This window comes from Eucyclogobius newberryi, unplaced genomic scaffold (assembly GCF_026437365.1).
Source record: "Eucyclogobius newberryi isolate DKJ021-1_F unplaced genomic scaffold, fEucNew1.0.hap1 SCAF_1, whole genome shotgun sequence".
Taxonomy (NCBI): Eukaryota; Metazoa; Chordata; class Actinopteri; order Gobiiformes; family Gobiidae; genus Eucyclogobius; species Eucyclogobius newberryi.
Window position 1 is genome coordinate 47,051,937 of NW_027315723.1, and position 72,089 is coordinate 47,124,025.

The following is a 72,089-nucleotide window of genomic DNA, read 5'->3' on the forward strand; positions in this document are numbered from 1 at the left end:
ACACATTTGATAGGGACATTTTAGGTTAGCGCTCCGTTTATCTGTATTAGTCTTGTAAATGGCAGGGATTAAACATCTGATTGATTTTAACTTTCTGATTCTTGCCCCTTCTTTCATAAACGAGCACGGCGACAGCAGGCACCTCCCTTCAAGTGTTACCATTACCGACAAGCTGCCACATCTTACCCCAGACCGGGTCACCTTCAACCGCCTAGCGTCCACCACCTTAGCTCCAGTCAAATTCTTCTTAACTTCATCCACAGACGTCGCCGTAGGGACACCCACGATAACTCCTCTGACCGTGTTTCTTTCAGCATCAGACACAAGAATATCCTTTCCACCCAGACGTTTAGTTCCATTCGCCTTCCGTTGCTGAGCCGCGTCCTTGCACACGACCAGCAGCGAGCCATCTCTAAGGACACTCGCACTCTTGATCACTCCCACAGCTACAGTTAGGCTCTTTGACAATGCCACTGAATTCCACTCCTTAAAGGATGCACTATCCTGTGCAAGCTTTATGATCACCTTACAGTCTCTGCTCTCACCCCGGATATCAATAGCTTCAGCCTCATCCTGCTGCTCATTCCCAGAACCCTCGGACGAGCTAAGGGACTTTTTACGTTTCCGGGCACCAGCAGCCAGAAAAGGCTGCTCCTCCACGTCTGTCCACCGACCATCGATCCACTCTCCTCCGCCATCTCCTGTCTCTCCAGACCGCCCGCGGCGCAGACCCGACTCTTCTTTTTCTTCGTCTTCACCAGGCTGGCCAGGGACTCTGGAGCGTATACCCCAAACATCCCAGCGCTCGTTAATGGACCTGCATCTATACAATTCTTCTTCTTCTTTCCCGCCTTTGGCATTAGTTGGTATCTTTTTACGTTTCCGGGCACGAGCAGCCAGAAAAGGCTGCTCCTCCACGCCGTTCAGAACGCCTTCGACCACCGATCCACTCTCCTCCGTCATCTCCTGTCTCTCGGTTCTGGAGTGTGTGAACTTGATTGCAATGGAACATGTTTTATCCTTTCTTTGTGACGCAGAGCACAAATACACAGACTTTAAGATAAGATAAGAATGTGGACAACAACAACAACAACGAAAAGTCTGAGGAATAAAGTCTGGCGGTAATGCAACAATTGGATGCCAACCGCCATAAAACAACAACAACAACAACAGCATAAGAATGTGGAAATTCTAGTATTGCAACACAAAGTAGGTACAAAGGTAAATAATAAAAAACAGATAACTTGTAAAAAACTTAAAACACTCTTATAGAAAAGCTCTTATAATGGACTTGATTAGAGCAGCCTTTGCCAAATAATGTACTCTGGTCAAACAAATGTGAAAATGAAAATCAGAATGAAATGATTATTATACCTTCTACATGTGTTTTAGACTCAAATTCGGAAATAACATAAAAATTATAAATTTTACATGATATAAATTTAACAAAAAGAAAGCACACCTCCTGTGTGGATGAAGATCTGATCGCCCTTGCATTTACAAATTTTATTTGTAAATGTATTATATATATATATATATATATATATATATATATATATATATATATATATTATCATATATTATTTATTAATTTTATTATTATTAATTAAATAATAAATATTATTTATTATTATTATTATATATTATTTATATAGTATTTTATATATAAATTTGTAAATAAATTTAAAAATGTATTTATTTTTATCTTTTTCCCCTCCATCCCTCGTTGGGTAATGGGAGTTTTTGTTTATAGGAGATCTTCTACTGTGTTTTTCAAACTTCCTATAAGTGATCTGTTCTTTTCTTCTGTATCTACCTCTGTATCTTCCTGCGTTGCATCAATGAAATTTCCCCATGTGGGACAATAAAGGATTATCTTATCTTATCTTAAATTATCTTAAATTCATGCTCCATCTGTGAATACTAAGCACAGCCAATCAGAGCGCTGCTTTTGGCTTTGGCTAGCTCCAGGGTGACAAGGCATAAAACATAATACTTTATTTTGGGGCGCAGATGAAGTACAGTGGTCTATTTTGGTCACAAAGCACTGCTTTTACAATATACTCTTTGGTGGAAAACACAAAATCTACTCATTTACTAAATAAAAAGGCTTTAATAACGATTGTACGATCAGGCAGTGGAGCGCAAGCTGGGCATTTTTCATTGATTACTTCAACTCTCGTCGATCATCCAGACAAAGCGGACCAAAACACAAACACGCCTGCTGAGTTAGCTAGCATGCTGCTGTGCGCAGAGCCAATGGCTCACTATATGATTTTGAATATGAGGCCATTTTTTTTTTAAGGGAAATTTTCTTTTTGGTTGTATTCCTTTTCATTCCAATCCAAAACAGGTTTTAGTTTTGTCATTATTTCACATAATTCTTTGTTTTCTTACTTTCATGGCACAAGTTGTGTTCCTGTGAAGACACTTAAGTTGGAACTTGGAACCTCCCAAAAAGACCCTAAATGCAGCGCTAACGCGGCGTCCCTCTCTCGCCGATGTGTGAAAGGTATGCAAACCAATTTCACAGTGTAAATATTCACTCCTACCTCCAGCGCCATGCAGCCTGTACATGTGCGGGGCATATGGAGGAGGGGGAGGGAGGGGGGCGGACTGGTCAAGCACTGGACCATATACTCAAGTACCCCCCAGAAGCCCCCCCTCTTGGCTCAAACAAAGACGAGCAGAGACTCTCCACTGTTCCTTTCTCACACTTGTCAAACCCTAAACTCATCTCCACACATCAAAGTTCTGTCTTGGCCGTCTGACGCACTGTAACTTTCAGCCATTGTATTCTTATTCAAGGTTTAGTAGTTGTATACAATTTCCTCAAGTAATGTACTCAAGTAAACGTAAGTGAGTACAAGCCACCTCTGGTCATAAGACGTTGTTGATCAAACTGTGATGAACCACAAGTAGTTCTAGTTTGTACTTTTTATGCCCATGACTTAAAAGCTACAACTCCTTTTTTTAAATAATATTATAGCTCATACATTACATTCGACAGTTGTTCTGAGTCAAAGGTCGGGCGTGTGCGTAGATATAGTCTCCCCTCTTGATCCTTTTATTGTCTGAGCTTTTATACACACACTTAAGTCAACTCTACCACTTAAGTCGACTGAAGTGCTTCTTTCATGTCCCAGAGCCTGAGAGTGAAAGAGAGCAGAAACTATGTAGGCCTGGTCAAAGACATTTTTATATCATCGCGTAATAACAGGCCGTTTTATAACTCTGTCTCGCTCTGCAAATAAAACAGGTTTCCTCCCGCAAGGCTTTTTCATAAATGCCAAAATGAATCAGCAGGAACGACAGGCACTGTGTAGAAAAGGCTCAGTCATAGAAAGAACAGGGATCAATCAGAGGAGAGCTTAAACATGCCATTTATCACCAGAATAACCAAGGTTTATTGCAATTGTCAATGAACAGAATCCACAAACATAAGAACTTGCTTTGGTGATTTGGTGCCACATAAAACAATGAACAATGATAAAACAACCTGTATAAAGTCAAAAAGAAAATCAATTAAAATCTGCTATAGGATAACAATAGGATATAAGATTTTTCTTTTTTTTTAAAGGCTTAATTTACAGATGTAGAGCAGAAAGTGAACAGTGCAGTGAGTGGGTGATTAAATTATGGTTCAAGTGACAGTGTTAGAAGTGTTCATGAGTCCAACGGCAAAGGGAAAGAAACTGTCTTTGTGGCGGGAGGTTCTGGTCCAGATGGACCACCTGAGGGGAGTGGCCTCCTGCCTGAGGGGAGTGGCTCAAATAGTCCGTGTCCATGGTGAGAAGGGTTGGCTGTGATTCGACCTGGAGACGTACAGGTCCTGCAGAGATAGAAGTCTGCAGCCGATCACCTTCCAAGCAGAGCGCACAATGTGCTGTAGTCTCTGTTTGTCCCTGGCAGCGTACCACACGGTGATGGAGGAGGTGAGGATGGACTCGATGATGGCCGTGTAGAACTGCACCATCATCTGCGCTGGCAGCTTGTCCTTCCTCAACTGCCACAGGAAGGACCTCCCACTTGAGGTCCTGGGTGATACTGATGCAAAGAAAGCGGAGGGAGTCCACGGTGGTGATGGAGGAGTCTGACATGGTGAGGGGGGCATGGGGGGCTGTAACTTTCATTAAGTACACATCTCCACTGTCCTTTGGGCATTGGACTCCAGGTTGTTACCACTGCACCAGGACACCAGCCGGTCCACCTCCCTCCTGTAGGAAGACTCATCCCCGTCCGAAATGAGCCAGATGAGGGTGGTATTGGTTTTACAGAGTCGTGGCTGGAGGTGCAGCAGTTGTGTACAGGGAGAAGAGAACAGGAGAAAGTGCACAGCCCTGTGGAGCTCCTGTGCTGATAGCCTGAGTGTCTGGAACCTGGAGTAGAAGGTGTTGAGTTCCTCAGCCAGTTTCTGGTCTCTACAGCGTTGGGGGCTCTGGGCTTGTAGTTGGTGAGAAGCAGGAGCCTACTGCACACAGAGGCAGGGTTGTTCTCATGACAGGTTTGCAGAGCGTCAGTCCTTGTCTGTACGCCGGGATGAGGTGAAACATGGCATGATCTGAGGAGCACACAGCAGCTCGGGCCACAGCACAAAATTCAAGCTAGATTATATTTTGCACATTGCAATTTATTAATTTATTTATGCTTACTATCAGGGGGGGAAACATTATTTTAGGACATGCAACTGTAAAGGTGCACTATGAGGGTCCGCCACCTGCTTATTTACATGAGATTGTATTGCTTTGCCTGGTCTGTTCCACGGCATAAATTCTTCACCAGGTGTTTTGTTGCTAAAAACCGTCTTGAAAAACAGATCTGACATGTCACCTATTTGTCGCCGGACCCTCCACCAGAAAAGTTACATGTGACAGTGCATCTTAAAGTTAGTAATTGGTGAGGTTTGACAAGATTCTCATCACTTTAATCTTTCCTGGCTGATCGTGTTCTGCTCTCTAACCTGCCACCACCTTTAAACAGACATTTCTCTGCATTACCACACTGCATTTGTCTTTCATTTTCAGGCAGCAGGCACGGACGTCATCGAGACATAAAACGCTAACTCTCTCAGATGTTCGGGCAACCTTCCACCTTTCTATCTCCCGGGGGAAACAAAAGAAAAAAGAAAAAAACTATTGACGAACTCCACTTCTGGCTTTGAATCCGGTAGAATTAATGACCCCCAAAAGTCAACTCTAAAAAGCCCATTAGGAATCATCATTGCATTCCCTGTTTTTCTGGTTTTAATCTGCGGAGAGGAAATAGGCAATCTGAGTGTATTGTATGAGTTGGGAGAGGGCGGGAGACGCAGGCAGGGGAGCGGGAATCAAAGGTGAGGGAGCTAATGCAACGGCGGCAGGGGAGGGCAGAGGAATTTCAATCTAGCAGAACATTTTAGCTTAGCTTACATTGCGTAACTTTGCGGAGCTGGTGGAGTCGACAAAAACATATAGCAAACTATGTTGCTAAGAATTCTGTAAGCGGTTCATGTTCGAGAATGTGATGAATTCAGATAGCAAGGGACTATGTAAAAATCTATGGAAGATTTACAGTTTTTGAAAGAAATATCCACAATAGTTAAATCTTATCATTGTTTCTTCGGGATGTCCCAGATTAAGAGTGACCATTGTCTTCATGTCTAATCACACATATCTTAAGACGGACTTCAGATGCTTAGGTTGCCTCTGTATTTGCTCATCTTTATGATTATTCTAATCCTCCAGCTTTGGAGTTGTTCTTCTTCTCCAGGGCTGGTTTAGGCTGGTTTTTAGTGGCTACATGGCAACCCACTTATTTGTCTCCAAAAGGATGTGTTTCATCATTGTTCAGGAGTTAGAGAAAGACCATTTTGTCAGAGACAGGGGTTCTTATGTGCACAAGTAAAAAATAAAGGTTCACCTTTCAAAATTGACCAGCTCTGTTAAGTTTCTTTACTTGTTAATGTTTTTTTTTTAATTTTTTACAGGAAATTCACAACAATAGTTTGTTCTATCCGAGAAGGCTCCAATGAGCGTTACACTGACAAATCCAAGCAACCACATGTAGCTTTTGAATTTATATTTACAATTGCCCATCCACGGAGGTGCAGATTTAAGAAAGTGGAGGGAGTGCATGAAAGCGATGAAGGAGGCTATTAAAGAAAACAAAAAAAAGAATTTCAACAGAAATGGGATTATGGTGTGATCTACCTTCTGTCTACAACTCTTTACTTAAACCCATCAAAGCCGAATCAGGCACAACACAGCACAATAGTGGTTTAGCAGGTCATCAGCATTGGGGGAGAGGCAACCAGAGTACAATAGGGCAATAACAACCTGAAACTGGGCCAACAGGGACAAAGACAAAGGTTTCAGGCTATAATTGCTCCCTGAGGGCGGGGCTTATCTAGCTCAGAGAAGTATAAAACCTAGCTTCAGGAACCTCCGATTGAAATGACATGATGATAGAAGTTGAAACGTCTGGATTTAAAAAACATTATCCAGATGAATTTCGTCGTAGTCATCTGGACACTGTTTTTGAACAAAATAGCGATTACACCAAATATCTTTAAATAATAAACGTTGCCAATATTTTGTCTAATCTACTATACTACGCTTGGAATAGACACTGACTTCTCAATGACCCCTCTGCCTCCTAACCTTTTGGTCACTTTCATGCCCAAGGTCACACACCCAAGACATATCAGTCATCTGCCTTTTCAACAAACTTGTCCTTCAGCTCAGAGCCACAATGTCTTAAAGTCAACATTCTTCTGCTTACTCAAACCTGTCGTACTTGTGTTCGCATTAATCAGCCTATTGTGCATGTTTTAGGTTGGCATGAGGAAGCAAAGCACAGACAGACACAGACAGAACATGCAGACTCTACACAGACACAGACAGAACATGCAGACTCTACACAGACACAGACAGAACATGCAGACTCTACACAGAGAAGCCCCTTGCTCCCCTGAATCAAACTGAAAAGCAAAAAATGTAATCTTTATAGTTTAAAATTCTTTCTTGTTTGTTTTTGTTGTTTTACGTAGTTATTAGGCCCGAGCGCCACAAGCTGGCGAGAGGCCTATTAGTCCCGTAAGGCCGTGCAAAGCACGGCTGCGAAAGTGCGCGAAGCGCTCGCCCACTTCCAAACACTCACTAACGCACTCCTCCACTCATGCACGCCCCGTGCAGACTAGTAGTAGAAAAAGGGAACATTACCGTTGTAAACGGGCGAAGCCCGTGCAAAAGTGTGCACTAAACGAGCCCTTTACATCATCCCCATATAAAGCACTCATTTGCGCTAAGTAGCTCACGAATACGTTCCCCATCTCTTGCATGTTCCGTGCATATAAGCATGTAATGCAAAAATTGAACATTATTACTGTATAGAGGGCCAAAAACACAAAGTGGGCGGAGCCCACTCAAATTTAACGAAAGTACCCGTCAGTGACCAGGGACCCACACCATGAGGTAGGAAAGCGCGAGCGCTTTCCAAAAATGTATAGTTTATAGGCGTGGCGAGGGCCGATCATTGCCGCTTGCAGCTATATTTATTATTATTTTTTAATCTGTGTTTTTGTTTTTTTGACGTGGTTCATCATTCATATTGCTGTTATTACTGTTTTTTATCTGCATGAAAAGCTATACAAAGTCTACCTAAACAAAGACTGGCACCAAGCTCAACAAGTTAAACGAACAAAAGTGATATCATGTTTTTATAATAGTTTCAGAAAGTGGGTCCATTATTCAACTCCAAATACGTGATTTTTGTTAGTTAAAGAGACATAATATTGATATTGCAACATCGACTACGGTACCTTGTGGATTATACATTTAGATTGGATCCACAAGATCAAGATAAAATGTGTAATAAAGCAAACGTAAACGCGTGGAGAGAAAACAAAAATCGGCATGTGGCACAATCTTGTAGCACAAGATTCCTACAAAACAGTGAATCTCCCAGTGCGATCTAACCCCCTGGGTTTTAGTCATGTGACTTAGTATTTGGTTCCACCGCCATTTGGAAGATGTCACCGCATGCTGCTCGGGCTCATTAAAATTGTCTGCAAGTATGTAACGTTTATTAGCATAGGTACGCAATAATATGGAAACTAGCATTCGCCGGCTGCTAACTACCTGAAACAAAATACACACTCACCAAATACAATCCCAGAACCCCCACGCTGCAGACGACCGGGAACTGGCTGAGTCTCAGACTGTAACAAGCCACTGATTGTCATTTACACATTTTTGTTTTTGAGAAGTGACTACGTGACACTTAAGAGTCTTTATTTACACCTTGTTACACTGTTGTAACAAGGTTAAAAGTTCTTTAAAGTCGATGTCTCCATAGATACAAAAAGTGTGCAGACAAAATGCCCCAAAAAAATGTCCTTAGAATCTTGCAGTTTGCACAAATCTAACACGTTTTTTTTCTCTCTCTTTTACCAGAACCTGTAGCTGCTGACCCTACGCTGAGGTTTCCATGTGTAAATTGTAGCAGGTAAATGAGTTCATGTGTGAGTTTTTGGAGCACTCACGCACATCTGGACTCCCCCCTCTCTCCTTCTCCTCTCTCTCCTCTTTTGCCTTCCATATCCACCTCCAAAACATGGCCAGGTCTTGGTTAAGTCCTGGCAGAGCGTGGAGGGATGGAGAAAGAGGGAGCGAGAGGGAGAGAGAGGAATAAAGAGGGAGAGAGAGGGATAAAGAGGGGGAGAGAGTGTTGTTGTTGTGGTGGGCCGTGGTCCACAGTCACGCAGGGTTCCTGTCTGAGAGCGCGGTCGGCACGATAGAGCTGGAGCCTCGGAGCAAAGCAAGAGACTGATAAAAACACTGCACATGATGTTCCCTGGTCTGCTAAAAAGATTTGGAAACTACAATGTTAAATCCAAACAAGTTAAAGGAGACTAAATTTGATGAGCGTTCAACCATGTTGTAACTGTTTCCCCTTCTAGAGGTGGCCAATGTATCCGAATATCATGAATTTTGTTTTAAAGATATGCAAAATGTTAGTATTGAGTAGATTGTTTATATTAAAAAATCTTTCAAATAATAATATCTGGCCAACTGTTGAGATTGTTGTAGTGCTTCACAGTATGGTATTCTGCACTTTTATGATTCATTTTACAGACATTTCACATTTGTCTTCAAATTAAACCTCAACTAATATGTTTAAAGACATGTTGTACCACATTTCTGTTGACCCGTTGATGAAATTCATTATCTTCTTTTAATTATACATTTGTTTGTTTCGTTCATTGTGGGTTTCTCAAACTTTGTTGCAGAAATGGCTCTTAATTTAAATAATTGTTTTAATTGTTGGATATTTTAACCTTCATGTGTGCTGTGACTCCAGACCTTGTCACCTTGTGGATTGGTATTCTTGTGGATTTATTTATTTTGGGCCCACACTGGACATTTCGTGTGCTTCAAGTGTTGATGAGTTCATTCATCTGTTTAACGCCATCTGCAGCGCCGTTCTTGACTCTGTTGCTCTGTTTAAAGCTTGGGTCTGAGCCGTGGATAAATGACCACACACGTTTTCAAGCGTGAATGCAGATGCGCTGAGAGGAGGATGAAAAAGGACAGGTTTCATGTTTCTCTGGGCATGTTAAGAGACTGTTTGAGTGAGTGAGTGAGTGCTGGGTGTGCCAAAGCTGAGCACAAGCCAAACCTGATCTATCTACAAACAGTCACAACCCCAAGTGCTTTTAAGTTCCTTCAGCTGCCACGCTATCAAAATACTCCAAAAAGGATCGAGATATTCATGTTTGTCTATCATGCCCACCCTCCTTTTTAGAAATGTATTTTATTAATTTGTTTTAGATATTAATATTGTGATTTAAACTCTCCAATATATAAAATAATTATCCATATCTTATAACTATGTACCAGACAAACGCACAATATGTCTTTGTTAAATGACCTGGTATGAGCAATATGCAGTATACTAAATTTGTTCCTTCATTGTAGAGCGAGAATGTTTTATTGTTTAATATAGTCTGGTATTTTTCTTGTATAAAAAATAATCTCCCAATAGAATATTATTTGAAGTGCAAAGGTGACCACTTTGGCACATGAACTGGCCTTGAAATCAAATGATCAATAACAAAAGATATCCAATTAAGTTACAGTACACACTGTTCAACAAAAACTTCCTATTTAGTCCAAAGTTTGACAAATTTGTCATATTTGAAGTTAAGAATATTTTTTTAATTTTTCTTCACCATATCAGTCCACTGCTTGATTGTTTTGTTTTTTTACCCATCATGGCGTACTTCTCTGCTGCCAGAATGTTCCAAAGGTATATACATAAATCTAAACAAATAATAACTACTCAGTCTTACTCTGAATTTCAGTAGTTACATATAATATATAATATATAGATGTAAGTAAGTACTGAGTAAGCTGAAAGCTAGTATTTTACTAGCATTTCCTGTGGCAGTAGTTAGAAGTTTGGTTCAACCCTGACAGCCACTTTTCCAGATTTGTACTGTTAAAGAATTTGTCTTCAACCACAAACTGTGCAAAGTCAACCTCTTAATTTGTATCTTGTGTCTATTTAGTCAAAGTGGAAGTGTAATTGTTGCTTGTTGCTTAGTTATATGTAAATATGGATAAATATTGTTGTTGTTTAAAAGGCGTACTACATAACCTCTCTGTTATGTAGTACGCCTCACAGACTGTGGAAGGAGTGGACTAAGTGTCTGGCTCCAGACAAACAAAAACAATCATGGCAGTTGATCTGCCACCAGTCCAAGTTACAGTTAGAATACGCGTTTCAACGTATTCTTTCCCTCACCAGAAATGTTACATAATGCAATTACTGGGCGTACAATCTGAATCCAATAAAAAACAATTAGGTTCTTCCAAAAGTTTTAGAACTTACATTATGCATTAACCACAGCATTTAGGACTTTTTGGGAAGCATTTTTTTATTGAAACTCCACCTTCCACCTCTTTGTTCCAGAAGTCATTTTTCCAGACATTTTACCCATAGGGATTTCCAAATAAATGTATATTAAATGTTTGAAAGCTCGGGGCTAATCAACAAATGAGCACAAGACCAAAACTTTGTAAACTACAAAGTTATAAAAACCTTTAGCTGAATATTAAGTTTTACATGAGTTGAAAAATATTACAATTTCAATGGCCAAAATGTATGAGCGAACTTCGAAGTGGGTGGTACTGTGCGATTGAGAGTAGATATATATTTTTTCTAAAGAATCCCACGTATTTCAGAACATGTTTCTAGATGTTTAAAGAACATTGTCAGCAGACCTCATGTTACATCTTTCCTATTTTAAGCTTTTGGTTCAGCTAAAGAAAATAATTTACTCACTACACTAGCCCACATAAAGAACTAATTTATCATCTGTTGATATTGGCCTCTGACATTTCAAGTGTAGCTTCTCCTGCACAATGTTGCCTCTGTGGAAGTAGAATAGGCCCATTGAAGACGGCGGCCGTGTGTTTTGAACAGCAGAATGTGTTCTATCCATCTTGAAGGGCTCTGTCTGTTCCATAGAGTCCACCTTGCACACCAGTTTCTATATGCTAAACATCTACAAAATAAGGTGCGTGTGTAAGGTAGTGTATCGGGTGCTTGTCTCCATGGAGATTTTATTGCTTTGTCTGGCCTTTTTTAGTTAGAAGTGTTTCCGTCGAGTTCTGCCTGGTGGTGGAGTGGGTAAGGCTTTATGTGCAGCCGACCGCAGTGTTGTGAGTTTGAATCCCGGCTCTGACAGTTTACTGCATGTCCTCCCTTCTCTCTCGTCCCCATTTCATGCTAAAATGGTCCTGTAAAATAAAACCTACAGACCAAAAAAACCTTAAAATAAAATAAATGTTTCGTTGCTAATGAAATATGTATATAAACTTGCTTTTAAGATTAAGGCACAAGTTTAATGCCATACTTCGGGACATTCCAAGCGAAGCCACCTCCACGGAGTCAATTCGGTGGCAAACCCTCCTTCAGAAAAGTTGTATAGTGCATCTTTAAATTGACTTAGGCATTTGCAGCACCAGGGCCTGGATCAAGACCTCGGTCTGTTTTAAAGACAATTGTTACTCTTTCCATTTGTTTTATTGTTTTAGCGTCTGCACATGTCCTTCATAAAGATGACATGAAATTAATTAAATAATAGATCAAATAGCTTATATTTGACAGAAAAGTGCATATAATGATAATAATTTGCTACACAAATGATCCATTTTGCCACATGCCAGGATTCCAATATGGTCCTTGGGGTAAAATAATTGCCCACCCCTGCATTAGAGGATAAAGCATTTCCTTTTTGCATTCAAGATAGTACTTCTACTGGCCCCGGTAGTTAAAGGCACTTTATCTCATTCTTACCGGTCTTAAAAATGTAAAAAAAAACTGAATTCTAAATTACTAGTTCATTTTTAATTGTTTGCATCGGTCTAAAGTCATTCCATCTTTGTACTGGGGAAAACACATTTTGCTCAAATATATATATATATATACAAAAATCAGGTGTAGCCACACAAATAATTTATTATTAATACTTTTATTTCTCCTTATAATCTTGATTTTATGTTTTTAACTGAAACATTGCTTGACAAAAACAATAGAAATATTAGTTCTAATAGAATCGGCTCCACTCAACTTTAAGTTTGAATCTGAAACATGGGAAAACAAAAAGGGGTGAGGTGTGTGTGCAGGTTTTGGAGATGAAATAGTCTTTGAGGTGTTTTCATCATTTTAGTATGTATCTAAAACCGTCTCCATCCATACTTTTTGTTGTTTTATGCAAGCCTCCCCAGCACTGCCAAAGTTTTATTGATGAGTTTCCTTAGATGCTTTCAGTCGTATGCACAGACTTTGATGGTTTGGTCATTACAGGTGATTTCAATGTTCATGTGGACAATATTTGTGACAGAAAATATCTGTCTGATAATTTCCGTGTCTTCTTTGACCTGTCTGTTTTTATCCCAAACCACCGGCTGGTCCTGCAGCTGTTCAGAGGAGACACAAAAATGATGGCACAGATGCACTGTTTATGGAACTTATCAACTTTGAAAATGTCTCATGTTCTAATGTAAATGATTTGTTGAACTGTTACATCCAGTGATTTGTATGTTCTGGACACCATTGCCCCTATGAAGCTTAAAATGGTTAAAATGAGAGAAATGAGGATTCGGTCAGGGCACAGAAAAGGGAGTGCCGCCGGACCGAACGGAAATGGCGCAAGTCAAAGCTCAAAAAGGTTCAAAAAGATATTTACAAAGAAAAGTTGTAAATGTAAATCTCATTTTATGTAGAGCTAGGAATGGTCATTTTTCTGAAATAATTGGACGCTGCTGTAACAACTTCTTGTTTGCAACAGTAAATAGATTGACAAACCCCCAGTTTACGAAGAAGTTCAGGGCATTAAATTCCACAATGTAAGTAATAACCCAAAAGCCACCTAGAGCTGACTCACTTCACATCTGTAACGGACAAAACTGTCCTGTCTGAGATCATTCACTCAGATCAGATCAGCGTGTAACTTTCTCCAGCTGAACTCAGACAAGACTGAAATCATCGTCTTTCGCCCACAGAAAAAAAGAGAAAGTGTTAGCGGTCACCTCCAGAGTCTCGCTCTAAAACCTACAAATCAAGTTAGAAAATCTGGGGGTAATAATGGACTCAGACTTGAACTTGAACAGCCATCAATAACATCAGCCACTTTTTATCTTTGAAAAAACACTTCCAAAACCAAAAGTTTAGTGTCTAAACCAGACTTATAGACAGACAGATAAGAGACTTTCCCCCCCAGTAGATTAGACTACTGTAACGGCCTTTTCACTGGCCTCTCCAAAACAGCTGCAGTACATCCAGAACGCTGCTGCTCGGGTCCTGACTAGAACCAGGAAGTACCATCACATTAGTCCTGTTCTCAGGTCTCTGCACTGCCCCCTGTGGCTCAGAGAATAGACTTTAAAGCAGCTCTGCTTGTGTTCAAGTCTCTCCATGGCCTAGCACCAAAGTACATCTTGGATATGTTAGTGCTGTGCATATGACTGAAAGGATATTATTTGCACTCTTCTCTTTTATGTCTTAAACTGTTGTGTGATTTCTGTCACGTCTTAGTGATTTTAATTACGTTTTTCCTGTCGTGTGAAGCACTTAGAATTCCCTTGTGTTTGAAATTGTGCTCTACAAACAAACTTGCTTTGCCTTTCATTCTAGTTGACATCTCCAACAACTCCATAGAGCTGGGGAATTTGACGCCAAACTGCTAAAAAAGTCCATAATAAACGAAGATTCTAAAATGCAAACTACAGTTAAGTTACACTTTATTGTCCCCAGTCGGGAAATTTGTCCTCAGCTTTTGACCCATTCTACAATATTGCTTCAGCACGGTGGCAGAGTGGCGAGCACGCTCACATCACAGCAAGAAGAGTTTGCATGTTTCTCCCTGTGTATGCGTGGGTTTCCTCCATCAACCCAAAACATGCACAATAGGTAAAATCCTCCAGTGAAGGTAGATCTGACCAAACCGAGCTAAAGAACTGGAGATGGGTCCCCAGGCACAGCACTGCTCCTGAAGAGAAGCCCCAGTGACATTGAAGGATGGGTCAAATGCAGAGGACAAATTTCCCTACGGGGACGATAAAGGCTAGTCTAATCTAACCTGTCAGGAGCAGTGGGACACATCTACAGATTTTGGTCAAGTCTTGTTCGGGACCTTAGGAAGATGTTACCTATGGAGCACGTTTGAGAGTTGATGGGGGAAACCAGAGCCCAGTGGAAACTCACCCAAAACACAGGACGAAACATACAAACGCTGCACAGAACCCTGGCTATAAGCGGGGGCCTTCCTCAGGAGGATTTGCTGTTTTTGAATGAAATATCCAAAAATAAAAATCCACAATGTGTAACCATATTTGTTAAGAATTGTCTCCACAAATCTGCATTAATAATCTCAAGAATGATGTATTCGGACCACTTTCTGGCTGTTTGAGGAAAAAACATACATTTTTTGTTTATTTATTGTTGGTTGACAGCGAAAATGTTGAACTTTGTGCCTGTTTTTGTTTCACGTGCATCGGCCCAGTAATCACAATGATATGAGCCATAAACCAGGTCAACAAATCTGCAATCCACCAGTTAAATAGCAAATTTCCCTTAGAATTATGACCTGTCTCCAACACTGTTTTAAACTATAAGCATTCTAATATTCACTCAAACCACACATGACGCATATTTGTGACTTGATCAACTTTTATAATGTTTTGACGATGTACGTGATTCATTTCAATGGAAACACAGTGCTTTAGTGGGAGGAAGTAACAGCAAAGGAAGGTGTTGGCCAGTGTTTCTTCAGTGCGTGACGTTCCACCGCCCAGATGACACCACATAACTGTAACTTTGGTAACCGTAACAACCTCTGACTCATCCACAGTCAAGTTTATTAAAGTGAACAAGCCAGAGATATGAAAATTCCACATGCGGTCAAGGAAAATGTGTAAAGTACTACTCTAAGGTGAATAAAACATGGCTGTGAACACGCATAAATCTTTATTACTTCAACTTTAACCATCCTTGCATAATTAGCAAATATTTGAAGAGGAAATCGGACAAGTCAATCCTCACATACTGTATACAACTCTGTCATCTTTGTTGATATTGGCTTTAGCTGCATTACCTCAAGTTATGAACACAGCTTATTCCCTTGAACACATACTTTGAAGACGTTCAACTGCAGTCGGAGGCAGTAATGTAAAACTATGGACACCAACCGACATAAAACACCAAAGAAGAAGAAGAAAAGAATGTATGAAGCACGTGACTTAACAATAATGGGTTAATCCCCTCACATACTTCTTAGAATCCCCCCCGCTCATCATGGGGTTTAATGAGGCCGCGCCGTGGGTGAGGGGGACCGTGAACTCCCAAAGGACCATCGTGTTTGATAGCCGCGCACCAAACTTATCTTGTTCATTAACATTACATGCATCGTTCTCACTTTAACCCATTGGTTTGTTGCGTTTGTTGCTAGCCTTTGACACGTTTTAGGAGGTATCGGTTGTATTGTTAGCATCAGACAAAGGCTTTGAGGAACAAATTGTGATTATTGATATGGCTTCTGGGAGTCACCTCATTCGCTCACCAGATAAAGCCGATTAACAAAGCCCGCTGGAGGTATTGATTCCAGGATGTCCCAAACAATGACTTTTGTACTAAACTGTATTTGGGATATTCATGGGTTTCAGATTCCTGTTTATAGATTCTATTAGGAGGACTTTTTAATCACTCTGGATCTCATGGATAGCCTAGATTCCATTGGATAAACGAAATTTAGGTAGCAGATGAATAAAGATAATTTGTGGGGCAGCAATATTAATCGCAATCAAATCAAAATTACTATTTGAATAGACCCAAATCACAAAGGCAGCAAATTTTGATTTAGGCCTACCATAATTTCCTCCACAAATAACAAAATATCTTCTAAATGTCTTATTCTGCTTAAATTGAGCTATCCCTGTAGTTTAGAGTTTTACAAACATGTTCTAAAATACATGAGATTCTTTTATTTGTTTGGCAGTTCATAAGCCTATCTCAACCTTTTAGTCTATTCTTCTGGATGCGTTTAAAATATTAACTTTGAACAAAATTATTTTTTTTTAAGCACAAATGACAAATCTAATCGTAATCACAATGTTTGTTATTAAAATCACTATAAGATATTTTTTTCCCATATCGTTCCGCCCTAATAATTTGCGTAGCTTCTTATTGTTTACCATGTTGCTTTGTTCGTATAAAGTAGACCGTCAATTACACTATGAATCCCATTAAAAATCGTCTGTTTTATTGCTTCATTTTAAAATAATTTACTTTAACTAAACAGTGGCCTTTCTTTGAATAGGCCTGTAGGAAAAGTGGTATTATGGCCGCAGGGAAAAGTGGTATTATGGCTTTTTTAAATCGGGCTAAATGACGCAATGTCTGCTCCTATGTTCCTCTAGCTTTATTAACATACTAAGATATAGGCGACAACGCTGTTTTTATGGAAAAACAACTTTTTTTTGGCGCAGACTTGTTGAAACTTTGCCTTAAAAACTTTCTTTCTTTTAATTTTTTGCCATGTCACAACTGTTGCATCATCCCACAATAAAACGTACATCACTCCCATAGCGCTTTTGTGGCTCCGCGCGCGACGGTAGTGCGTCCGCGGCGGGGCTCGGGTTTCAGGAGGGGCCTCCACCTCCACCGAGTCCAGCCCGAACGGGGCCGAGACTCCTGACGTGGAGGTGGAGAAGAGAAGGGGGGAGACCCGGGGAAGGAGGCGGAGGCGGAGGCACAGGCACAGGCGACGGGACACGGCGCGTGAGGAGACAGAAGGAGCTCGCCGCCGGAGGAAAGTCACACGCACGCACCGCACGCCTCTCCCCCGAAGACCTCCGCTCGGCTCGTGGGGTCGCGCGCGCTCGGATGGCTCCACTACAGAACTGACCGCCCGCGGAAGGAGACGCCGAATGACAGCCCCGCACTACCCCTAACCGCGCGCGCTAATTAGGAAAACCTGGTCCAATTAGTTAACGCGCGAGGGCGAACGGCGTGGACGGATTGGAGGGATCGAGCGCACGAGGTTGGTTGGTTGGTGTTGGCGAGCGGAGCGCTGCCTTTGCACGCTTAGCACTAGTTTGTTGTAGTTCCGACGTTTCTAAAGTTTTGAAAAGTCTGATAAAGTCCTAGTAAACGTGGCCAGTTTTTTTTTTGGAGTAACTTGCCCCAAACGCTGGTGAGTTTTCCCCCCTCGTCGGTTGGAAGCAGACGACTTCCAGTTCTGACATTTTTCCGGTGTTTTTTGACGCGTTTTATTGGCGTGCCGAACAAGTTGTTTCGCACACAAGAAAGTTCCACTGTATCACCGCACTATTTCCTTGAGTGTTTTTGAAGGAACAGCCGTGTTTAGCGGCTTCTGTGACTTCCCCCTCCACCAGCGTCGTGTCTGTGGCTCCCAAACAAGTATTTGCTGGATTTTTGTGTGTTTACCACTAAAACGCTTGGCAGCTCTCATTTCCTTCCAGCTATGCCACAATTTCCAAAACAATAGAGTCTGAATCAGCAAAACGTGTCCATTGGGTATTGCTGTTATCATCTTTTGATAATTTGGCACATTTTGTTTTAGCTTAGAAAATAAAAACGAGCTGTTCCAAAATCCTCGTTATAGATTTGTAAAGTATTGTGTTTAGACCTGCTGCAAAGTTTCATTTTCAATTAAACTGATTGTTTTAAGTCTTAAACTCAACATTTGGTCCGACAGCCACATTGAGTTACTTGTAGGAGAGCTCGCAGAAGGCCTAATTCCCATAGTTTTACACAGTTTAACTCCATTGTCCTCATTGTTTTGGCCAGTTAACCATTCCAACCCATTCCGCATTCTTGCATTCGCACACGTTTTGACTGGAATTTGGTTGGGTTGACGTTTCTGCAGGTCCTGCCTTGCCTTTAGCTCCATCTCAGACTGTGCGGCGCGTTCATGTGCCCTCTGTCTGCTCCCTGAACCCTAAAATCCAGTGCGCCGCTGCTTTCAGTTAGCCTGGAATGTTCTGCTTCCTTTGCCTCCTTAGCTTTGTCCAATACCCTATAAAAACTCTCCAACTCCCCCATCCAGGTGCTATAGGAGCGGGGTGACTCCAAGCAAGAAGCCTGTAAATCAGTGCGAGCAGTAAGAAAATGGGCTACTGTTTAGAAGTTGTCTGGGCTGCCACTGAAAGTCATGTACGCACTGGTCGGATTAGCGGTGTGAAATTGAGCAAAGAAAAGAAAGCTTATGGAATCACAATTTCCACGCGTTTTTATTTCCCATGGGATTTAGTGTCGTATTTGGTTAAAAGTGAGGTGGGTAATATATCGAAAAAAAATCAACATGGTGAAGCTTGTTTTGATATGTAACATTTGGATATCGTTTCTATTGTTCATAGTTTTAAAAATGCAGTATTTGTTTGTGAATCGTAATCTTGGAGCGTAAGAGATATTTTCACTCTTATGGGACAATTTTAGTCTATTCAGGCTATTGTCCAATAGTTAAAACCAGGTCTTTAAAATGTGTTAGTTGAGGTTTTAACGCATTTTCTGTTGAATTGTCAAGCAAAACTAAAACGGGGACAAAACCAGGACAAAAGCAAGATTAAACCAGGGACTAAATCGAGACACCAGGACTAAAGCCAAACTATGAAGGGACTAAACCAGGGAGAAATTGGGACTAGAAAGGGGACTAAAGCGAGACTAGAAAGGGGGGACTAAAGCGAGACTAGAAAGGGGGGACTAAAGCGAGACTAGAAAGGGGGGACTAAAGCGAGACTAGAAAGGGGGGACTAAAGCGAGACTAGAAAGGGGGGACTAAAGCGAGACTTAAAATGGGACCAAGCAACATCCAATATCACAATGCATAATATTGTTTGAATATCATTATCTATAATCCTAAAAAGTATTGAGATATATTAGTTTTTGTCGTTGTGGCCGCCCAGCCGTAGTGAAACGTTTGGAGGAAAGTTCCATTGCGAGGTGGTCAAGATGGTGCAGGTTGCAGAACAGCTGTTTCCACTTGAAACTTGAAGGGAAGTCTTCTTGTCATATGGCTTTTTATTGAAGACAACTGGTTCTGTGTACTATCATAGTTCAGAATGTTTCCTCTTTTCAACAGAATGTGACAAACGGAGTAACGTTCTTCACAAGTTTTAAATGTATGAAGATTTAGTCAGACTTTAAGCTCAGTTCTTGTTGAGACTCAATCAAACTTCTGATAAACGAAAGCAGCTTTTTGTATTTTAGTTCTATACTTTTTTACAGTTTTTTTTTTATTTATTTTTTTTATTTTTATTTTTTTTTTATTAAGTGATGGAAGTTTTAGAAAGTAGAATTCCAAGAAGGGTGCACGGTGGCAGAGCGTCCCAAGAAGGGGATTGTGGGTTCGACCAACGTCACATGATCTCTGGGTGGAGTCTGAACGTCCACTCCGTGTTACCATGGGTTCTCTCCGGGTTTCCTCCCACCGTCTAAACGCATGCATATGTTGGGCAAAATTGGCAACTCTAAATTGGCCCTAGTGAGTGAATGTGAGAGTGAAATAGTTGTCTCTGTTTTAACCCTACAACGAGCTGGCCCCTGTCCAGTGAGTACCCCGCCGAAGTCCCAAAGTCACTGGCATAGGCCCTAGTCACCCGCGACCCCGGAAACAAGGGTTAGAAAATGAATGAATTCAAAGTTAACGTTTGGCCTTTTTATGTGTTACAGTTGCGAATGTGCATATTGTAGCTACACGTTCTGCCATTCTACTTTTACTGCCGACGTTGTAAACTGGTGGGCCAACAACCAAAAGTGGCTTACAGGCATGTTCTTACTTGTGGGTCAGGGAGTTCAAAAGACGAAATGGTGTAGAAGCAATTGGAATTTAAAGGTCTGATGTTCTGCTGAACCCCTTTTGAGCTTATTCCTGATATAAAACTACCTGGAGTTGGATTTTATTTAAAAGAATGTCCTTTGTAAATAAGAAAACATCTTTGTAACCCTTCTGTAATGCATAGAATACATGAAGTAGTGTTGCAGTTCATGTTTTGTTCTTTAGCATTACTGCACCTCCAAATCTAATTACAATACGTGAATAAAGAAAAATTGCATTCAGATTTGTTTTTATAAACTTGTGTGGCCCTAACTGTTCAGCCTCATTCACACTGCTTTGTCATGATTTCCTGGCTGCTGCCTTCTTTTGAATTTTCTTTTTTTTTGTAGGATGTTTAAATATATTTCCAGGCCAACTTGAGGATTTGTATTGATTGGAAGCAGACAATTGGAATTCTTTGTCCATTTTGGGATAGATTTTAATGTGAGTTTAAAATTCCTTGTTTTCCTTGATGTAAGTTTATCAGCGTAACTTGACACTGCCCGGTTTTGTCCAACTGCATGTATCACAATGCACCCTTTGAACCCAGGATGCGACTTAGTTGTTCAAAGCCGGTCTAACAACAGCCCTCTTTTTCCACTTGGTTGAAGGCTCGTGTTAAGTGTATGGTAACCCTCAACAACCTCAAAGAACCCGACGTTAACCACTCACCCCAGCTTACCTCCTACTTCCATTCCTCCCAGCACCTCGCTTTATGTCCTAGCAAATCGCTCAAAAGCTCCTTACCCCGATTCACTAATGGCACGCTGTCAGCCTCTGAAATTACACTTCTGTAATTAAAGTTTTGACAATAATCGGCCAAGAGCTCCTTTTCACAAAGTTAGCAAACAAACATGAACAAGTCTCATGCCCAATTTGACACTTGCGCGTTCCGTATTCTGCTCTGGCTGTGAAAGCCCCGGCACGTGGACACAACAAAGCCGTTTGTTCTGCGCAGCGCTGAAGCAAGTTTAACATTTGTATGGCCAAGGTCAAGTGTGTTATTAGTTCGGATACAAGTTGTGATAAGAAGTCTCCTTGAAGTCATAAGCAGAGTTGGCACAAGTTGGACTTAACATTTAGCTCATGGAGGGCTGCTAATGCTAATAACCGCTGGCCTGATGTTTTTAAATGGATGCTTTTATGTTGGCGCATATCAGGTCGTGTCCTCAAATCACCATTGACTGATCTTCAGTTTTTATTCTTTTGTTCGAGGAAAGCAAGCAACCCTGGCAAGGTTTCTGAGGAATCATGTTTGAAGTGCCTGGCTAAGTCTTTAGCTCCAGGATACAGAATTCACCTGCATGTATTGCCCTTTATAGGTGAGGCTTGTAATTGCATAGTAGGGGCAAGAACCAGATGTCACCTCCAGCTCCAACATGAAGTTTGTCTGTTTCTTCGACTTGTGGCAGCCATGTTTGATAGGATTTTAAAAGAGACATGTTTTTGTTTTTCATTTTATGATGTAGTTGACCTTTTTGTTCACTACAAATATTTACTTATAGGTTGTCTTCCTAAACTTTCCAAAATTTGAAAACATGTTTTTATCATTCTGATCATATCCGAATTGCAAACTATCGGTTGGCAACATGTTGATTGCCTTTGCTGTTTATTAGCTTTAATAAAACATGTTAAACATAAACGGAAGGAAAGAAAAATGGTGAGATGTACGCCAACAAAATGTACATTGACACATTAAAACATTTAAACAATGTACAAACAAAAACCGGGACCACTGTTCCGCCTGTCGTTCACCCTCCCCAGCATTTTTTCATGTTCATCTTCTGTTTTTTATAGATTTTTAAAAACATTGTTCACTCGCTTGTGTAGCCAATAGAGGACATTAGGCTATAATTAAAGCATTTTAACACAGGAACAGCTGAACACTGAAAAAGGCACATTTTCCATACACAAACATTAACGTTGTACAGTGATTGACTAATAAAAGTGACCAAGTTGTCAGAAAAGTTACCACAGGGATAACTGGCTTGTGGCATTTGTATCCTTCGGTGTCGGAAGCAGGAATCACCAAGCATTTGATTGTTCACACACTAATGGGGAATGTGAGCTGGGTTTAGACTGTCGTGAGACGGGTTAGTTTCACCATACTGACGATGTGGTGTTCCAATAGTAACTATATTTAAATGGTTCAGAAATGTATCCAAATAAGCCAGTTTTCCCCTCACTTTTGCTGCTAAAGTATGGCTGAAAGTCAGTGTCTTTTAGTAGCCTCTACAGGCTGCTGGGAAGTACTGCAGGAAGCTTGGTGGTTCTTCTCCCACTGCTTTTCATTCTGTGACTGTTCAGAGGCCCGGTCATGCTCCGCTCTCCAACATGAACTTTTAGAAACAGAGTGGACAGCAGCTTATTTAAGAGGTCTGCACATGTGCTCTGAGGACTCTCTGTTCACGTTTCTAAATTATTAGGTTATTTAAGATTACAGGCAGTATCTTAACGTCATAAGGCGCTGGTACAGCTAGCAGCCCGGTGTAAACGCTCTCTTTTTTCTCACACTTATTGTGCTTTATCTCCTATTTTTGGAAATATGGTTAGTATATTTTTTCTATCTTACTGTACGATAGGGACACGCGCTGGAATCGTTTTTAATTCAACTGTTTTTGACTTTTTTTCGGCTGGATTTGAGCGTTTTTCGTCGTGTTGTTGTGACGTGAGCTAGCGCCGAGCGAGCCCACCAGCCCCCCCCCCGCGCCCTCCGGCCGCCGCTAAAGTACGGCGTGTCGTCGGTACACGTTTATATGAAAGAGGAACTTCACGAACGATCGGGACATGCACTGGAATCGCTTTAAATCAACTTGTTTTGACTTTATTCGGCTGGATTGAGTGTTTTCGTCGTGTCGTGGCGATGTGTCTTGGCTCTGAGTCCCCCGGCTCCGGCCCCGCCCCCCGGCTGGCGCCGTACCGCGTTTACACAAAGGAGGAACTAATGAAACTGCGGAGAACAGTCGTCTTACCCGGAGATCGTCACGTTATCCCGGCGGACATCCTAAGGAAAACGCAACGAGGCAGACGGGCTGGACGTAAACTCCGAGAGAAGAGAGGAGGAAACAGGAAGTCGGTTCCCGCCGTAGTCATGGGTAACGTGAGGTCCCTTCAAAATAAAATGACGGAAATAGCGAGCCTCATGCGGTCCCAGAGGATTTATAGGGACAGCAGCGTCTTGATTTTCACAGAGACCTGGTTAACAGCAGAAATGCCAGACTCTTGTAGGTTTGGACAATTTTCATCTGCTGCGGGCGGACAGAACGAGAGAATGCGGGAAGAAAAGAGGTGGAGGTCTGGCGGTGTATGTGAACACGAGCTGGTCCAAACCCTAACACTGCACAGTGAAGGAGCAGCTATGTAACACGGATATTGAACTATTGGCTATTAGCATGAGGCCATATTATCTGCCCCGGGAGTTCTCACATGTGATTTTGATCGCAGTCTATGTGGCCCCGTCTGCCAATGCTGAAAATGCTTGTGAAGCACTGCTCTCCTGCACTTGTAGACATTCAGGGAGTGTGGAGGAGCCTGAAAACCATCTCGGGCTTCAGAATCCCCCCTGCCCAGACAGAGGGGGATCTACAGTGGGTGAATGATTTAAATGCTCACTTCTTGAGGTTTGATCGGTCACCCGCTCCTCCCCCTGCACAGCTGCATGCTCCCTCTTCCACAGCTGGACAATGCCCTGCATCTGTTCCTCTTCGCTTATCTGCCCCGGACCATCAGCTCCCCACTTCGCCTGGACTCACCCATCCCCCCAGCACACAGTCCCCCTGCCAACCACTGACTGTCACAGCAGCACAGGTGAGGAGTGAGCTGAAGAGGATTAAAGTGAGGAAGGCAGCAGGACCTGACGGCATCAGCCCCAGGCTCCTTAAGTCCTGCGCAGATGAACTGTGTGGAGTTATGGAGCATGTCTTCAACATGAGCCTGAAGCTGAGGGTGGTACCACAGGTCTGGAAGACCTCCTGTCTGGTACCTGTGCCTAAGACACCGCGCCCCAAAGACCTCAACAGCTTCAGGCCAGTGGCTCTCACGTCCCACCTGATGAAGACACTGGAGCAGCTAGTCCTGGACCACCTCCGCTCCACCGTGAGCTCAGCCATGGACCCGCTGCAGTTTGCATATCGGCCTGGCATCGGAGTGGAGGACGCCGTCATCTCCCTGCTGCACCGCTCTCTCTCACCTGGAAAAGCCTGGCAGCTCTGTGAGGATTCTGTTCTTCGATCTTTCCAGCGCCTTCAACACCATCCAGCCGCTGCTCCTGAGGGACAAGCTGGAGACGGCTGGTGTGGAGTATGACCTGGCAGAGTGGATCCTGGACTACCTCACAGACCGACCCCAGTTTGTGAGAGCCCGGAACTGTGTGTCTGACACTCGGACCTGCAGTGTGGGGGCGCCCCAGGGCACTGTCCTCACGCCCTTTCTCTTCACCCTTTACACTGCAGACTTCAGACATGACACGGACAGCTGTGTCCTGCAGAAGTTCTCTGACTCTGCCATCATCGGACTCATCACGGACGACGATGACGCGGAGTACAGAGGACTGGCGCAGGACTTTGTGGACTGGTGTCAGCGGAACCACCTCCTCATCAACGCGGGGAAGACCAAGGAGATGCTGGTGGATTTCCGCAGACGCCACCCCACTGCCCCCTCACCAGTGAACATACAGGGACGGGACATTGAGAGAGTGGACTCATACAAGTACCTGGGTGTTCATCTGAACCACAAACTGGACTGGACTCATAACACAGACGCACTGTACAGGAAGAGCCAGAGTCGGCTCTACCTCCTGAGGAGACTCAGGTCTTTTGGAGTGACAGGGCCACTCCTGAAGACCTTCTACGACTCTGTGGTGGCATCAGCCCTCCTGTACGGTGTGGCCTGCTGGAGCAGCAGCATCACAGAGAGGGAGAGGAAGAGGCTGGACAGAGTCATCAAGAAGTCCAGCTCCGCCCTGGGCTGTGCTCTGGACTCGGTGCAGGAGGTGGGACAGGAGGGTCCTGGCTAGATTCTCATCTACTCTGGAGAGCAGCTTCAATGAGACTGATCCACCCTCGCTGTGTGAAGGAAAGGTTTCGCAGGTCTTTCCTTCCTGCTGCTGTCAGACTTTATAACAAACACTGTTAGTCCTGAACACTCGCAATACTGACCTAACCATGTGCAATTGTGTCATATGTGCAATTGCTGTTGGAATTCATGTGCAATTACTGTGAAATTCATGTGCAATCTATGTGCTGTCGTGACACATATTCATGTGCAATTACTGTCGTGATCACATGGAATGGTATTTATGTATTTATTTTATTTGTCTATGGGAGTTTTTTTATTTATTTATAGGAGATCTTCTACTGAAAGTGTTTTTCAGACTTCCTATAAGTGATCTGTTCTTCTGTATCTACCTCTATCTACCTGCGTTGTACCAATGAAATTTCCCCATGTGGGACAATAAAGGAATATCTTTAGTATTTTAATAACATAAAGCTCTATTCTGTGGTATGAATTGATCGGTGAAGGGTGAAATGGGTAATGTAGTGTTAGCCCTTCACACAGGAGACCGGGGTTAGAGACTAGCTTTTACATGCAAGTTATTTTTTCACTTAAGCACACAAAAGTTATCCACAAATATTGATGAACACCCAAAGTCTGCTTACCCATCCATGAAAGTCACCGCACCCTACTGCTGTACGCATTTTAAAAAGCCACACTAAAGTGTGATGACATGTCCCCTTTTAGTCTGTTGTTTCTGCTGTGGTCCAATTGCACCCATTAAATGCATTGTAAACACTTTTTATGATGTACTCTATGGAAAGATGCTTCAGAAATCTGGCAGCTTCAGCGGCACTTAAAATATACAGAAGACTCATTTTGACATTTTTCCTTTGCGTAGATGGAGAATTTTATTCACGTTAAGACATTTAAGATGAGTAACAGTGGACAGAAGTGAGTGCGCACTGTGTAGTAAATCATGCTTTGTTGAACTCAGACTTCAGGGTGGTGGGTGCTAGCATGTCTTTAGCCAGTCAACAGTCTAGTAATTACAGCCAGCTATCTGGGAGCCATTGGAACAGAACGCGGACTATCCAACCTTTTTAATTATGATCTAGAGACGCACCACAGTTTTCGCCAAATGTATTTTCACATTTTTGAGGGGAGCACTTAAAAGAGTGACTGTAATGGTGGCACTTGTAGTTTTGTTAGTGTGCTTGTTGGGCTGTAGTTGAGACAATGAGGCTTGAATAGTGATCTTAATGAATGGCTTTTGTCGGTGACACTGCACGAGGGGGTCATTGTGTGAGGGTATTTTTTTCCATTTTAAATTTTTTTCCTCAGCAAAGTATATTCAACCGGTATCCATCTGTCATTTCCATTGTTTTCATGTTCTTGTTGCATAGTTTTAAAGTAATTTTTTTTTTTTTTGGTGACTAGTTTTAGGAGCTATTATAGTGGCAATGATATTTTACAGAATTCCTTTTGTATACAGTATAACAACTATTACAAATATGGATATAAACCTAGAGCAAAGCCACTAGACTCACTAATACTCTATTTACCTTCTACACACTATAAATCACTTTATGATCCAAAAATGGCCTTCATTATTGGTTGCAAGCTTGTTGGTGCTACACCCCATCACAGTAAGCGCATTTCAAGTACTTTAATTTTTTGAAAATGAAATGTGTAATCCCTCAGAGGTCGAAGGAGCCTTCTTATTCTCTCAACTGGACAAGTTTTTAGGAATGAAGCTGTGTGAATGGTTACCCTAAAATGACTTGAATGACAGTTCACACCTCAGTAGATGTAACTGCAGTACTGTAAATGACTAGCTCGTTGGGTTTCTGTGTAGATCGTACCTCCCTTCAGACCGATGTAAGGCAGTGACTCACCAGTTCTGTCAGAGGAACTAAAGAAGCTTCTTTGAGTAGCAAAATGTCTCTTAAAAACGTTTGTCCTTTTGACAGAATCACTTTTTCTTTTGCTATAAAATCTGTGATCTAATCTGCCTTGAACCAGTCCTTCTGCTGCTACAAACAATAGCCACATTGTGCCAGCTCTGGGGTTTGACATCATTTATAGGCCGAGGTCTGGTAGCGCTACAGGAAATCAAGACTAATCTCCTCTCAGCGCTGTTGCGGGTAATTGGTGCGGGCACGGGTAGAATGTGGCGCTGCCCTCGGTGGGCTCCAGGTGGCTGGACCTGGTCTGGCTTTCATTATCCTGCCCATGTGCTGGTGCTCCGGCTCTGTTCCATGGCACATTCTTTGATCATTGTGCGTGAGGGGCATGTTGACGCTGGGATTCACCAAAAAAGGACTGGAGGCTGCACTGGCCTATTGAGACGCTCCAGCTTTATTATTGCACTGTGTTGATCGGGTCAAGATGATCTGTTGAACAAACACAGCTTTAAGTGATGCATGTGTTCTATTACGGCTCTTCAGTCATTGTTGATTCTGTTACTGTAAATGTAGTAGGGCTGGGTGAGAATGACAAATAGTTTAAATCTAATTGGCAGTATTCAGGCAATAATATAGCAATACATCAGAACTGTGCAACATTATATCCATTGCGTTTGAGATTCAAAGATCACACACAATGTAAAATTAAATACTAGAAACGACAAATGTTATGTTCGAAATGTAGTTTTAGTTAGTTCTTTTGGTAGTTTTTACAGACGATATATTGGCCATATTTCGCCCTCTGAGTTTTAACGGGAGCCTTTTCCAGGGGGCGGGGCCAGGGCACTATTTTGCGTAAAGAGGCTGGAGTGGGATGCCAGTGTGTGCCAGACCCTATATTGTGATAGTGTTTGAGCCAATGACTGATAACTGTGGGAGATGTTTGCAGTCATGGCCTCATATCCAGGCAATGAAAGAAATGAGCATTAACATTGTTTGATTTTCCGTTTTTCAATTTCTTCCCAAAATTTAAAAAATATAATAAATCAAAATATTGAAATCCACCCTCGGAACGTTGTTTCTTTATTGAATTCACTTTTATCTGTTTTGCGCAGCGTCGAATATGTCCTCAAGATAGGCTTTCGCCATTTTAACCTGACCCGAGTGCTCGATGAGATGTGCGTGGTCCGGAAGGCGGGAGAAAGGAGCGCACACTGGTCAGCTCAGTCTTGTGTGGATCTCGTGTTGGGCCGTCAGTCTGTGCCAATTTCTTCACACTACTTAAGAAGCAAGAAGTTTGTTAGCTTACCTAGGGCTGAGTTGGTTTTGCTCTGGCATTCATACTTAAAAAGAAGCACCAGAGCCGAACTCCTTTAGACCCTGTACCCCGTGATCCCTATCAACTGTTTCCACGCTGTTGCTATGGATATTATCACAGACCGCTCAGTTGAGATTGTGGAGGGAGGAGACAGTGGGGACTTTGCAGATGTTCTGTATGTTAAGCTACTGAATGCTTTGTTTTTTTATTACAGTCAGTCACATATTCAGAGACGAGCAAAACAAAGTCAATTTAGACCCAGCAAAACGCAATACCTGTGGGTCAAAACACACGCACTAGTGTCCGCACTGCGCTGTGTGTGCAAGTCGTGTATCGGGCGAGACAGAGGGAAGTTTCCCCTCATCTGCACCGCTCTCCTCGAATATAAAACCCACAGTTCAAATTGGTCATTTATGCCTAAGGAAGAGATCTAAAACCTCACTGCAACTTCCCGCTGACATGCGAGAGAGTGAGAGAGGGGAGAGCGAGCGTGTGCATGGAGCTGTGATTCGTCTCATCACACCAGCATCAACAGTTTTGAGAATAAATACCAACCGCCATAAAACACAGAAGAAGGTGTTTTATATGCAAGTTTGACAGCCAATGGTTTAGCCAATCAGAGCCTAGTTGACGGACGGCCCTGCCTAACAAACTTCTAAAAGCCAATTCATACTTCAGTAGTCGTAAGAACTGTGTGTGTGGGAGGAAAACAACCACGTAAAGTTGGACTGTATTATTCTATAACTATTTTATCACTATATTTTGTTATTTATGCCCATGAAGGTTGTTTTGATTATCTCGTCCATGTGGGGGTAGTAACACGACTCCGGTGCACTTGTTTTGAAGTTTATTAGTTATGATTTTGGCTATTCACAGAATGCACCAGACCACGCCCTCAAGTTGCTTTACTCCACCTCATATTTTGGCATAAACACACCTCTTGTATTCCACCCCCTGCGCTGTCATCAACTGCGCCGACTGGAAGTGTGATGAAATGAGCGCCGCTTCGCCCACAGTAACATTACCTCTGGGGGCAAAATACGGCCCATTGTCTCTATATTCTTATCAGATCTCCGTGCAGCAGTATTCAAGTCTTGTACTCGTGACTCAAGACTACAGAGGCCCATGGTCCGAGTAGACTCTACTGAGTCTACTCGGACCATGGGCCTCTGTAGTCTAGTGCACTGCTGACCTTTTTGTATAAATGTATTTAAAAAAAAAAAAAAACAATTGTGTGTGTTTTAAGCTTAGTTTAAATGTATGGGTATTCACAGTACAAGATTTGCCCTCAAAGATGCTTATCTCGTGACCTGTGTATCTTCCAGAGCTTCTAGCTCCCCTGGTACTTGGGCATCATGAGTTGGAGCTTCCTGACGCGACTGCTGGACGAGATCTCCAACCACTCGACGTTCGTGGGAAAGATCTGGCTCACGGTGCTGATCGTCTTCCGCATCGTGCTAACGGCGGTGGGTGGAGAGACCATCTACTACGATGAGCAGAGCAAATTTGTCTGTAACACGCAGCAGCCCGGGTGTGAGAACGTCTGCTACGACGCATTTGCTCCGCTATCACATGTGCGCTTCTGGATCTTCCAGGTGAGCCGCTGTCCCATGGACTTACATATTCTAAACAGTCGGGGCTGAACCGGGTTGTGTGCGCAGGTCATCATGATCACCACTCCCACCATCATGTACCTGGGCTTTGCCATGCACAAGATCGCCCGCATGGACGACAGCGAGTACAGGACGGTCCGCAACCGCAAGAGCAAACGGATGCCCATCGTAAGCCGTGGAGCTGTGCGAGACTACGAGGAGGCTGAGGACAATGGAGAGGAGGACCCCATGATCGCAGAGGAGATCGAGCCCGAGAAGCCTGAGAAGCCAGACAAAGGTGAGCAGTGGAGATGCAACAATATTCAATACAATCTGGAATCGTTTGAATGTCACGATTCAAAACGTGTGTTTGCTCAATACATACGTCTCTCTGTGTTGGCATATTTTGGTTTGTAAAGGAAAAGTTAAGCTGCACTCTCTGAAAGTAAATGTCTCACATGTCTCACAGAGGTGGGGTTTATCTTTCATTTGCTTTTTATTTTACCTTCATAGACCCAGGAATGCTAACGCAAGCACAGACATGAGTCTAGAGAAAATACCTTATTTTAAGAAATTAATTGTGAAATGCATAAAATGGAAATGTCTGGTTGCATTTCGCCCTGTTACAAAAAGTTCAGAGCTGAAAATCATATAACACTCGCTGTTATGTTTCAAATTAATGTCATAGATGTTTAATATATTTTTCTAACTACCACAAATACCATGGAGGGCCAAACCGGAGTTGATATAGTGAGACATGTGTCAAATCGTGACAAAACTATGGTGGCATTCTACAGAGCAGATTCTACAAATGCTTGAATCATCCACTATCTGTAGTCATCTGTTGAAGGACATTATGTAAGTTTTCTGTGTTGTCTGTTCCCCTCAGGTTCAGAGAAGAAACACGACGGGCGCAGGCGGATCCTTCGTGATGGGTTGATGAAGGTGTACGTGTGCCAGCTGCTGTGGCGCTCGGCCTTTGAGGTGGCCTTCCTGTACGGACAGTACGTCATGTATGGCTTTGAGGTGATCCCGTCATACGTGTGCTCCAGCAGGCCCTGCCCTCACACTGTGGACTGCTTTGTGTCACGTCCCACTGAGAAGACCATCTTCCTGATCATCATGTATGTGGTGTCCTTCCTGTGTCTGCTCCTCACTCTTCTGGAGCTCGTTCATCTGGGCATCGGGGGAATCCGGGATTCTTTCCGCCGCCGCGCTGTCATCACTCGGCCCAGGCCTCCACTGTCCGGACCGGCCATGCCCACAGCACCGCCTGGCTACAGCGCCTCCATGAAGAAGGAGAAGCTCAAAAGGCAGCTCAGAGACTCCCCCATGGGCGACTCGGGTCGGGAGAGCTTTGGGGACGAGGGCCCCTCCTCCTCTGAGCTGGAACGCCTCCGGAGACATCTGAAGCTGGCCCAGCAGCACCTGGACCTGGCCTACCAGGTGGACGAGGGCAGCCCATCCCGAAGCAGCAGCCCAGAGGTCAACACGGCCGCACAGAGCGCCGCCGAGCAGAACAGGCTCAACTTTGCCCAAGAGAAGCACGGGGAGACCAGTGGGAAAGGTATGTTCCTCTGCACCAGCCCGCAACTCTGAGCGTGTGCTCTGTGCATCCAAATGTAACGTTTAACGTCACATGGAACTCTTGATTGTGATGTAGTTGGAACAACATTTAGTTGAACTATGTTCTAACATTATTCCCTCATCAAAAACTTACCTGGAGTAGCATTTGTTTTCATTCACGCTAGTTTGTTGAATCCTGATCAGAAACTCCCCTCTCGACCATCAAGAATATTCTGAAACACCTCTAACTTGTGTTTCTCACACTTTGACGTGGCTCTTAGAGTTTTTGCTGTTTTAAGTCCATAAATTATTACCAAACCCGTTCTGTGCATTCCTGCTGTCAAATTACGAGTCGGCAAGCAGCTTCATTAGCAAACTGTTGATTTAAAGAGTGTAATTCCTTCTTCAGCCAGTAGCAGCCAACGCTGTTACTCTGGCTTCTCCCAATGCTGTGATAATAAGTTTATTTTCAACTTAACAATACAAATTAATGCAGAATAGTTGTCCTTTTTAAGCACTGATTTGGCCTCACTGTGTTTTAGCTCTTGAAATGTCCAGTGCTGACTCCATGTTGTGTCTTCCTCAGGAATCCATGCCTGAGCGTGCGTCCTGCTGCTGCATGTCGTCCGCTCGCCCTCAACACGGCAGAGGAAGCACATATGGGAATGCAGTCAGACCACTGAGACTGGGGACCAAAGTGTGTGTGTGTGTGTGTGTGTGTGTTAGAGAGAGCAGTGTGTGTGCGTTTGTGAGGCTGAACGTGCCTTTCAGTATTAAAGGGCCTGGACTCTGGCCCACATTTCATCTCCAGACTAAAGCCTGCCACATCTCCAGTCTCTGCTTGCAGACGCTCCAGACTTTCACTCCTTTGCCTTCTCTACGCTGTGTTTCTCCAGGACCTTCAGGATTATCGCCCTCGTTTCCTCTTAATAGAACCGCCTTTTTGTGGAGAAGCAAGCAGAAGCATTTTTACGGCGGCTTTTTGTTGGATGTCCTTCTTTCATAATTTAATCCCAAAAAAAGGAAAAAAAAAAAAAAAAGTCTTTGAAAGCTTCTTAAGCCTGTATCCAATCGGCCAAAAAAAGTTTACCTGGAAAATGCTTGAATTCTTTATTGACCGGAAATGTCCAAAGAAATTTCCAAGATCTGTTTGTAGTACGATAGTGTTAATGCCTGTCTTATTTTTATTATATTTACTTTATTGTTGAGGACCAAATGTGCAGATGCTCCTAGATCTGCTGAAGGAATTCCTTTTCATTCATAGTCTCATGCGCAGCGTGCGTCTCCCGTGTTATTACGTTCGAGGAAATAATTTGCCTTTTTAGTTGAACCAGCTGGAAACATCAGACTTGTGTGTACAGTAACTGTCTCACGCTGACGTTTGGGGGTGAGTGGTATTTTCCAGCGTTGGCGTGCGGCGCTCTGGTCGTGTGGAGGAGACGGAGGCAGGACAGTCGAGCACACAGCCTGGTGCCAGTGTCTCAAAGTGGGGTTCTCACACGGAGCTGTGCCATGTTGTAGTCATGTAATCATCTCATTCCACTTTTTGTCTTTTTCGTTTGACTTAGTTTAAGGTACGACGTTGTTTATTTTGACCCTTGATCTGTTTTGCTATGACAAGTTTTGTAGTTTTTGTAACTGTAGAGATTATTTCTCTTCAGAGTTAATAAAAATATATTTGAACATGACGGTGACTCTTAAGTTTATCAGATAAACTCCAGTTTGTTTGGGCTTTTGTGTGATGGATGTGACTAGATGTGTGATGAGCACTGCTTTCTCACACCGCCCTCTAGAGCCCTTATGGGAGCGTTACAAGTGTTGTAGAAAAGTCCAGATTGAGAAAAATACTTTGGATGCAAAAATTTAAACTATGAAATATATTTTTATTGTGGAATTTACTAAAATAGTGTAGTTTTTTCCTTTTTCGATTATCTCGATCAATGTAAGAATTCAAATGTGACTAGATGACCTAAAATGCATACTTACAAGTAACATTTTATAAGTATTTAATGCATGGACAAAGACTTAATTCATGAGTATTTTGGAATTATTCAGGCTTTATAACTTCTTAACCCATTAATTTGTAACTAAGCCTCAATCACTCAACTATTCATTACTAAGGCTTTTACTAATTTAGCTGTGATTATTATTGAAAGACTGATAACCCCAGTATTGATATATATTTGGTATTGAAGTATTCATTTTCTTAAATATCGATACACTGCAGTGGTCCGAATGGCACCGGAGGAAGTGCATCTGGTACAAATGCCAAGCAGGTGGCATCGGGTGGGCTCAGGTTTAACCTCCACGTTTTAGTTGATCTCCTCATGTGTTTTATTTTTAAGATGAGAACCTTTATTTGTCTCACGATGGGGAATTTCCATTAAATCCGTTAATAAATGCTCTAAATACCTCTGCATGCCAAGGTGACATTCTTTATTGAACAGTTTCAATGCATTTCAATTCAACTCATTAGTATCTGGATCGTTATTACAATATTGGCCATAGATTTACTTGGTATCGGATCAAATCATTACAGTGTGGTTCCAACATGACAGAAAATACCAGATGTGCGTTAATCAGAAGTCAACTTTATTGTTCAAGCACAATAACGCAAACGTTGTTGAATATATGTGCGGAATAAAACTCACATGACAAGTTAGACGACACATGTCACTGAAACGTGGTGAACGTGATTATATTTAAGACATTTTTTACCAGTTTGACAATTGCAATGTTGCTTATATGATGTGATGTAGGTAGAGGTATAAAATCCACTTCAACTGTAACCTAGCAACCATACTGTAAAAGCGAGCCAAAATCCATATTAAGTACACAAGTTACGCTGACAATTTAAACAACTTTTATTTTGTTAAATGATTGTTTAAAGTTTAAACTGTTGTGTGTAAATTGTCCCTGTGTGTTGGATGGAATGTCGCTTATTGATGACGTAGACAGAGATTCTGCTTTAGAACTCGGCTCTTGTAAATTTCAACTTTAGTTTTTACGTTTTTCTTCACAAATTGTCACTTAACGAATGTAAAACTGTGATAAATATTTACTGCATGTTCTATCCCACCTAAAGACAAAAGTCGTAACTCTAAAAGCGCGTCACCCTTTCACATGCACGCACACTCCTCCGGCATCACGTTGGGCAGCGTCTCGTACTTGAAAGAATAGCCTCCGTCGGACGTGGTGGTGACTCGCACGGACCTCATGCTCCCGGGGACAGGGGCGCAGCACTGGGTCATGCCGAGGCGCGCTGCAGCCCTCTCTGCAGACGAGCAGTTCCCGTGGCAGTAGTAGAACGTGAGGGTCTTGGGGTGCACGATCCAGTTGTCCCACCCTAACTCCTCGAAGCTGATCTCCACGTGGGCCCTGCTGCAGTCCCCGTGCGTCTCCTGCGAGGGGCGCTGCAGCAAATCCAAGGTGGACGGCGACCAGGTGAGTGACACACTTCTAGACTGGCGTTTTGACGCTCGTCTTTCGACGCTTAGATTCAAAAACGGCAACTTGTCTGCGTCTTCGTGACATTGACATTCAAGGCAGTCGATTTGAAGCGAAAACGCGCCGTCTCCAATTGATTTGAACACGTTGGGGTTGAAGTTGTAGGTGCTCCAGCCGTCCAGGGAGCGGCGCGCAGGCCCGGGGGAGGCCAAGAGGAGCTGATGCCCAGATGTGAGCATGGAGACCGGGGCAGAGGAGTTCAGAGGGAGGCCTGGCCCGGAGTAGAACCAGAGCTGGGCAGAGGTGACCAAGGAGGAGCGGGGGTCGATGGACGGGTGGAAGGAGAAGGTGAAGGGGCTGGAGGAGTGTCCTGGGGCCAACCTGGCACACGAAGGGTCTAAAAAAGGCAAATGTTTGGACTTAATGAGCAGCATGTTTAAATGAGTAACTTCTCTGTTACTACAGCGTGCTTTTATACCATTGTGTTTTCAGACCGACGTCACTGACAGACAGAAGAGTGCCTGGTTTTTAAAAACTATTTATTAGATTGTTTTTTAATATGATAAAAACTACATTCACAATGTTGAACCATGTTCGGTTCTATAACTGACCCACGAACTCGCTTTTACAGCACAACTCTTTATTTTATTTAATATATAATATAATATAATATAATATAATAATATTAATTTCCACTACCCCTCATCTGTATTTAAAATCACGGGCCAATAGAATCTTGACGTCATCTGAAATCCATTTTTAAGGGTGAAGTCAGATAAAATGGCCCAGCTCCTGTATCAATAACAAGTTTGAACTGTAAACCAATTCAAATGTTTTCCATAAGATCACATGATCTGTTTCAGCTCCTTTCATTGGTCTGTTGGACAGGAAATCACAGACTGTTACCAAAACAGGTCAAATGGCATTGGAAATGTGACTTCAGTAAAGTAGGTTGATATCATGTCCGTGGTGAATAAACCACATAAGTATTGCTCATTTAGGTTTTAGAGTAGTTAGCAAATAAACATTTATGTGTTTCCAAAACTTAATTCATGCCTGGACTGTTTGGCCAGTTTTAAGATAAAATGGGCTCCTCCTTTTTCATTAATCGTGTACAATATTTATACAATTGCATGGATGACTTCATCCATTTGACCTGATCTCCCTTTGGTCTCCCTGATCTGCCATCCAAATGTCACAGACATTTCTCTGCAGTAAAGTTTAGTGCTGAAAGTGTTGAGTGTTTGGGACTGGACCTGCCCCAGGTCAGTGAGCAGCAAGAGAGAAGACCCACAGTAAAATATGTGGGATTGAGTTTGAGGCTGGGACTCCCAAAATAACTAGTCAACTGACCCGAGACTCTAGACATGATCTTGCAACCCCCAGCTCATGCCTCGCAACCCTTAACGTGTTTGCTTTCTTGTCTTGCAGCAAATCAATAAGCCTGGTCGGATTTAGATTTGATCTTGTGAGGAAATTTCAACAAAACTGTGTCGACTTACCAGAACTTGCAAACAAAATAACTTGCATTGCCTCTGGTTGCTCCGCACTTCCACGGCGCTCTCCCTCTGGCCTCACTTTGAGCACACGCCTGCCCAGGTTCCTCCTCTCCTCGTCGGGCGCTCTCACCACCGGCACCTCTTCCACTCCCAGGCCCTCCAGGACTGTGAGCTTGACCCAGGACAACACCTCGTCCCTGGGCAGACCCGCTCCCATCGTCCCTGGGCTGGAGATGCAGAGAAGAACAAAGACCAACCACAACATCACGGCGGACCAGAAAACTCCAAATGTGCTCGTGGAGATGACCGCAAGGGAATTTTGTTGCCACTGACGCAGATAACGACGAACGACCTTGAAAGTGTGTTTTTCTTAGGCGTTCACACACTCAATGAACTTTATTGTAGAAATAAATAGCAAAAGTGAAATGTTTTATGCTCTGTTCAAAATATAAGTCTTAAGAACATAATAACTGTATAAAATTTGGTAGAATATGATGTTTTGTGCTTTGGCTGTGCACTTTCTTATCTTGCACCTGTTTTCCCACTCCACCAGATGTTTTTGTATCCTTGAAACTTTACCGTATATTTTGTAAAGGAAAGTTTGTCTGTTTTGAAACGTACCACAAGTGCAATGTTGTGCTAAATAAATACACACTATGTTTTGACAAGATTTTACACGGTTGCCTGCAATACTAATAAAATTAACCATTAATATGACAAAGATGTATTTATAGATGTTTTATAAGATCATCATTTTACATTGTGTTCATTGTAAAACCGCAATATTGATCTAAAACAGCCGAGTAATAGAAACAGATGCATTGACTTTTTGAAGTGGAAAACAATGTAGTTTACAACAAGCAGATTTTTGTTTAAGCCTAAATGTTTTATATATATAAAAACTCACACAATAAAACCAAAACAAGAGCAGAGAGAGAAAAGCAGACAAAAATAAAAAACATGCACACATCCGATGAAGGGCCTTTTTCATGCTGCCTGGAGTATGTTCCGTTAATTAATTAAATAATTAAGCATATTTTTAGCGGCAAAAAAAAAAGAAACATAATTTTTTTACAGCTCCTTAGCCACAAGTGACGTGTTTCATTTGAACTTGATATGTATTTATTTATGTATTCATCTTTATTGCATATATACATATATGTTATTTCATATATACATTTAATATGTTGTTGTTTTTTATCGGCAGGGTACTAAAAAAAGCCCAAACGTAACACTTAAGGCCAGTACTTCTTATCAAATATTCTGCAATTTTGCCATTTGCTATGTGGAGCCACCACATGCTGTACACACTGAAATGAAGTTACTTGCAGATATTGTAAATAAGTGAAGAATAAGAATAGGTATCAGGAATAACTAAGTTTGCTAAACATTTAAAAGGGGAAATATTGAAAAAATAGAAGAGAAAGAAAAGAGAAAAGTCAGTGGAAATGTTCTTCTGAATGTGTAATGTATGGGGAGATTTTAAGTGATGACAATCTTATGGACAGGTATAACATTATCAATAATTACACATTTTTGTATTTAAGCATTTAATTCTGAAACTATTCTGAAACAATGACAGTTGGATGAGCTAATTCCGTGAATATTATTGGAATTTGTTCAAAAATAACATTTTAATATTTACTGCGATAGACGTCATCATCTTTCTTCAGCAGTAAAAAGTCAATGGCAAAGTTTATTTCTAAAACTCACAACTTCAAAAGCCCAAAGTGCTGCACAGAATACAATAGGCCGCAGTTATTTTATTACCTGGTTTAGGGATTTTTAAATGAAATATATTGAACAGGCAGACAAAATATAAATATAATTTCAATTTCAAAAGATTTTTTCTTCCGGGTTTACACAAAACGCACCAAGGGCGGGGGGAAAATAGCAAAAAATAGCTTCACATGCTCTTATCTTTTGACTTAATACCACTTTTTATATTTAATTTCAAGCTATTTTTCAAGCTAATTTTGTTTATAAAAAAAAATTTGATAATAATTTATTTTTATTTATATTGTAGAAATCAATCATCTAAGTGCGGCGGATCCGTAAACCAAGTAATAAAATAACTGTGGCCTTTTGACTTTTAAAAGTGGAAAAGAATATGTGCTCACGTAATAAAATGAGCATGTGACGTGAGACAGGGAGGTCTAATGTAGATACATATGACTCATGCACAGCACATGTACTACTTGATAAACTGGTCTTAAACAATACTGATTATGAGGTGATGTGGCTTAGTATGTTAAGGCTTGTGTCTAGTGTTTTAGTAAACAGGAGATTCAGGGTCAGAATCCCAGCAACGACATTATATTAAACTTATATTTAAACTTCCTATAAGTTATCTTTCCTTTCCCCCTGTATCTACTGCGTTGTAACACCAACATTTCCTCATGTGTGGACATTAAAGGCATATCTTATATTAGATACATTTGTATGAAAGAGAAACTATAAGATAAGATAAGATAATCCTTTAATATCCACACAAGGGGAAATTTCGTTGTTGCAACGCAGTAGAACAGGAGGAAAGGACAGATTATAGGAAGTTTCAAAACACACTCTTAATAGAACTCTTATGAACCAAAAAAGGGGGGAAATAAAATAAAATAAAATAGATAATAAAAATAAAAAATAAAGATAACAATCAGATAATAATAATAAAATTAAAGCCGCAAGCGGCAAAGATCATGTCAACATGTTCTGGCGATTTCCCCATTGGAATAACGTGGGAGGTTTTGGTCATCGCTACGGCAACGCCATAACAATTATGACATGGGTCTCATTGACTTTTTTAATGGGGATGCTAAAATTGAGTTGTGTGTCAAATTTCATATAATTTCGCAAAACTAATCTCTCTACCTCTGCGCCAAATTTCATGATTCTACGATCAGATTTGTGTTGGGTCATTTCCTATCTCAATGCATTTTTGGTACATTTGGGGGCGCTGACGCGCCAATTTTTTTTATTTTAGAAAAGGGAAATAGCCAGAATGTAGAGAGGCACGATTTTTAGAGGTGTGAACATTTTTGTGACTTTTCGTCAATGTTCACTGGGTGAAGAAGAAGAAGAAGAAGAAGAAGAAGAAGAAGAAGAAGAAGAAGAAGAAGAAGAAGAAGAAGAAGAAGAAGAAGAAGAAGAAGAAGAAGAAGAAGAAGAAGAAGAAGAAGAAGAAGAAGAAGAAGAAGAAGAAGAAGAAGAAGAAAGAAAGAATAATATTCCGATGCGAAAACAATGTTTCCCATTTTTCAAATATCATAAACTATACATTTTCGGAAAACGCTCGCGCTTTCCTACCTCATGGTGTGGGTCCCTGGTCACTGGCGGGTACTTTCGTTAATTTTGAGTGGGCTCCGCCCACTTTGTGTTTTTGGCCCATCTATACAGTAATAATGTTCAATTTTTGCATTACATGCTTATATGCACGGAACATGCAAGAGATGGGGAACATATTCGTGAGCATTTAGCCCACATTGTGATTATATTTGGACTTGTTTATTATTTATATGCATTGTAATAGATTATATGGCAGAGTCAGGAGTGTCCGTGAATTTATTCCCCAGAAGTGCAAAAACAAAGTGCAAAAAACTAACCGGTGCAGAAAAAATTTATATTTGCAAATATTACATATTTACAGCAGCAGTACAAAATATTTACCTGACCAGCCAGTCCCTCCCACATTATGTTCAAATGCAGAAGACTTTGTGTCACGTGTCTCTCAAATGCAGAAGACGTTGTGTCACTTGTCTCTCAAATGCAGAAGACTTTGTGTCTCGTGTCTCTCAAATGCAGAAGACGTTGTGTCACGTGTCTTTCAAATGCAGAAGACGTTGTGTCACGTGTCTTTCAAATGCAGAAGACGTGTCTCGTGTCTCTCAAATGCAGAAGACTTTGTGTCACGTGTCTCTCTAATGCAGAAGACTTTGTGTCACGTGTCTCTCAAATGCAGAAGACTTTGTGTCTCGTGTCTCTCAAATGCAGAAGACTTTGTGTCACGTGTCTCTCAAATGCAGAAGACATTGTGTCACGTGTCTCTCAAATGCAGAAGACTTTGTGTCTCTCAAATGCAGAAGACTTTGTGTCACGTGTCTCTCAAATACAGAAGACGTTGTGTCACGTGTCTTTCAAATGCAGAAGACGTGTCTCGTGTCTCTCAAATGCAGAAGACTTTGTGTCACGTGTCTCTCAAATGCAGAAGACTTTGTGTCACGTGTCTTTCAAATGCAGAAGACGTGTCTCGTGTCTCTCAAATGCAGAAGACTTTGTGTCACGTGTCTCTCTAATGCAGAAGACTTTGTGTCTCGTGTCTCTCAAATGCAGAAGACTTTGTGTCACGTGTCTCTCAAATGCAGAAGACGTTGTGTCACGTGTCTCTCAAATGCAGAAGACTTTGTGTCTCGTGTCTCTCAAATGCAGAAGACTTTGTGTCATGTGTCTCTCAAATGCAGAAGACTTTGTGTCACGTGTCTCTCAAATGCAGAAGACTTTGTGTCTCGTGTCTCTCACATGCAGAAGACTTTGTGTCACGTGTCTTTCAAATGCAGAAGACGTTGTGTCACGTGTCTTTCAAATGCAGAAGACGTGTCTCGTGTCTCTCAAATGCAGAAGACGTTGTGTCACGTGTCTCTCAAATGCAGATGACATTGTGTCACGTGTCTTTCAAATGCAGAAGACGTTGTGTCACGTGTCTTTCAAATGCAGAAGACTTTGTGTCTCTCAAATGCAGAAGACTTTGTGTCTCGTGTCTCTCAAATGCAGAAGACTTTGTGTCACGTGTCTCTCAAATGCAGAAGACTTTGTGTCTCTCAAATGCAGAAGACTTTGTGTCTCGTGTCTCTCAAATGCAGAAGACTTTGTGTCATGTGTCTCTCAAATGCAGAAGACTTTGTGTCATGTGTCTCTCAAATGCAGATGACATTGTGTCACGTGTCTTTCAAATGCAGAAGACGTTGTGTCACGTGTCTTTCAAATGCAGAAGACTTTGTGTCTCTCAAATGCAGAAGACTTTGTGTCTCGTGTCTCTCAAATGCAGAAGACTTTGTGTCACGTGTCTCTCAAATGCAGAAGACTTTGTGTCTCTCAAATGCAGAAGACTTTGTGTCTCGTGTCTCTCAAATGCAGAAGACTTTGTGTCACGTGTCTCTCAAATGCAGAAGACTTTGTGTCACGTGTCTCTCACATGCAGAAGACGTTGTGTCACGTGTCTCTCACATGCAGAAGACGTTGTGTCACGTGTCTCTCACATGCAGAAGACGTTGTGTCATGTGTCTCTCACATGCAGAAGACGTTGTGTCACGTGTCTCTCACATGCAGAAGACGTTGTGTCACGTGTCTCTCAAATCCAGAAGACTTTGTGTCACGTGTCTCTCACATGCAGAAGACTTTGTGTCACGTGTCTCTCACATGCAGAAGACTTTGTGTCACGTGTCTCTCTAACGCAGAAGACGTTGTGCCACGTGTCTCTCTAACGCAGAAGACGTTGTGTCACGTGTCTCTCACCTGCAGAAAACGTTGTGTCACGTGTCTCTCACATGCAGAAGACGTTGTGTCATGTGTCTCTCACATGCAGAAGACGTTGTGTCTCGTGTCTCTCAAATGCAGAAAACGTTGTGTCACGTGTCTCTCACTTGCAGAAGACGTTGTGTCACGTGTCTCTCACATGCAGAAGACGTTGTGTCACGTGTCTCTCACATGCAGAAGACGTTGTGTCACGTGTCTCTCACATGCAGAAGACGTTGTGTCACGTGTCTCTCAAATCCAGAAGACTTTGTGTCACGTGTCTCTCACATGCAGAAGACTTTGTGTCACGTGTCTCTCACATGCAGAAGACGTTGTGCCACGTGTCTCTCTAACGCAGAAGACGTTGTGTCACGTGTCTCTCACACGTAATAAAATGAGCATGTGACGTGAGACAGGGAGGTCTAATGTAGATACATATGACTCATGCACAGCACATGTACTACTTGATAAACTGGTCTTAAACAATACTGATTATGAGGTGATGTGGCTTAGTATGTTAAGGCTTGTGTCTAGTGTTTTAGTAAACAGGAGATTCAGGGTCAGAATCCCAGCAACGACATTATATTAAACTTATATTTAAACTTCCTATAAGTTATCTTTCCTTTCCCCCTGTATCTACTGCGTTGTAACACCAACATTTCCCCATGTGTGGACATTAAAGGCATATCTTATATTAGATACATTTGTATGAAAGAGAAACTATAAGATAAGATAATCCTTTAATATCCACACAAGGGGAAATTTCGTTGTTGCAACGCAGTAGAACAGGAGGAAAGGACAGATTATAGGAAGTTTCAAAACACACTCTTAATAGAACTCTTATGAACCAAAAAAAAATAAACTCTTATTAACAAAACTCCTCTCCTATCTTAATAGGCAATGGAGGGGGGAAATAAAATAAAATAAAATAGATAATAAAAATAAAAAATAAAGATAAAAATCAGATAATAATAATAAAATTAAAGCCGCAAGCGGCAATGATCGGCCCTCGCCATGCCGCCGCCGCTACGCCGCCGCCACGCCGCACGAGGAGGGGGCGCTAACGCGCCCCAATTGTCCTTTTATTACATCTACTGCTGAATCTGTGACGCTGTCACATCTTCTCCCCTTTGTTTTACCATCAAAAAGCAATTTTATTTTGAATTCTTGGCAAAATGTGCGGCTTTGCCGCACAGAGACCGTGACTTTTTGAATAAAAATGTGGATAACTTTTGATGGTCCACACCTGAAGATGAGTCTCACCAAATTTCAGGTTAATAGGGCTAACGCCCTGGGAGGAGTTTGTGAAAGTCTAAAGTGTAAACATGTTCTGGCGATTTCCCCATTGGAATAATGTGGGAGGTTTTGGTCATCGCTACGGCAACGCCATAACAATTATGACATGGGTCTCATTGACTTTTTTAATGGGGATGCTAAAATTGAGTTGTGTGTCAAATTTCATATAATTTCGCAAAACTAATCTCTCTACCTCTGCGCCAAATTTCATGATTCTACGATCAGATTTGTGTTGGGTCATTTCCTATCTCAATGCATTTTTGGTACATTTGGGGGCGCTGACGCGCCAATTTTTTTTATTTTAGAAAAGGGAAATAGCCAGAATGTAGAGAGGCACGATTTTTAGAGGTGTGAACATTTTTGTGACTTTTCGTCAATGTTCACTGGGTGAAGAAGAAGAAGAAGAAGAAGAAGAAGAAGAAGAAGAAGAAGAAGAAGAAGAAGAAGAAGAAGAAGAAGAAGAAGAAGAAGAAGAAGAAGAAGAAGAAGAAGAAGAAGAAGAAGAAGAAAGAAAGAATAATATTCCGATGCGAAAACAATGTTTCCCATTTTTCAAATATCATAAACTATACATTTTCGGAAAACGCTCGCGCTTTCCTGCCTCATGGTGTGGGTCCCTGGTCACTGGCGGGTACTTTCGTTAATTTTGAGTGGGCTCCGCCCACTTTGTGTTTTTGGCCCTCTATACAGTAATAATGTTCAATTTTTGCATTACATGCTTATATGCACGGAACATGCAAGAGATGGGGAACATATTCGTGAGCATTTAGCCCACATTGTGATTATATTTGGACTTGTTTATTATTTATATGCATTGTAATAGATTATATGGCAGAGTCAGGAGTGTCCGTGAATTTATTCCCCAGAAGTGCAAAAACAAAGTGCAAAAAACTAACCGGTGCAGAAAAAATTGATATTTGCAAATATTACATATTTACAGCAGCAGTACAAAATATTTACCTGACCAGCCAGTCCCTCCCACATTATGTTCAAATGCAGAAGACTTTGTGTCACGTGTCTCTCAAATGCAGATGACTTTGTGTCATGTGTCTCTCAAATGCAGAAGACGTTGTGTCACTTGTCTCTCAAATGCAGAAGACTTTGTGTCTCGTGTCTCTCAAATGCAGAAGACGTTGTGTCACGTGTCTTTCAAATGCAGAAGACGTTGTGTCACGTGTCTTTCAAATGCAGAAGACGTGTCTCGTGTCTCTCAAATGCAGAAGACTTTGTGTCACGTGTCTCTCTAATGCAGAAGACTTTGTGTCACGTGTCTCTCAAATGCAGAAGACTTTGTGTCTCGTGTCTCTCAAATGCAGAAGACTTTGTGTCACGTGTCTCTCAAATGCAGAAGACATTGTGTCACGTGTCTCTCAAATGCAGAAGACTTTGTGTCTCTCAAATGCAGAAGACTTTGTGTCACGTGTCTCTCAAATACAGAAGACGTTGTGTCACGTGTCTTTCAAATGCAGAAGACGTGTCTCGTGTCTCTCAAATGCAGAAGACTTTGTGTCACGTGTCTCTCAAATGCAGAAGACTTTGTGTCACGTGTCTCTCAAATGCAGAAGACGTTGTGTCACTTGTCTCTCAAATGCAGAAGACTTTGTGTCTCGTGTCTCTCAAATGCAGAAGACGTTGTGTCACGTGTCTTTCAAATGCAGAAGACGTTGTGTCACGTGTCTTTCAAATGCAGAAGACGTGTCTCGTGTCTCTCAAATGCAGAAGACTTTGTGTCACGTGTCTCTCTAATGCAGAAGACTTTGTGTCACGTGTCTCTCAAATGCAGAAGACTTTGTGTCTCGTGTCTCTCAAATGCAGAAGACTTTGTGTCACGTGTCTCTCAAATGCAGAAGACATTGTGTCACGTGTCTCTCAAATGCAGAAGACTTTGTGTCTCTCAAATGCAGAAGACTTTGTGTCACGTGTCTCTCAAATGCAGAAGACGTTGTGTCACGTGTCTTTCAAATGCAGAAGACGTGTCTCGTGTCTCTCAAATGCAGAAGACTTTGTGTCACGTGTCTCTCAAATGCAGAAGACTTTGTGTCACGTGTCTCTCAAATGCAGAAGACGTTGTGTCACGTGTCTTTCAAATGCAGAAGACGTGTCTCGTGTCTCTCAAATGCAGAAGACTTTGTGTCACGTGTCTCTCAAATGCAGAAGACTTTGTGTCATGTGTCTCTCTAATGCAGAAGACTTTGTGTCTCGTGTCTCTCAAATGCAGAAGACTTTGTGTCACGTGTCTCTCAAATGCAGAAGACGTTGTGTCACGTGTCTCTCAAATGCAGAAGACTTTGTGTCTCGTGTCTCTCAAATGCAGAAGACTTTGTGTCATGTGTCTCTCAAATGCAGAAGACTTTGTGTCACGTGTCTCTCAAATGCAGAAGACTTTGTGTCTCGTGTCTCTCACATGCAGAAGACTTTGTGTCACGTGTCTTTCAAATGCAGAAGACGTTGTGTCACGTGTCTTTCAAATGCAGAAGACGTGTCTCGTGTCTCTCAAATGCAGAAGACGTTGTGTCACGTGTCTCTCAAATGCAGATGACATTGTGTCACGTGTCTTTCAAATGCAGAAGACGTTGTGTCACGTGTCTTTCAAATGCAGAAGACTTTGTGTATCTCAAATGCAGAAGACTTTGTGTCTCGTGTCTCTCAAATGCAGAAGACTTTGTGTCACGTGTCTCTCAAATGCAGAAGACTTTGTGTCTCTCAAATGCAGAAGACTTTGTGTCTCGTGTCTCTCAAATGCAGAAGACTTTGTGTCATGTGTCTCTCAAATGCAGATGACATTGTGTCACGTGTCTTTCAAATGCAGAAGACGTTGTGTCACGTGTCTTTCAAATGCAGAAGACTTTGTGTCTCTCAAATGCAGAAGACTTTGTGTCTCGTGTCTCTCAAATGCAGAAGACTTTGTGTCACGTGTCTCTCAAATGCAGAAGACTTTGTGTCTCTCAAATGCAGAAGACTTTGTGTCTCGTGTCTCTCAAATGCAGAAGACTTTGTGTCACGTGTCTCTCAAATGCAGAAGACTTTGTGTCACGTGTCTCTCACATGCAGAAGACGTTGTGTCACGTGTCTCTCACATGCAGAAGACGTTGTGTCACGTGTCTCTCACATGCAAAAGACGTTGTGTCACGTGTCTCTCACATGCAGAAGACGTTGTGTCACGTGTCTCTCACATGCAGAAGACGTTGTGTCACGTGTCTCTCAAATCCAGAAGACTTTGTGTCACGTGTCTCTCACATGCAGAAGACTTTGTGTCACGTGTCTCTCACATGCAGAAGACTTTGTGTCACGTGTCTCTCTAACGCAGAAGACGTTGTGCCACGTGTCTCTCTAACGCAGAAAACGTTGTGTCACGTGTCTCTCACATGCAGAAGACGTTGTGTCACGTGTCTCTCACATGCAGAAGACGTTGTGTCTCGTGTCTCTCAAATGCAGAAAACGTTGTGTCACGTGTCTCTCACTTGCAGAAGACGTTGTGTCACGTGTCTCTCACATGCAGAAGACGTTGTGTCACGTGTCTCTCACATGCAGAAGACGTTGTGTCACGTGTCTCTCACATGCAGAAGACGTTGTGTCACGTGTCTCTCAAATCCAGAAGACTTTGTGTCACGTGTCTCTCACATGCAGAAGACTTTGTGTCACGTGTCTCTCACATGCAGAAGACGTTGTGTCACGTGTCTCTCTAACGCAGAAGACGTTGTGTCACGTGTCTCTCACACGTAATAAAATGAGCATGTGACGTGAGACAGGGAGGTCTAATGTAGATACATATGACTCATGCACAGCACATGTACTACTTGATAAACTGGTCTTAAACAATACTGATTATGAGGTGATGTGGCTTAGTATGTTAAGGCTTGTGTCTAGTGTTTTAGTAAACAGGAGATTCAGGGTCAGAATCCCAGCAACGACATTATATTAAACTTATATTTAAACTTCCTATAAGTTATCTTTCCTTTCCCCCTGTATCTACTGCGTTGTAACACCAACATTTCCCCATGTGTGGACATTAAAGGCATATCTTATATTAGATACATTTGTATGAAAGAGAAACTATAAGATAAGATAATCCTTTAATATCCACACAAGGGGAAATTTCGTTGTTGCAACGCAGTAGAACAGGAGGAAAGGACAGATTATAGGAAGTTTCAAAACACACTCTTAATAGAACTCTTATGAACCAAAAAAAAATAAACTCTTATTAACAAAACTCCTCTCCTATCTTAATAGGCAATGGAGGGGGGAAATAAAATAAAATAAAATAGATAATAAAAATAAAAAATAAAGATAAAAATCAGATAATAATAATAAAATTAAAGCCGCAAGCGGCAATGATCGGCCCTCGCCATGCCGCCGCCGCTACGCCGCCGCCACGCCGCACGAGGAGGGGGCGCTAACGCGCCCCAATTGTCCTTTTATTACATCTACTGCTGAATCTGTGACGCTGTCACATCTCCTCCCCTTTGTTTTACCATCAAAAAGCAATTTTATTTTGAATTCTTGGCAAAATGTGTCTCTCAAATGCAGAAGACTTTGTGTCTCGTGTCTCTCAAATGCAGAAGACTTTGTGTCACGTGTCTCTCAAATGCAGAAGACTTTGTGTCTCTCAAATGCAGAAGACTTTGTGTCTCGTGTCTCTCAAATGCAGAAGACTTTGTGTCATGTGTCTCTCAAATGCAGAAGACTTTGTGTCATGTGTCTCTCAAATGCAGATGACATTGTGTCACGTGTCTTTCAAATGCAGAAGACGTTGTGTCACGTGTCTTTCAAATGCAGAAGACTTTGTGTCTCTCAAATGCAGAAGACTTTGTGTCTCGTGTCTCTCAAATGCAGAAGACTTTGTGTCACGTGTCTCTCAAATGCAGAAGACTTTGTGTCTCTCAAATGCAGAAGACTTTGTGTCTCGTGTCTCTCAAATGCAGAAGACTTTGTGTCACGTGTCTCTCAAATGCAGAAGACTTTGTGTCACGTGTCTCTCACATGCAGAAGACGTTGTGTCACGTGTCTCTCACATGCAGAAGACGTTGTGTCACGTGTCTCTCACATGCAGAAAACTTTTTGTCACGTGTCTCTCAAATGCAGAAGACGTTGTGTCACGTGTCTCTCACTTGCAGAAGACGTTGTGTCACGTGTCTCTCACATGCAGAAGACGTTGTGTCACGTGTCTCTCACATGCAGAAGACGTTGTGTCACGTGTCTCTCACATGCAGAAGACGTTGTGTCACGTGTCTCTCAAATCCAGAAGACTTTGTGTCACGTGTCTCTCACATGCAGAAGACTTTGTGTCACGTGTCTCTCACATGCAGAAGACTTTGTGTCACGTGTCTCTCTAACGCAGAAGACGTTGTGCCACGTGTCTCTCTAACGCAGAAGACGTTGTGTCACGTGTCTCTCACCTGCAGAAAACGTTGTGTCACGTGTCTCTCACATGCAGAAGACGTTGTGTCACGTGTCTCTCACATGCAGAAGACGTTGTGTCTCGTGTCTCTCAAATGCAGAAAACGTTGTGTCACGTGTCTCTCACTTGCAGAAGACGTTGTGTCACGTGTCTCTCACATGCAGAAGACTTTGTGTCACGTGTCTCTCACATGCAGAAGACGTTGTGTCACGTGTCTCTCACATGCAGAAGACGTTGTGTCACGTGTCTCTCAAATCCAGAAGACTTTGTGTCACGTGTCTCTCACATGCAGAAGACGTTGTGTCACGTGTCTCTCACATGCAGAAGACGTTGTGTCACGTGTCTCTCACATGCAGAAGACGTTGTGTCACGTGTCTCTCAAATCCAGAAGACTTTGTGTCACGTGTCTCTCACATGCAGAAGACTTTGTGTCATGTGTCTCTCACATGCAGAAGACGTTGTGTCACGTGTCTTTCAAATGCAGAAGACTTTGTGTATCTCAAATGCAGAAGACTTTGTGTCTCGTGTCTCTCAAATGCAGAAGACTTTGTGTCACGTGTCTCTCAAATGCAGAAGACTTTGTGTCTCTCAAATGCAGAAGACTTTGTGTCTCGTGTCTCTCAAATGCAGAAGACTTTGTGTCATGTGTCTCTCAAATGCAGATGACATTGTGTCACGTGTCTTTCAAATGCAGAAGACGTTGTGTCACGTGTCTTTCAAATGCAGAAGACTTTGTGTCTCTCAAATGCAGAAGACTTTGTGTCTCGTGTCTCTCAAATGCAGAAGACTTTGTGTCACGTGTCTCTCAAATGCAGAAGACTTTGTGTCTCTCAAATGCAGAAGACTTTGTGTCTCGTGTCTCTCAAATGCAGAAGACTTTGTGTCACGTGTCTCTCAAATGCAGAAGACTTTGTGTCACGTGTCTCTCACATGCAGAAGACGTTGTGTCACGTGTCTCTCACATGCAGAAGACGTTGTGTCACGTGTCTCTCACATGCAGAAAACTTTTTGTCACGTGTCTCTCAAATGCAGAAGACGTTGTGTCACGTGTCTCTCACTTGCAGAAGACGTTGTGTCACGTGTCTCTCACATGCAGAAGACGTTGTGTCACGTGTCTCTCACATGCAGAAGACGTTGTGTCACGTGTCTCTCACATGCAGAAGACGTTGTGTCACGTGTCTCTCAAATCCAGAAGACTTTGTGTCACGTGTCTCTCACATGCAGAAGACTTTGTGTCACGTGTCTCTCACATGCAGAAGACTTTGTGTCACGTGTCTCTCTAACGCAGAAGACGTTGTGCCACGTGTCTCTCTAACGCAGAAGACGTTGTGTCACGTGTCTCTCACCTGCAGAAAACGTTGTGTCACGTGTCTCTCACATGCAGAAGACGTTGTGTCACGTGTCTCTCACATGCAGAAGACGTTGTGTCTCGTGTCTCTCAAATGCAGAAAACGTTGTGTCACGTGTCTCTCACTTGCAGAAGACGTTGTGTCACGTGTCTCTCACATGCAGAAGACTTTGTGTCACGTGTCTCTCACATGCAGAAGACGTTGTGTCACGTGTCTCTCACATGCAGAAGACGTTGTGTCACGTGTCTCTCAAATCCAGAAGACTTTGTGTCACGTGTCTCTCACATGCAGAAGACGTTGTGTCACGTGTCTCTCACATGCAGAAGACGTTGTGTCACGTGTCTCTCACATGCAGAAGACGTTGTGTCACGTGTCTCTCAAATCCAGAAGACTTTGTGTCACGTGTCTCTCACATGCAGAAGACTTTGTGTCATGTGTCTCTCACATGCAGAAGACGTTGTGTCACGTGTCTCTCAAATCCAGAAGACTTTGTGTCACGTGTCTCTCACATGCAGAAGACGTTGTGCCACGTGTCTCTCTAACGCAGAAGACGTTGTGTCACGTGTCTCTCACACGTAATAAAATGAGCATGTGACGTGAGACAGGGAGGTCTAATGTAGATACATATGACTCATGCACAGCACATGTACTACTTGATAAACTGGTCTTAAACAATACTGATTATGAGGTGATGTGGCTTAGTATGTTAAGGCTTGTGTCTAGTGTTTTAGTAAACAGGAGATTCAGGGTCAGAATCCCAGCAACGACATTATATTAAACTTATATTTAAACTTCCTATAAGTTATCTTTCCTTTCCCCCTGTATCTACTGCGTTGTAACACCAACATTTCCCCATGTGTGGACATTAAAGGCATATCTTATATTAGATACATTTGTATGAAAGAGAAACTATAAGATAAGATAATCCTTTAATATCCACACAAGGGGAAATTTCGTTGTTGCAACGCAGTAGAACAGGAGGAAAGGACAGATTATAGGAAGTTTCAAAACACACTCTTAATAGAACTCTTATGAACCAAAAAAAAAATAAACTCTTATTAACAAAACTCCTCTCCTATCTTAATAGGCAATGGAGGGGGGAAATAAAATAAAATAAAATAGATAATAAAAATAAAAAATAAAGATAAAAATCAGATAATAATAATAAAATTAAAGCCGCAAGCGGCAATGATCGGCCCTCGCCATGCCGCCGCCGCTACGCCGCCGCCACGCCGCACGAGGAGGGGGCGCTAACGCGCCCCAATTGTCCTTTTATTACATCTACTGCTGAATCTGTGACGCTGTCACATCTTCTCCCCTTTGTTTTACCATCAAAAAGCAATTTTATTTTGAATTCTTGGCAAAATGTGCGGCTTTGCCGCACAGAGACCGTGACTTTTTGAATAAAAATGTGGATAACTTTTGATGGTCCACACCTGAAGATGAGTCTCACCAAATTTCAGGTTAATAGGGCTAACGCCCTGGGAGGAGTTTGTGAAAGTCTAAAGTGTAAACATGTTCTGGCGATTTCCCCATTGGAATAACGTGGGAGGTTTTGGTCATCGCTACGGCAACGCCATAACAATTATGACATGGGTCTCATTGACTTTTTTAATGGGGATGCTAAAATTGAGTTGTGTGTCAAATTTCATATAATTTCGCAAAACTAATCTCTCTACCTCTGCGCCAAATTTCATGATTCTACGATCAGATTTGTGTTGGGTCATTTCCTATCTCAATGCATTTTTGGTACATTTGGGGGCGCTGACGCGCCAATTTTTTATTTTAGAAAAGGGAAATAGCCAGAATGTAGAGAGGCACGATTTTTAGAGGTGTGAACATTTTTGTGACTTTTCGTCAATGTTCACTGGGTGAAGAAGAAGAAGAAGAAGAAGAAGAAGAAGAAGAAGAAGAAGAAGAAGAAGAAGAAGAAGAAGAAGAAGAAGAAGAAGAAGAAGAAGAAGAAGAAGAAGAAGAAGAAGAAGAAGAAGAAGAAGAAGAAAGAAAGAATAATATTCCGATGCGAAAACAATGTTTCCCATTTTTCAAATATCATAAACTATACATTTTCGGAAAGCGCTCGCGCTTTCCTACCTCATGGTGTGGGTCCCTGGTCAGTGGCGGGTACTTTCGTTAATTTTGAGTGGGCTCCGCCCACTTTGTGTTTTTGGCCCTCTATACAGTAATAATGTTCAATTTTTGCATTACATAGTTATATGAACGGAACATGCAAGAGATGGGGAACATATTCGTGAGCATTTAGCCCACATTGTGATTATATTTGGACTTGTTTATTATTTATATGCATTGTAATAGATTATATGGCAGAGTCAGGAGTGTCCGTGAATTTATTCCCCAGAAGTGCAAAAACAAAGTGCAAAAAACTAACCGGTGCAGAAAAAAATGATATTTGCAAATATTACATATTTACAGCAGCAGTACAAAATATTTACCTGACCAGCCAGTCCCTCCCACATTATGTTCAAATGCAGAAGACTTTGTGTCACGTGTCTCTCAAATGCAGAAGACGTTGTGTCACTTGTCTCTCAAATGCAGAAGACTTTGTGTCTCGTGTCTCTCAAATGCAGAAGACTTTGTGTCACGTGTCTTTCAAATGCAGAAGACGTTGTGTCACGTGTCTTTCAAATGCAGAAGACGTTGTGTCACGTGTCTTTCAAATGCAGAAGACGTGTCATGTGTCTCTCAAATGCAGAAGACTTTGTGTCACGTGTCTCTCAAATGCAGAAGACTTTGTGTCACGTGTCTTTCAAATGCAGAAGACTTTGTGTCTCGTGTCTCTCAAATGCAGAAGACTTTGTGTCACGTGTCTTTCAAATGCAGAAGACGTTGTGTCACGTGTCTTTCAAATGCAGAAGACGTGTCTCGTGTCTCTCAAATGCAGAAGACTTTGTGTCACGTGTCTCTCAAATGCAGAAGACTTTGTGTCACGTGTCTCTCTAATGCAGAAGACTTTGTGTCTCGTGTCTCTCAAATGCAGAAGACTTTGTGTCACGTGTCTCTCAAATGCAGAAGACTTTGTGTCTCGTGTCTCTCAAATGCAGAAGACTTTGTGTCACGTGTCTCTCAAATGCAGAAGACATTGTGTCACGTGTCTCTCAAATGCAGAAGACTTTGTGTCACGTGTCTCTCAAATGCAGAAGACTTTGTGTCACGTGTCTCTCAAATGCAGAAGACTTTGTGTCACGTGTCTCTCAAATGCAGAAGACGTTGTGTCACGTGTCTTTCAAATGCAGAAGACGTGTCTCGTGTCTCTCAAATGCAGAAGACTTTGTGTCACGTGTCTCTCAAATGCAGAAGACTTTGTGTCACGTGTCTCTCAAATGCAGAAGACTTTGTGTCATGTGTCTCTCTAATGCAGAAGACTTTGTGTCTCGTGTCTCTCAAATGCAGAAGACTTTGTGTCATGTGTCTCTCAAATGCAGAAGACTTTGTGTCACGTGTCTCTCAAATGCAGAAGACTTTGTGTCATGTGTCTCTCACATGCAGAAGACTTTGTGTCACGTGTCTTTCAAATGCAGAAGACGTTGTGTCACGTGTCTTTCAAATGCAGTAGACGTGTCTCGTGTCTCTCTAATGCAGAAGACTTTGTGTCACGTGTCTCTCAAATGCAGAAGACTTTGTGTCTCTCAAATGCAGAAGACTTTGTGTCTCGTGTCTTTCAAATGCAGAAGACGTTGTGTCACGTGTCTTTCAAATGCAGAAGACGTGTCATGTGTCTCTCAAATGCAGAAGACGTTGTGTCACGTGTCTTTCAAATGCAGAAGACGTGTCATGTGTCTCTCAAATGCAGAAGACTTTGTGTCACGTGTCTCTCAAATGCAGAAGACTTTGTGTCACGTGTCTTTCAAATGCAGAAGACGTGTCTCGTGTCTCTCAAATGCAGAAGACGTTGTGTCACGTGTCTCTCACCTGCAGAAAACGTTGTGTCACGTGTCTCTCAAATGCAGAAGACGTTGTGTCACGTGTCTCTCACTTGCAGAAGACGTTGTGTCACTTGTCTCTCACATGCAGAAGACGTTGTGTCACGTGTCTCTCACATGCAGAAGACGTTGTGTCACGTGTCTCTCACATGCAGAAGACGTTGTGTCACGTGTCTCTCAAATCCAGAAGACTTTGTGTCACGTGTCTCTCACATGCAGAAGACTTTGTGTCACGTGTCTCTCACATGCAGAAGACGTTGTGTCACGTGTCTCTCTAACGCAGAAGACGTTGTGTCACGTGTCTCTCACACGTAATAAAATGAGCATGTGACGTGAGACAGGGAGGTCTAATGTAGATACATATGACTCATGCACAGCACATGTACTACTTGATAAACTGGTCTTAAACAATACTGATTATGAGGTGATGTGGCTTAGTATGTTAAGGCTTGTGTCTAGTGTTTTAGTAAACAGGAGATTCAGGGTCAGAATCCCAGCAACGACATTATATTAAACTTATATTTAAACTTCCTATAAGTTATCTTTCCTTTCCCCCTGTATCTACTGCGTTGTAACACCAACATTTCCCCATGTGTGGACATTAAAGGCATATCTTATATTAGATACATTTGTATGAAAGAGAAACTATAAGATAAGATAATCCTTTAATATCCACACAAGGGGAAATTTCGTTGTTGCAACGCAGTAGAACAGGAGGAAAGGACAGATTTTAGGAAGTTTCAAAACACACTCTTAATAGAACTCTTATGAACCAAAAAAAAATAAACTCTTATTAACAAAACTCCTCTCCTATCTTAATAGGCAATGGAGGGGGGAAATAAAATAAAATAAAATAGATAATAAAAATAAAAAATAAAGATAAAAATCAGATAATAATAATAAAATTAAAGCCGCAAGCGGCAATGATCGGCCCTCGCCATGCCGCCGCCGCTACGCCGCCGCCACGCCGCACGAGGAGGGGGCGCTAACGCGCCCCAATTGTCCTTTTATTACATCTACTGCTGAATCTGTGACGCTGTCACATCTTCTCCCCTTTGTTTTACCATCAAAAAGCAATTTTATTTTGAATTCTTGGCAAAATGTGCGGCTTTGCCGCACAGAGACCGTGACTTTTTGAATAAAAATGTGGATAACTTTTGATGGTCCACACCTGAAGATGAGTCTCACCAAATTTCAGGTTAATAGGGCTAACGCCCTGGGAGGAGTTTGTGAAAGTCTAAAGTGTAAACATGTTCTGGCGATTTCCCCATTGGAATAACGTGGGAGGTTTTGGTCATCGCTACGGCAACGCCATAACAATTATGACATGGGTCTCATTGACTTTTTTAATGGGGATGCTAAAATTGAGTTGTGTGTCAAATTTCATATAATTTCGCAAAACTAATCTCTCTACCTCTGCGCCAAATTTCATGATTCTACGATCAGATTTGTGTTGGGTCATTTCCTATCTCAATGCATTTTTGGTACATTTGGGGGCGCTGACGCGCCAATTTTTTTTATTTTAGAAAAGGGAAATAGCCAGAATGTAGAGAGGCACGATTTTTAGAGGTGTGAACATTTTTGTGACTTTTCGTCAATGTTCACTGGGTGAAGAAGAAGAAGAAGAAGAAGAAGAAGAAGAAGAAGAAGAAGAAGAAGAAGAAGAAGAAGAAGAAGAAGAAGAAGAAGAAGAAGAAGAAGAAGAAGAAGAAGAAGAAGAAGAAGAAGAAGAAGAAAGAAAGAATAATATTCCGATGCGAAAACAATGTTTCCCATTTTTCAAATATCATAAACTATACATTTTCGGAAAACGCTCGCGCTTTCCTACCTCATGGTGTGGGTCCCTGGTCACTGGCGGGTACTTTCGTTAATTTTGAGTGGGCTCCGCCCACTTTGTGTTTTTGGCCCTCTATACAGTAATAATGTTCAATTTTTGCATTACATGCTTATATGCACGGAACATGCAAGAGATGGGGAACATATTCGTGAGCATTTAGCCCACATTGTGATTATATTTGGACTTGTTTATTATGTATATGCATTGTAATAGATTATATGGCAGAGTCAGGAGTGTCCGTGAATTTATTCCCCAGAAGTGCAAAAACAAAGTGCAAAAAACTAACCGGTGCAGAAAAAATTTATATTTGCAAATATTACATATTTACAGCAGCAGTACAAAATATTTACCTGACCAGCCAGTCCCTCCCACATTATGTTCAAATGCAGAAGACTTTGTGTCACGTGTCTCTCAAATGCAGAAGACGTGTCTCGTGTCTCTCAAATGCAGAAGACGTTGTGTCACTTGTCTCTCAAATGCAGAAGACTTTGTGTCATGTGTCTCTCAGATGCAGAAGACTTTGTGTCACGTGTCTCTCTAATGCAGAAGACTTTGTGTCATGTGTCTCTCTAATGCAGAAGACTTTGTGTCTCGTGTCTCTCAAATGCAGAAGACTTTGTGTCACGTGTCTTTCAAATGCAGAAGACGTTGTGTCATGTGTCTTTCAAATGCAGAAGACGTGTCTCGTGTCTCTCAAATGCAGAAGACTTTGTGTCACGTGTCTCTCAAATGCAGAAGACTTTGTGTCACGTGTCTCTCAAATGCAGAAGACTTTGTGTCACGTGTCTCTCTAATGCAGAAGACTTTGTGTCTCGTGTCTCTCAAATGCAGAAGACTTTGTGTCACGTGTCTCTCAAATGCAGAAGACGTTGTGTCACTTGTCTCTCAAATGCAGAAGACTTTGTGTCACGTGTCTTTCAAATGCAGAAGACTTTGTGTCACGTGTCTCTCACATGCAGAAGACTTTGTGTCACGTGTCTCTCAAATGCAGAAGACGTTGTGTCACGTGTCTCTCAAATGCAGAAGACTTTGTGTCTCGTGTCTCTCAAATGCAGAAGACTTTGTGTCATGTGTCTCTCACATGCAGAAGACGTGTCTCGTGTCTCTCAAATGCAGAAGACATTGTGTCACGTGTCTTTCAAATGCAGATGACATTGTGTCACGTGTCTTTCAAATGCAGAAGACTTTGTGTCACGTGTCTTTCAAATGCAGTAGACGTGTCTCGTGTCTCTCTAATGCAGAAGACTTTGTGTCACGTGTCTCTCAAATGCAGAAGACTTTGTGTCACGTGTCTCTCACATGCAGAAGACGTTGTGTCACGTGTCTCTCACTTGCAGAAGACGTTGTGTCACGTGTCTCTCACATGCAGAAGACGTTGTGTCACGTGTCTCTCACATGCAGAAGACGTTGTGTCACGTGTCTCTCACATGCAGAAGACGTTATGTCACGTGTCTCTCAAATGCAGAAGACTTTGTGTCACGTGTCTCTCACATGCAGAAGACTTTGTGTCACGTGTCTCTCACATGCAGAAGACGTTGTGTCACGTGTCTCTCTAACGCAGAAGACTTTGTGTCACGTGTCTCTCACATGCAGAAGACGTTGTGTCACGTGTCTCTCACTTGCAGAAGACGTTGTGTCACGTGTCTCTCACATGCAGAAGACGTTGTGTCACGTGTCTCTCACATGCAGAAGACGTTGTGTCACGTGTCTCTCACATGCAGAAGACTTTGTGTCACGTGTCTCTCACATGCAGAAGACGTTGTGTCACGTGTCTCTCACATGCAGAAGACGTTGTGTCACGTGTCTCTCACATGCAGAAGACGTTATGTCACGTGTCTCTCACATGCAGAAGACTTTGTGTCACGTGTCTCTCAAATATTTTCAGAACATTCAGAATAAAATATATAACTTCACAGAGTTTAGTGCGTGGCTTGTTGACTCAGGACAAGTCGGCAACATTTCTCAGTCTGTTATTTTTATTCTTTCCTCGTAATCCACCACGTTTGTTTAGACACCAACGGACAATGCTTTTGTCTGATTGGTTAATCCGCCTGTCAATCTCTCCCTTTGGAAATTGGAGTGACTGGGTTGGATCCTAGACCCTCAGGGTTTGGTAAAGTCTGTGAAAACGTGTTGGGAATGGCTGCTCAGGCAAACAAAAGATAGCAGTCCTTGGCTTGCTCTGGAGCCTTTGTGGTGCTTGAAGGCCCCTTTTTAAAGTAGGAGGCTCCTCCCCCAAATCACTAAACAGTTAAAATATATATATCCATCTCGCTTCAAAAAGAAACATAACACTTTCATAAATAATATAATACATTCACAAATATGTGAAAAAAAAACGTACACGCACCTACCATGTAACGTAGTATAATGCAGAAGTCCACAGGGTTCGGGTTGGCCGGCCGAAACACGGAGAGGACGATGGTAATAGGGAAAGTATGGGGATTTGAGAAAGTTATGTCGAGAAATAGGGTTTAGCAGCAATCAAGTGTGCACCCGTGACTGCTACGATCTATGATGGCTTTGGAGGGGACAAGGAACGGCGATTGGGCAGGTAAGAGAAAGCCGGTAAAGGTCTATGTGTGTGTGTGTGTTTTGCCGCCATGTCGCCCTGGCCTCCCCGCGCTGGCTTCGTGAATTGAATTAGCTTCGTCACATCCAGTTTCACCTTTTTTAAACGGCATTAAAACCTTTATGAAATTTCCCCATGTGGGACAATAAAGGATTATCTTATCTTAACCTGCAAAAAGACAAACATGTACATGTCCGCAGTGTTTAAGTTTTAATGTGTTAAAGCGCTATAGTCTCAGAACAGCACTACTGTATTTCACTTAACTTATAATTCTGTATTAGTGAAGAAAAGATGTGAACTGTAGTGACCCTGCACCAAAGCGCCATTTAAAAATCGCCAGAATCATATAATAGTCATAATTGTATTTTGATAAAAGTTAGTCATTGGAAACGCGAGATCAAATCAAGAGCTTAGAGTTGACTATGCATATAAACCTGATGCTGTCCTAGCGCCCTCTGCTGGTATGTTGACACATTTTGTGCCAACAAAGTTGTTTCTAAGACACATTATTTCACATTAAAGGTTATGTGTCCAAAAAGCCCAAAGAAATGTTAAATTACTTAAAAGTTGACTAATAACTTGATTTATTACTAATGTCATTAAAGAGGTCATACAATGCAAAAACTTTAACCTGTTATCCTTTAGAGACAGTTTTTGTCCAACTGTCTCTAAAGACACCTCTCCAAATTAAAACCATACTTGTTTTTTAAAGGTTGAATGGACCCAAATCTGGCCCAAATCTGAGTCTGATTTCCTCGTGGCGTGGACTGCCGATTAGTCCTGCCACGTATCAATCATAAAACGCACCTACCGCTCACCTGCAGCCGCGTGTGGCTTGTCCCCCGAGAGCAGCACGTGCTTAAGTGCATTGATCTATCATAATATAGTTCCCTCAGTGTACGGGACAAAATGAAGATGGAGATAGACTGTTCGAGTTGACTCATAAAAGACGGAAATCTACGGGAGACGAGAGATGCGATGTGATCCGTTGCACTAATAAACAAACGCACGTGTGTGTTGTATCAGTCCGCACGGGGGAGTGGTATGTGCACTTCCGCCTGCGTTCTCAAATCGCCGAAAAATCCTCCATTGCGCCTTTAAGTATGTGGATTATATACAAAAACTCAGAACTACTCTGACTGAACAAAAGTGATAAATCTTGGAACAAACACAAAAAAGGTTTTTCTTTATCCTTGCCTAAGTTTTTGTTAAAAAATGAGGGTGTTTATAGCAGCTGTTTGTATGTGAGGCCTGAAATTATTTTTAAACTTCCTATACTCACTACACGTTATCTGTCTTTTTCCTCTGTATCTACCTGCGTTGTATCAATGAAATTTCCCCATGTGTGGAAAATAAAGGATTATCTTATCTTAAATACATTATATATCATTACAAAAACTAGTTGGCCACTCAAATGTGAGTGTAGCGTCCAGTCGAATTGAGAAGGCCAGAACTGATGGTTAAATGTAGTTTAATGCTTCCTTTTCCGTGTCATTTAACCAACGTAAGAGCTAGGCATGAACAAAATAAAAAACAATTACATTTTGTCCGTAAATTCACCGTATTTCTAGCTCATTACATTAGTACAATATTTCACAACATATTTGTCAATTAAACATTTTCAAACACAAATACAGTTGTTTTAACTACTGTTCCCCTTGTCGACTGTAGCTAGATCCTTGAGTTTCACCGTGTTTTGTCCATATTTTCACCATTTATCGTTTTTCAATTTACTTTGCGTCTTTTCCTTAGTGTCAAGCAGACTTCCGTTTTACGACCAGTTCCGGTTACACAGGAAGAACGTAAATGTGTCAAATTGACCTTTACAGTGAGATCGTTATCTGTAGAAACAAGTATTTTACCACAGTTTTTGTAATACTGTATCCAGGCGTTGGATAAAAGGATCATTCCCTTGTCCAAATCTATCCAAATTGGACACATTTAGAATTTGATCACTTTTGACTTCTTCAACCTACAGTACATACATCAATGAGGGCTCTATTGAAAGCTTACAACTAGAGGAATCCATTTCTTTATGTTATTCATATTCCATAAATAAATATAAAAAATCATAATAAAAAGACAAAAACAAGTGTTATGTGAGCACATTTTGCATGCAGAACCATGGCAAGGCTCTAAAGTGGAATTTTTTGGAGAAACCCCATACATATTACCTCGTTCTCGTCTACCCATTGGCTGTTTGTCTGTAGCCTCAAACACAGTCTGTAATCTAACTGTTGTTGTTGTTGTTGTTGTTGTTGTTTTATGGCGGTTGGCATCCAAGTGTTGCATTACCGCCAGACTTTATTCCTCAGACTTTGCCGTAGTCTGTAAAAGTACTTCCATTGCTTTGGTGTTACAAAGCCCATGAGGTCATGATATGTCTTTGAGACTAGAATAGTTGTTGTTGTTTCAGAGACCAACCGGCTGAGGACTACGACAAAGTCTGAGGAATAAAGTCTGGCGGTAATGCAACACTTGGATGCCAACCGCCATAAAACAACAACAACAACAACCGGCTTTATTCCAGGGAGACTCTTCTTCATCTTCCTCTCCTTCTTTGACGTTCGGTGCTTCCACCGTACAGCTTTATTCTTTAGGCTGTTGGTTTAGCAAGGATGGGACTTGTGCGTAATTTGCATCTCTTTGTGACACTTCATTGGCTTTACTGGGCCGTAGAACTGCCAAAAAACGCCCTGATTGGCTAATCTTGGTGTCAATCAAAAGCTAACACTTCCTGTTAGCTTCTGTAGCAAGGACATGGCGATGAAAATTCTATTCTCTTTGATATGGGCAAAAGAAAAAGAAAAATGGAGTTGACGAAAATGTGTTTTCTGCAACATGGAGACCTTCATGGATCTAACATATGTATTTGACCCAATTGTTTAATTGGATTTTATTCGTTGGACCATTATGAATGGATTGAGACCAATCTTGTTGGGAAATATTTAAGTTTGACATGTACAGAGCCTTGAAGGTAAGGAAAGTCAAGTGCTTTTCTGTACAAAGACCATGTGTGTTCAGACTGATGTTGCACGTGAAAATGGATTACATATTCAAAAAGGCAAGACTTTGGGAGCGTGATGGCACAGGAATACGTGGTGGCACACATGTGCCTGTCCCACCCATGGGATGCCAAAAGGATAAGAGATTAACCTCTTAACCTTTTATAACAGCGTTTTCAAATTATCAGTTTAAACAAAGTTGTATTTTGATTGATTCCTGCATATTTGAGTTAATCCTGTACTGTCCTGCTCAGAAAATTCCGGTTTTCACCTACCCCCTATCCCACCAACATCCCTGTACTTAGTCGTGATTATTTTTGACATGACAATCTGCTGCTTCCAGGCTCCAGCAGAAGAACACCTGAATTCTGCTTGGTGCTTTGGATGATCTGTCAGGCAAACCTCCGCTCTGGGATGTGGCAGTCTCTTCAACATTACAATAGTATGTGAGGTATGCAGACTCAGTCTGTGACAGACAGAGGCCTGATTCATACAAGTTGATAAACTGGTCATTATAAATAGAATATGGTGCTGTGGCTTGGACGGTTAAAGCGCCTGTCTAATTAATAGTAAACAGGATGGGTTCAAATCCCAGCAGCACCTTCTTATTTTCCCGCGCTAACGGACACCGTTTTGAAGCAGCTGATGCCGTCACGGGTATGGTGAGGACCCAAAAGCAGCACAGGCAGACAGAATATCAGTCGGTAATGACCTTTATTTATCACAGCAGTCTTTTAACAGTTTATACGGAGACAGGGTGAAAAGTCTTGGCTAACGGTGATCTTCTGCGAGATCTTAGCAGGAGTGAGTTTGGAGTCGCTGACTGAAGGCAAAGCCAGCCATGGTTGGATTACCTAGCAAGCAGGCAGGTCCAGTGGTGAGCGCTTTAGCCGCAGGTGTCTAATGTTACGGCAGTTTCCTGTAAACAATGATCAAGTAAAGAGTAACCAGGCAATAACTTGAAGCAGAAACCGAGTTTCTCGGTCTCTCTCAAAAAGGTGGAAGTTTATTCACGTGCACAGTGGATAAACACCCTCTCTCTCCCTAAGACAAGGTCGTTCTGTCCCTACCTAACTTTACAATTTACAAAGTACACCTTTTATAGGTGGTAACAAACATAACATAATCACAACCCAAATCAGCTCAAAAAGAGATAGACCAGACTATCACGTCTGTGACGGTTCCAGCCATCTCTTCAGAGGTTTAATCAAAGACCATTTCCACACCGAATCCGGTCCTGACGCATTAATTGATGATTAAGAGGCGCCGGACAGTAGATATTCAGTATAATCAGGACCTCATATTCTTATCCCATCTGCACACAGGAGAACAACGGATATTAATTCCGTGACATGTCATGGCCTAAAACAACATTAGAATGACATGACATGACCCATTTTCTGCCATTACACTAACCAGGAGGGAACAGGCGAAACTTGCGGTCGAAGACACAAGGCTGAGGTAGTGGCCAGGGCAGAGGCGAGGCAGGCAGGTCAGGGACAGACGAGGTCGACAATCAATCCAGAGAAAACCGCTGGAAAGTCAGGCATAACTCAAGAACAATCTGGCACTGAAGCGCAGACAGACGCAGGCTTAAATGCAGCAGGTGTGGAGAGTTGGCCTGATGAGGAGGTGTGGCAGAGTAGAAAGATACCAGCAGACAGAAGACTCTTTTACACTGAAATCAATGCACAAAATAAAATGAATGAAACACGTACAGTAGCAGCCAACTGTGCCGAATAGTAAGTGTACTGATGACCTGATGAAATGTAACCATAACAGGTCAAGCAAGGACTTCACACAAATGTAGAAAACAATTTGTTGTAGTCATCTGGACTCACACAGGAAGAACAAAACGTTTTGACACTCATCCAAGAGTCATTCTCAATCTGTGACTCAAGACCGGGAACTCCTTTTATCCTATTCTGAGTAGGCCCTGCCCACCGGGTGGGACCCCCTGATAAAGGGTGTTTTTGGTTTCACTAGAAACTAACCTTCTTTGTTTACTATCAAACTAACCTCTTCGTTTACTATCAGCCTCCTATTGTAATCAGGCTTTTCCATTTCCTCGTGGCATGGATTTAGTCCTGCCACGTATCAATCATAGGATGCACCTACTGCTCATGTGCAGCCTCGTCCCCAGGAGAGCAGCACGTTTCCCTGTGTCTAAGCGCATAGATCTATCATAATATAGTTCCCTCAGTGTACGGGACAAAATTAAGACAGAGGAAGACAGTTCGAGCTGACTCAAAAGAGACGGAAATCTACGTGAGACGAGAGATGCGATCCGTCGCGCTAAACAAACGCACGTCTAGCCGCGACGCTGTTGTGTTGGTCCGCACGGGGGGAGTGTGCATGCGCTTGAGTTCTCAAATCGGCGAAAAATTGTCCATTACACCTTTAAACCACCGTTTCTATTTAAGGAAGATTTTCTTTTTTTTTTTTAACAAAGATTGCCTCTTGACTCCTCTTTCAAACCATCTTTTCTTCCTGCTTAGAATCTTCACCTCACTGTCTTCGATAGAGTGGTTAGTGGCTTTAAGAGGAAGATGCACGGCACTCTGGGGTCCTGAATTTGCGTGTCTTTGGTGCTGATAAAGCCTCTTGTGATGTGGCTGTTTATTCCCTCTTATGTACCGCTCTTTACAATTTTCTTTACTGCATTAGATAGAGTAAACTACATTGTTCTGTTTTTGTGTTTGCATCTTGTCCTTGGGGTGAACCAGTTTTTGTCTTAAAGTGTTGCCTGGTTTAAATAAACAGGGATTTTGTGTTGTCTAAAAATTCTTTGGAGTTTTTCTGACAGTCCGGAGACATAATGGATAGAAACACCCTTACTTCTAGGTTCTGTTTCCCTTTTGTCCTTTTTTTCCTGCTTTTGGTTCTCTTCACTCTGTTAAGAGCCCAAGCCGGGTTTCCACAGGCTGAGAGAGCATTCCGGACGTGTTTTTCCTCTTTACTCTTGCCCTTTGAGCTGGTGGGCACCTCTTGTTGTAATGTTCTGATCACTCCCAGCTTGTGCTGTAGTGGGTTTCGTTCATGAACGCGTTCATAATTTTGGTGAACGTGAACTGAACGAACGGTATTACTGCTGACGAACGATAATATGAACACGTTAATTCTGGTGTCTGTGAACGGCACCTTCGTTCTTTTTATTTTCGTTCAATAAGGTGTCAGATTTCTAAAGACTTCCAGGCGAAAAACACTGTTAAGTTGCCCAAAAAGAGTCTGTGTCTGGCAAGTGTGAGAGCTCCAGTTGTAGAGGCGATAGATCGCGGAGACAGAGATTTTGTGTGCTGCACCGCACTGCGCATGCGCATCAAAACAAAAAGCAGCACGGACGCGACCGCAACGTGAAGTCAACAGAGCAGCAGGATTCGCCCTTCTACGACCGGTTACGTGACTTTTATGATAAGGTCAGTGAGGATGGGAACAATCTAACATTTCTGTGCAAACTTTGCCCAGGAAGTTTTCCCTCATGTTTTTGAGAATACACTGTGGGGGTGAAAGCTGCAACTGCTGCTAGTGTGGTGCTGAATGGACAGCAACACATGGGGGAAGTCTCTCCCTTCAATGTGAATGTAAATCCTGGTTGTGTAAGGATTAAAAATTGGATATGAAGATGAAATCTGACACATATTTTCAGCAATAAACTAAAAAAAATAATTGCTGCCTGTGGTTGTATCTGGGCTGTGGAAATAATTTAGAACAATTATTGCATAATATTGAAAAAAAAAAAACTGAACTAGTTCATTTTTTGGAGCTGTGAACTTAGTTCAAAATTTTGAAGTATGAACTATGAACTGAACTAGTTCATGTAGAAAGTGAACTTTCCCAACACTGGTGGTCAGAGCCAAAGAGCAGGTACTGATCCGTGTGTGTAGGTTTCCTATATACTTCTATTTGGAGCTTCCCGTCCTCTCCTCTGAATCAAGAAAGGCCAAGCGGTTGGGTCAGTGCCTTCTTCTCATAGTGCTCCATGTTTTAGCCACTATGAGAGAGACGAGAGAGCCAATGGCACAGCCGTGAATCTGTCTGTGAAATTTTCCCTGGAATTGAAATTATGTGGTGTTAAGACAGATATCTAGTAGTTTGCAGATGTATTCCTGTGTCAGTTTGGTCCTTTCCATTAAGTTCAATTCAATCTGTTTTTGTAACGCCCAAAATCACAACAGCAGGAGGGCGACAGTGAAAAACTGATTAAACAATGTCCATAGGGACGAGGGGCGATGTCCCAGGGTCCCCTGTCCTTAGACCCTCCTTCTCGGCCAGGAAAAGCGACAAAAAACCTCTTTGGGTAAAAGTAGAAACCTGGAGGAGTTCCACAGTGAAGGAGGGATCCGACTCCCTCAGATGGACAGGTGGACGCGAGATAGACTGGAGCCACTCAGGAGGAGAACCATTTCTTCCAGGCAGATGAAGAACCGTTCGTAAGGTGGCGTCTTCCGGCAGTCTGGTTCTAACCGCTGCTATTGCCTCGGAGGTCGGGATGCCGATGAAAAGGGACATGACATCATATGAAATCATAAAGTCATCTGGGTCCAATTGGAGATGTTTCACTTTGTCCACAAAATGATGTGTGTTTTGTACATGATGTTCCAAGTTCCCCATCAATGTTGCCAAGATGGTTGTTAAATGCTTGGTCGCATTGTATGTGATGGAGTCCGTGCTACACACAATGGGTCTGAGTGGGGCATCACTTTTGTGGATTTTTGGAAGTCCATACATGCATGGAATAGCTTCCCCAGGATACAGTCTGTAATACAGAAGATTGTCTATCACCTCCTCTTTTTCAAGCTTTTGTAAACAGTCTATAACTTTCAAAAGGTTTCAAAAGTCCAGGCACTATTACCAAACTTGTTGTGTCACAGATGCAGTTTTAGCGCCCTCTGCTGGTGTTTTGTATTAACTCACTTCATGCCAACCCAGGCTTTGAGGTAGAGGTGGGAGATATAACAAAATATTTATGATATAGCAATTTTTTTTTGAAATATACAAATTAGAATATTACCCCCTCCTGCTAATTAGCCAATTTTGTCATATGGTATTCAACATTCTTTTTGTCTAAAAACAATACAATTTGTTCAGAATTATGTAATATTAGTTTAAATATGTAAAAGAATGGGGAAAAAAAGATACTTTACGGTCTGCTGCGTGACGCAGCCTGTGTCTCTTTTCAGCGTACGTCATGGGGCTATTCGCCCATGAGCCTGGAAAAAAAGCAATAGGAATCTTTAGCCAAGCAAATTGCAAGAAAAAGTACTAAAGTACTAAGTAGTAAAACTTTCTGAAATGGGCGATTTGCTTCATTGCCCATTTTAGCGTAGTGTTTACGACACGGAGCTATGCTGGTTACGCTGGTTACGCTGGAGACAGCGTAACAGGTGCACCTCAAATGTGATTATGACGGCGTCAGGGAAAGTGACCAAAGGGGTACGTCCAAAACGATCCAGAATGAGCTCCTTGACTGTTTACTGGCTGTGAATAAAAACTATATTCATGATGAAGTGAAAGGGGCTGATTTCATATCAGTCCAAGCCGATGAGACATCTTGACAGAAAACACACCAAATAGGAGCCTTTTTTTTAGTTTAATAGGCTGCAGTTATTTTATTACTTGGTTTACAGGCGGACGAAATATAATTTCAATTTCATTTTTTTCTTCATAAAACATTAATATAATAATTCAAGGAAATATGGCGTCAGGCAGGAAAAATATAAACGCCAAAGAACACATTTGATGAATTTGGCACCAAAGTCTCCGAGTACGAACAGCGGAGTTGACATTTCAACAGCGTCCACTTTGGAGGAGTCCAGAGGCTGTCATCGGTGCTGCTGCAGGTGATTTCCATGACATTGCGGTCATATATTTTGTCGGGCAGGTGTCTGTTTAGTACATCTCCAACTATATCATCCCGATCACCACTTGCATATTTTTTCAAGACAATATGGCCTCCAGATTATGGTTATGCGAAACCACACAACACATAACAATGGCCCATTTTGCGCTGAGCGCTCTTTGTGCTGGCCACTGTGGTGTCGCCATTTTAAATACCCATCATGCATCACGCATAGCGTCATTACAATGCTTTCCAAAATAAATGACTCCCGCAGGGTCATCATCATCCATACAACTCATTCCACCTTTTACAGCCGAGTAACACAACTAGTCACCTACAGCCTAACACACCCATGTAGCCTAGGCTGATGACTACAATGAGAGGATACTATAAAGACATATAGTGCTTATGGCCATGGCATGAGCGCAGCTCCAACAACACAAGTGCACCCAACACCAGAGTACGTCATTTTACACATATATCCCAACTGTGAGGCAGCTTTAATGAGCCAAAAACAAACACAAATTAAGTTCCATGCTCCCCAGAGGACTAAGAGCATCCTGTACCTGCACACTGTGAGTCTTCAAATGTTTATAAGTCAGTCTAATACACAATTCTGCAGAACCCGTCCTCAACGCCGGTCCACAGCACAGGGTCTGGAGCTCTGGCTGCTAAGTGCCCGCAATTTCTTTTGTTCAGGTTGGCCCTTATACGCCGTCTTAGAATATAGTCTTTATTTAAGACATATATATAATAAATAAATAAAATTACATTGAAAATAGACAGAAACCTCAAATGCGATCTCTCAAACAAGAGAAAAAGGGATATTTCTGCACTGTTGTGGTTAATTGTGGTACGGTGCATTCACGTTTTGTGCAATACTAGAACCTCAGCAAAAACATTTACGGACATGTTTTAGCTAAACAAATATCCTCTGAATATCGTTATCGAGATAATGCAAACATATCCTGGCCAGAATGCTACTTGGTGCTTTGGATAATCTTTCAGGACAGCACATGTACTACTTGATAAACTGGTCTTAAACAATACTAATTATGAGGTGGTGTGGCTTAGTTGGTTAAGGCGTGTTTTGTAGTGTTGAGTAAACAGGAGATCCAGGGTCCAAATCCAAAGATGTGAACTGAAGTGACCCTGAACCAAAGTGCCATATAAAATAAGACAAATAAAAGACTATTAAAATCGACTGCTGTCATATAATATTCATAATTGTATTTTGATAAAAGTTAGTCAATGGAAACGCGAGATCGAATCAAGCGTACAGACCGAGGCATCCAAAGTGTCCAGTTTACATTCAAAGTCTATGTAAACGCGCGTCTTGGGCGTCCTGCATTTTTGCAGCGCAATTCCTTTGTTTTGAGCATTCGGCGCGGCACGTTGGGAGCGCTTTTTCTGCAGCAGACGAGTTATGACAGCAAATTCGGCGCAGCAGGCAATCACAGATGACGCTCCAGTGACGTGCTATGCACGACCCGGAAGAAGACCCAAAACAAACCCTGCAACGATAAAAAAAAAATCCTTTAGACGTAGCTCTTGGAGCAAATAATAATATTGCCTAAACTCTGCTCACCTCTGAAGTCTCTGCGGGTCCCAGACAAGCATGTTTGAGTCAATACTGTATTGTCCTGCTCAGAAAATTCCTGTTTTCACCTACCCCCTATCCCCGCCAACATCCCTGTACTTAGCTGTGATTAGTTTGAAAATAAAGACTCAGAGTGACACATGTACAGTTCTAAAATGTCACTTTTCAAAAATGAAAACATGTATGACAATTGTTACTTGTTACAGTGAATGTCAGTTCAGGAGTTTTGAACAGGAACTACTACTACTACTACTACTACTACTACTAGTACTACTCTACTATTAAGCCATTTTAGATCAATATAGCTCCAATACTAAGTCAATGATAAAGCATAACATTCTGCTCAGTGCTTTGGATGATCTCTTGATGTGGCAGTCTCTTCAACATTATATGAATATTTGAAGGAGGCAGGACTGTCGTATGACTCAGTCTGTGACGAACAAAATCCCGGTTCACAAACACAACTTGATAAACTGGTCATTAAAATAAATAATATATGGTGCTGTGGCTTAGCGGTCAAAGCGCCTGTCTAGTAAACAGGAGATCCTGGGTTCAAATCCCAGCAGTGCCTTTTTAGAGACTGTTTTGAAGCAGCTGATGCTTGAGTGAGTGAGAGGCCTTCCACAGCCACATTTATGTGGGACAATGAATCTGCACATAGACTCAGAAGAAAATAGGCCCACTCACTGTATATCCAATTAACAAGAGAAAAGAATAAAAACATCTATTAAAAATCAACATAAGCACACGTTAAATTTCTTTCACACTGAAATCAATGCACAAAGTAAAATGAATGAAACACGTACAGTAGCAGCTAACTGTGCCGAATAGTAAGTGTACTGATGACCTGAAGAAATGTGACCTTAACGGGTCAAGCTAAGAGTACATAAAAATAATAACTTTTATTTAGGATTATTTTATATCATATTTGGAATATACAATAATTAGTGTCATGATTGTGTAAAAAAATACATGTTTCAGCTTAATTTCCATTTTTACTCATGTGTTTGCTCAAAAAGTCAGATCTGAAACTGGGTACTAGGGCTGCGGCTATCGATTCTTTTAGTAATCGATTAATCTATCGATTTTTTCTTCGATTAATTGGTTAATTTTTTTGTACATTCCGTAAACCATTTAAAAGCATTTTAAATCGTTTTTTTTTTTAAAAAACGTTATAGTTCATTGTAATAAACAAATAACAAATTGAGTTTCTACCTAAAAAAAACATGTTTTATTCTTAATTTCACATAAGTTTGTCCCCAAAACAGCAACATTTCACTTCACCAGTCCAAGTGTTCTGTTTGTATATAAAGAATATACATAAAGGGCCCGATAAAGAGCTAATTAACTTGTCACCAGACTGTTTGTAACAGTTACAGTATGAATTCATTTGTGTTTCTGTCACATAACTTAAAATAAGACATTTGCTTGTAAAACATTGTGTGTGGGACAGTGATGCTGGTGTTTGGAGCGGTGGCTCTACATTTTGCATTTTGTCACTTTACGGCGTTGGCTCCGTGTCATCGCGGACTTTCTGTTTCACATCAGATTATTATAACCCTCTCCTTGAACCGACACCTTAACGTGGTGGAGGGGTTTGAGTGCCCAAATGATCCCGGGAGCTATGTTGTCGGGGGCTTCATGCCCCTGGTAGGGTCTCCCAAGGCAAACAGGTCCTCGGTGACGGGTGAGACAAAGATCGGTTCAGAAGCCCTCTATGACGACGACACGAACAAGGCAGTTTACGTCGCCCGGATCGGCGTCACCGGGGCCCCATCCTGGAGTGCTCCATGGCGAGCGCCTGATGGCCGGGTCTTACCCCACGGGGCCCGGCCGGGCACAGCCCGAAAGAGCGACGTGGGGCCGCCCTCCCGTGAGCCCACCACCCGCAGGAGGATCCATAAGGGGCCGGTGCAGAGAGATCTGGGCGGCAGTCGACGGCAGGGGCCTCGGCAACCAGATCTCCAGACACAGAGACTAACTCTGGGGACATGGAATGTCACCTCGCTGGGGGGGAAAGAGCCTGAGCTTGTGCGGGAGGTTGAGCGATACCGACTAGATATAGTCGGCCTCACCTCCACGCACAGTTTGGGCTCTGGAACCCATCTCCTCGAGAGGGGCTGGACGCTCCACTTCTCTGGTGTTGCCCGCGGGGAGAGGCGGCGGGCTGGTGTGGGCTTGCTGATAGCCCCTCAGCTCAGCCGCCACGTGTTGGAGTTTACCCCGGTGAACGAGAGGGTCGCGTCCCTCCGCCTTCGGGTGGGGGACAGGTCTCTCACTGATGTGGCGGCCTACGGGCCGAACAGCGGTGCAGAGTACCCGGCCTTCTTGGAGTCCTTGGGAGGGGTACTGGACAGTGCACCGACCGGGGACTCCGTTGTTCTACTGGGGGACTTCAACGCCCACGTGGGCAATGACAGTGACACCTGGAGAGGGGTGATCGGGAAGAACGGCTTCCCCGATCTGAACCCGAGCGGTGTTCAGTTATTGGACTTCTGTGCTAGCCACGGATTGTCCATAACGAACACCATGTTCAAGCACAAGGGTGTCCATCAGTGCACATGGCACCAGGACACCCTAGGCCAGAGGTCAATGATCGACTTTGTTGTCGTGTCATCAGACCTCCGGCCGCGTGTCTTGGACACTCGGGTGAAGAGAGGGGCAGAGTTGTCAACCGATCACCACCTGGTGGTGAGTTGGATCCGCTGGCGGAGGAGGAAGCCAGACAGACTTGGCAGACCCAAGCGCATTGTGAGGGTCTGTTGGGAACGTCTAGTGGAGCCCTCTGTCAGTAGGGTATTCAACTCGCACCTCCGGGAGAGCTTCTCCCATGTCCCGGGGGAGGCTGGGGACATTGAGTCCGAGTGGACCATGTTCTCCGCCTCCATTGTTGATGCGGCTGCTCGGAGTTGTGGTCGCAAGGTCTCCGGTGCCTGTCGTGGCGGCAACCCCCGAACCCGGTGATGGACACCGGAAGTAAGGGATGCCGTCAGACTGAAGAAGGAGGCCTATCAGGCCACTCTGGCTTGTAGGTCTCCGGAGGTCATCG

At 42.3% G+C, this 72,089-nt stretch overlaps 2 protein-coding genes and 1 non-coding gene across 3 annotated transcripts; 2 read left to right on the forward strand and 1 right to left on the reverse strand.

The window, feature by feature from the left end:
- The first annotated feature begins 17,356 nt into the window (after nt 1-17,356).
- Nucleotides 17,357-33,443, forward strand: LOC140361642 (gap junction gamma-1 protein-like). The gene is made up of 5 exons (XM_072447398.1): nt 17,357-17,584; nt 29,923-30,192; nt 30,259-30,487; nt 31,079-31,756; nt 32,342-33,443. Exons 2-5 carry the CDS (start codon nt 29,953-29,955, stop codon nt 32,353-32,355), a joined length of 1,161 nt encoding a protein of 386 aa, XP_072303499.1. The 5' UTR covers nt 17,357-17,584; nt 29,923-29,952; the 3' UTR covers nt 32,356-33,443.
- Nucleotides 33,444-34,871: 1,428 nt separating this feature from the next.
- inha (inhibin subunit alpha) lies at nt 34,872-37,028 on the reverse strand. Its single transcript, XM_072447411.1, has 2 exons — nt 36,705-37,028; nt 34,872-35,599 (listed from the first exon to the last, which is right to left on the reverse strand). The coding sequence occupies exons 1-2, from the start codon at nt 36,964-36,966 to the stop codon at nt 34,875-34,877; spliced, it is 987 nt and encodes a 328-aa protein (XP_072303512.1). The 5' UTR covers nt 36,967-37,028; the 3' UTR covers nt 34,872-34,874.
- A 32,510-nt stretch (nt 37,029-69,538) lies between these two features.
- On the forward strand, nt 69,539-69,611 carry trnat-agu (transfer RNA threonine (anticodon AGU)). The gene has a single exon. It is a non-coding gene; the product is annotated as a tRNA-Thr (tRNA).
- Nucleotides 69,612-72,089: the final 2,478 nt, after the last annotated feature.

What these genes read in the sequence shown, in the direction of transcription:
- LOC140361642 (XM_072447398.1), top strand. Translation starts at nt 29,953, where the DNA reads ATGAGTTGGAGCTTCCTGACGCGACTGCTGGACGAGATCTCCAACCAC. An exon ending in TGCGCTTCTGGATCTTCCAG is followed by an intron (nt 30,193 to 30,258) that starts GTGAGCCGCTGT and finishes TTGTGTGCGCAG; the next exon opens with GTCATCATGATCACCACTCC. An exon ending in GCCTGAGAAGCCAGACAAAG is followed by an intron (nt 30,488 to 31,078) that starts GTGAGCAGTGGA and finishes TGTTCCCCTCAG; the next exon opens with GTTCAGAGAAGAAACACGAC.
- inha (XM_072447411.1), bottom strand. Translation starts at nt 36,966, where the DNA reads ATGTTGTGGTTGGTCTTTGTTCTTCTCTGCATCTCCAGCCCAGGGACG. An exon ending in TATTTTGTTTGCAAGTTCTG is followed by an intron (nt 35,600 to 36,704) that starts GTAAGTCGACAC and finishes TGCCTTTTTTAG; the next exon opens with ACCCTTCGTGTGCCAGGTTG.